Source organism: Mytilus galloprovincialis, chromosome 13, assembly GCF_965363235.1.
Source record: "Mytilus galloprovincialis chromosome 13, xbMytGall1.hap1.1, whole genome shotgun sequence".
Lineage (NCBI taxonomy): Eukaryota > Metazoa > Mollusca > Bivalvia > Mytilida > Mytilidae > Mytilus > Mytilus galloprovincialis.
The window spans coordinates 10,184,078-10,256,166 of NC_134850.1; the positions used below are offsets into that span (position 1 = coordinate 10,184,078).

Here is a 72,089-nt window from a genome sequence, read left to right on the forward strand (position 1 = left end):
AGTTTGCCTTAGTACAAATTTTCAGGTACACAGAAATAACTATGGCGATATGGGAGCTTCTGTAAACAATGTAATTAAGTTATGTTTTGTTTGTATAATGTAGATGAAAGAATGTGTTTTATGTGTAATGATAACATAGAAGACGAAAAACATGTAATATTTTCTTGAATATTTGATATATCTTAATTATAATAAAAGAAATACTGTTTGTTTTTTATCTTTATGTAAAAGATTTAGTTAAGTTAAAATACAGAAAAATGTATAAATACATTCCCTTAATTTTGCCTCAAACTTTGTGTACATTTAATAATAATACTTCCTGTCCATTTGCACTAAAGACAGATAAAACAGATGGCACATAACATTCATATCACCAGGTCATATTTCTAATTGCTCAACTTTGCCCAACTACAAAAATTTCAAAGTCTGAATGCTCAACTTTTCCTCAACTACAAAAATTTCAAAGTCTGAATGCTCAACTTTTGCTTAACTATATGAAAACCAAAGATCAATTGCTCAACTTATTCCTCAACTTAATGGCAAGCTTCAGTTGAGGGCCAGTTGAGCGACATCTATTAAACATACAGTGCTTGGCCAGGTTTGAGTTGAGCTAAGATGCTTAACACCTAGCCCTCAACTATTTTGCTTAAAACAGCTCGCCCTCAACTGTCCGCCACATGGCCATCAACTGGCCCTCAACTTTTTTTTCTGTAGGGGTACTTCATGTATCAGACTTATGAAAAATGGCCAGAAGTTTATTTTATATGAGCCTGTGCCAAAAAATAGAGGTTTTCAAATAAAGTGAGGTCTTATATCAAATGTAATATTTTTCACTAACCACAATTTTCTGAAGTTGTTAAGTTATCAAAAAAACTTTAACATATTATAAATGTACTTTTAATGGAAATATAAGTTTCAAATAGCATAACACATGTGGATAAAATAGTCTTTAGCAACGTCGAGCTTAAAAAAACAGGTTGTCAATTTAGGCCGTTCCCCACATTTGCATATTAAAAAGCATATACATGATATGGGAGATGGAGATATGCTTCTTTTTGCTTAAATCTGTGCTTAGATATGACAAAACATGGAGCCTGGATGTAACAAGACTGTCACTTTCAACTGTATATGTAGACAGTATGGTCTGATGCAAAGTTTATTAACTTTACTGTTTAAAACCTGAATGAAATTTCAGCCTCAAAAGGCCAATATTTTAACCACTAGCTATCCAACAGAAGAAAATAAAGGTAGTCTGTTAAACAGAAATGGTTAAACAACCAGTAATAAGTGTTTTTGATATAGATTCAGTGCAATCTATTTAGGAATACAACTTATAAGTGCATAGAACTTCACATTTCACCTGCTGTGTATACTGACCGTTAGACTTAGACTATTAAAACAGCACATTTAGCACTCTTTTTATGTTTTTATCTACTTTTTTTTGTGTTCAGAGTTCACAAATGAGTAAAACAACTGAAATAAATACCACAAACACAAATAGATATCAGAAAAAACCTGTCAGAGAGAAATTAAGCATGCTGTTTTTGCAAAAATATTGAAAAAAGTGAAACAGCTACATTTTGGTCATTTAACCTGAAAAGTGACTTTTTCACAAAATTTCTATCAAATGAAAGTGAAAATCATTTCTTCTCATGTAGTTTGACAAATTAATACCAATAGATCATTCAGAGAAGCTGTTAAAGTAAAAATTCAAAATTTGCTGAAATGCACCTCTTAGGGGCCTAAAACTTGACCAATTCTGATAAAACTTGGCATGATTTAAGGTTGTATATTATAAAACAGTTTACAAAGTTTCAAAGCCATATGATACAAAAAAAATATGTGGCATTTAAACACCTGAGTCTAAAGGTCAGGCAACCTTATGGTAATGCCTATCATTTGTACCTAGTGTGGACAAAAGCTTAGCCGTAGAAAAATCTTAAATGAACTCATGAACGGAGGTGGTAGAGTCTCCCTACCCTAACTTTAGACATCAATTAAAAACGTTCCATAATTTAACAACCTGGGTCTTCGGGTCCAGGCAACCTTGGGCAATTGCCTATCATTCTTACTTGGTATGGACAAAGGCTAACGGTAGGATTTTTTTATGAATTAAAGAAGGGGGATTGGAAAGTAAGTCTACCCCATTTTTGGAAGTCAATTTATAAAGTTTCATCAATTAAACCACCTGAGTCTTAAGTCTGGTGGATGTAACACAGGAGGATGTTATACACCTAATATACCACATGTATCCTGGTGGATGCAACACAGGAGGATGTTATACACCTAATAAACCAGATGTACCCTTGTTGATGTAATGCAGGAGGATGTTATACACCTTATATACCACATGTATCCTGGTTGATGTAACACAGGAGGATGTTATGCACCTTATATACCACATGTATCCTGGTCCATATACCACAGGAGGATGTTATACACCTTAGGCCAGGATTTTTTAATTTGTTGGTTTACGGATCCGCCGACCCGATTTTGCCGATTTCCAAAATAAAAATAAAATCGAATTTTCAGGCTTTTTTTTATTCTCGCCGACCCTAAGAAATGCATTATCCCTGAAAAATAATTAAAATATCCTTTTTTATGAAATAAAATGCATTAATCACTAACAGAAGTGATGACACTTTCTGTTGTGAAAAATGAAACTTTCAGTTTACGTTTCTAAAAATAGACAAATCATTATTAATGACCTTGAAATGTTGTTTGCGCAAATAATTTTGCGGAACGGAACCTGTGTTAAAAACCAATAATTTACACAATCATTTCGTTTCCCTTATTTGTCACCAGTCCGTAAGATGCATGTTCTCATATAAATAGACTTGTCCAAATGTGGACAGGTGGAAGTTCAAGACATCAAGTTAAAATACTAAATTTTAACAAATCATTTGATATTTTCTTGTATCATAGATAATAAAAAAAATATCGTCCATTTGGATAAAAAACGGGAATGCATGACAACAGATTATTTAACCTGATATTCTCGTTTTTCCAATGGACGAGTCTATTACGTTTTTGACACGTGTGTTGAAACTTATTTTCGTACGACGTTTTTACTTTTTTTTCTTTATCAGTTTTCGTGCTTATTATTTTTCACCAAGTTTTGATTAAAAGCTAAGTCAAATAACTGACGTGAATCTGTTTTTCTTATTTGTGAATTGACGATTAAATTTTGTCTTTGTCAGTGTACCCCCCCCCCTTTTTTTACGGGAAATTATTAGACAATGTCATGCAATGTTTACAGCTGAGCAATAATAATTATCAAACTAAAATTTAAGAACGATGAAAAAATAGTATGACAAACATATATTAGAAAGGTGAAATATATTTTTATTTTTCATATCAGTTTTCTGTCTTGAAAGATCTTTTTTTTCTTTTTTTTTCCGACCGACCGACCCGACTTTTTCATGGAGAAAATCCGTAAACCAACAAATTAAAAAACCGTGGCCTTATATACCACATGTATCCTGGTTGATGTAATACAGGAGGATGTTATATACCACATGTATCCTGGTCGATGTACCACAGGAGGATGTTATGCACCTTATATACCACATGTATCCTGGTTGATGTAACACCGGAGGATGTTATACACCTAATATACCACATGTACCCTGGTTGATGTAACACAGGAGGATGATATACCACATGTATCCTGGTTGATGTAACACTGGAGGATGTTATACACCTTATATACCACATGTACCCTGGTTGATGTAACACAGGAGGATGTTATACACCTTACATACAACATGTACTCTAGTTGATGTAACACAGGAGGATGTTATACACCTAATATACCACATGTATCCTGGTGGATGTAACACAGGAGGATGTTATACACCTAATATACCACATGTATCCTGGTGGATGTAACACAGGAGGATGTTATACACCTAATATACCACATGTATCCTGGTGGATGTAATACAGGAGGATGTTATACACCTAATATACCACATGTACTCTGGGGGATGTAACACAGGAGGATGTTATACACCTTATATACCACATGCACCCTAGTTTATGCAACACAAGATGATGTTATACACCCTATATACCACATGTATCCTGGAGGATGTTATACACCTTATATACCACATGTACCCCGTTTGATGTAACACAGGAGGATGTTATACACCTAATATACCACATGTACTCTGGTGGATATAACACAGGAGGATCTTATACACCTTATATACCACATGTTCCCTAGTTTATGCAACACAGGAGGATGTTATACACCCTATATACCACATGTATCCTGGTGGATGTAACACAGGAGGATGTTATACACCTTATATACCACATGTATCCTGGTTGATGTAACACAGGAGGATGTTATACACCTTACATACAACATGAACCCGGGTTGATGTAACACAGGAGGATGTTATACACCTAATATACCACATATATCTTGGTGGATGTAACACAGGAGGATGTTATACACCTAATATACCACATGTACCCTGGGGGATGTAACACAGGAGGATGTTATACACCTTTCATACAACATGTACCCTGGTTGATGTAACACAGGAGGATGTTATACACCTTAAATACCACATGTACCCTGGTTGATGTAACACAGGAGGATGTTATACACCTTAAATACCACATGTACCCTGGTTGATGTAACACAGGAGGATGTTATACACCTTACATACAACATGTACTCTGGCTGATGTAACACAGGAGGATGTTATACACCTTTAATACAACATCTACCCGGGATGATGTAACACAGGAGGATGTTATACACCTAATATACCACATGTATCCTGGTGGATGTAACACAGGAGGATGTTATACACCTAATATACCACATGTATCCTGGTGGATGTAACACAGGAGGATGTTATACACCTAATATACCACATGTATCCTGGTGGATGTAACACAGGAGGATGTTATACACCTAATATACCACATGTATCCTGGTGGATGTAACACAGGAGGATGTTATACACCTAATATACCACATGTACCCTGGTTAATGTAACACAGGAGGATGTTATACACCTAATATACCACATGTATCCTGGTGGATGTAACACAGGAGGATGTTATACACCTAATATACCACATGTTTCCTGGTGGATGTAACACAGGAGGATGTTATACACCTAATATACCACATGTACTCTGGGGGATGTAACACAGGAGGATGTTATACACCTTATATACCACATGCACACTAGTTTATGCAACACAAGAGGATGTTATACACCCTATATACCACATGTATCCTGGAGGATGTTATACACCTTATATACCGCATGTACCCCGGTTGATGTAACACCGGAGGATGTTATGCACCTTATATACCACATGTATCCTGGTCGATGTACTACAGGAGGATGTTATACACCTTATATACCACATGTATCCTGGTCGATGTACCACAGGAGGATGTTATGCACCTTATATACCACATGTATCTTGGTTGATGTAACACTGGAGGATGTTATACACCTAATATACCACATGTACCCTGGTTGATGTAACACAGGAGGATGTTATACACCTTATATACCACATGTATCCTGCTTGATGTAACACAGGAGGATGTTATGCACCTTATATACCACATGTATCCTGGTCGATGTACTACAGGAGGATGTTATACACCTTATATACCACATGTATCCTGGTCGATGTACCACAGGAGGATGTTATGCACCTTATATACCACATGTATCCTGGTTGATGTAACACTGGAGGATGATATACACCTAATATACCACATGTACCCTGGTTGATGTAACACAGGAGGATGTTATACACCTTATATACCACATGTATTCTGATTGATGCAACACTGGAGGATGTTATACACCTTATATACCACATGTACTCTAGTTGATGTAACACAGGAGGATGTTATACACCTTAAATACCACATGTACCCTGGTTGATGTAACACTGGAGGATGTTATACACCTTACATACAACATGTACCCGGGATGATGTAACACAGGAGGATGTTATACACCTAATATACCACATGTATCCTGGTGGATGTAACACAGGAGGATGTTATACACCTAATATACCACATGTATCCTGGTGGATGTAACACAGGAGGATGTTATACACCTAATATACCACATGTACCCTGGTTGATGTAACACAGGAGGATGTTATACACCTAATATACCACATGTATCCTGGTGGATGTAACACAGGAGGATGTTATACACCTAATATAACACATGTACTCTGGGGGATGTAACACAGGAGGATGTTATACACCTTATATACCACATGCACCCTAGTTTATGCAACACAAGATGATTTTATACACCCTATATACCACATGTATCCTGGAGGATGTTATACACCTTATATACCACATGTACCCCGGTTGATGTAACACAGGAGGATGTTATACACCTAATATACCACATGTACTCTGGTGGATATAAGACAGGAGGATGTTATACACCTTATATACCATATGTACCCTAGTTTATGCAACACAGGAGGATGTTATACACCCTATATACCACATGTATCCTGGTGGATGTAACACAGGATGATGTTATACACCTTATATACCACATGTACCCTGGTTGATGTAACACAGGAGGATGTGATACACCTTAAATACCACATGTACCCTGGTTGATGTAACACAGGAGGATGTTATACACCTTACATACAACATGTACCCGGGTTGATGTAACACAGGAGGATGTTATACACCTAATATACCACATATATCTTGGTGGATGTAACACAGGAGGATGTTATACACCTAATATACCACATGTACCCAGGGGGATGTAACACAGGAGGATGTTATACACCTTTCATACAACATGTACCCTGGTTAATGTAACACAGGAGGATGTTATACACCTTAAATACCACATGTACCCTGGTTGATGTAACACAGGAGGATGTTATACACCTTAAATACCACATGTACCCTGGTTGATGTAACACAGGAGGATGTTATACACCTTACATACAACATGTACTCTGGTTGATGTAACACAGGAGGATGTTATACACCTTAAATACCACATCTACCCTGGTTGATGTAACACAGGAGGATGTTATACACCTTATATACCACATGTATCCTGGTTGATGTAACACTGGAGGATGTTATACACCTTACATACAACATGTACCCGGGATGATGTAACACAGGAGGATGTTATACACCTTATATACCACATGTATCCTGGTGGATGTAACACAGGATGATGTTATACACCTAATATACCACATGTTTCCTGGTGGATGTAACACAGGAGGATGTTATACACCTAATATACCACATGTATCCTGGTGGATGTAACACAGGAGGATGTTATACACCTAATGTACCACATGTACCCTGGTTGATGTAACACAGGAGGATGTTATACACCCTATATACCACATGTATCCTGGTGGATGTAACACAGGAGGATGTTATACACCTAATATACCACATGTTTCCTGGTGGATGCAACACAGAAGGATGTTATACACCTTACATACAACATGTACCCTGGTTGATGTAACACAGGAGGATGTTATACACCTTATATACCACATGTATCCTGGTGGATGTAACACAGGAGGATGTTATACACCTTATATACCACATGTATCCTGGTTGATGTAACACAGGAGGATGTTATACACCTTACATACAACATGTACCCTGGTTGATGTAACACAGGAGGATGTTATACACCTTATATACCACATGTACCCCGGTTGATGTAACACAGGAGGATGTTATACACTTTACATACAACATGTACCCTGGTTGATGTAACACAGGAGGATGTTATACACCTTATATACCACATGTACCCCGGTTGATGTAACACAGGAGGATGTTATACACCTTATATACCACATGTACCCCGGTTGATGTAACAGGAGGATGTTATACACCTTATATACCACATGTACCCCGGTTGATGTAACACAGGAGGATGTTATACACCTTATATACCACATGTACCCCGTTTGATGTAACAGTAACACAGGAGGATGTTATACACCTTATATACCACATGTATCCTGGTCGATGTAACACAGGAGGATGTTATACACCTTATATACCACATGTACCCTGGTTGATGTAACACAGGAGGATGTTATACACCTTACATACAACATGTACCCTGGTTGATATAACACCAGAGGATGTTATACACCTTATATACCACATGTACCCTGGTGGATGTAACACAGGATGATGTTATACACCTTACATACAACATCAACCCGGGTCGATGTAACACAGGAGGATGTTATACACCTTATATACCACATGTACCCTGGTTGATGTAACACAGGAGGATGTTATACACCTTACATACAACATGTACCCGGGTCGATGTAACACAGGAAGATGTTATACACCTAATATACCACATGTACTCTGGTGGATGTAACACAGGAGGATGTTATACACCTTACATACAACATGTACCCGGGTTGGTGTAACACAAGAGGATGTTATAAAACACTAGAAAATATCCTGTAATCATATAAAGCATCAAAACAAATAAAAACATTGACAACAATAAGGCTGAACTCATCAGATGGATACATCTAACAAAAATCTATGATTATTTCAAGAAAATAATCAATGCATATGAGCATATAATATAAAAAAAAAAAAAAAAGATGTGGTATGATTGCCAATTGCCAAGAGACCATGTGACACAGAAATTAACAACTATAGGTCACCGTACGACCTTCAACAATGAGCAAAGCTCATACCGCGTAGTTAGCTATAAAAGGTCCTGAAATGACAAATGTAGAACAATTCAAACGAGAAAACTAACGGTCTAATTTATGTATAACTAGAGGCTCCCAAGAGCCTGTGTCGCTCACCTTGGTCTATGTGCATATTAAACAATGGACACAGATAAATTCATGACAAAATTGTGTTTTGGTGATGGTGATGTATTTGTAGATTTTTCTTTACTGAACATTCTTGTTGCTACAATTATCTCTATCTATAATGAACTTGGCACAGTAATTACAGTGGAAAACATTTTCTAAAAATTTACAAAAATTGATGAAAATTGACTATAAAGGGCAATAACTCCTTAAGGGGTCAATTGACAATTTTGGTCATGTTAATTTATTTGTAGATCTTACTTTGCTGAACATTATTGCTCTTTACAGTTTATCTCTATCTATAATAATATTCAAGATAATAACCAAAATCTGCAAAATTTCCTTAAAACTACTAATTCAGGGGCAGCAACCCAACAACAGGTTGTCCAATTTGCCTGAAAATTTCAGGATAGATAAATCTTGACCTGATAAACAATTTTAGCCATTGACAGATTTGCTCTAAATGCTTTGGTTTTAGAGTTATAAGCCAAAATCTACATGTTACCCCTATGTTCTATTTTTAGCCATGGCGGCCATCTTGGTTGGTTGGCAGGATCACGCCACACATTTTTTTAACAAGATACCCCAATGATGATTGTGGCCAAGTTTGGATTAATTTGGCCCAGTAGTTTCAGAGGAGAAGTTTTTTGTAAACACATGAAACAATTACAAAAATTTAAGAAAAATGGTTAAAAATTGCCTATTAACGGCAATAACTCCTTAAGGGGTCAACTGACAATTTTGGTGATGTTGACTTATTTGTAGATCTTATTTTGCTGAACATTATTACTGTTTTTAGAGAAATCTTGACTTGATAAAAAATATTAATCCATGTCAGATTTGCTCTAAATGCTTTCGTTTCAGAGTTATAAGCCAAAATCTTCATTTAACCCCTATGTTCTATTTTTAGCCATAGAGGCCATCTTGGTTTTTGACCGGGTCACTGAACACATTTTTTAAACTAGTTACCCCAATGATGATTGTGGTCAAGTTTGGTTAAATTTGGCCCATTAGTTTCAGAGGAGAAGATTTTTGTAAAAGTTAACGACGACAGACGACGGACCAGGGACACCAAGTGATGAGAAAAGCTCACTTGGCCCTTTGGGCCAGGTGAGCTAAAAATAGATGTTTCTCATTGCTTTTAACCGTATAAGAATGATTTTATGTGCATCGAATTATTAATCAAACGATTTACCGTAGTTTCACTCACATTGTTGAAATTCTTTTTCTTTAACTAACGAGTACACGTACAATGCATGTGTTGTCAATCTCTAGCTAGGGGTTAAATTGACGTTCACATGAATACAGATTTAAAGAGGTCGACTCATTCACTTGCAAGTGAATAACTAATTATCAATGTTTCTTAGCGCAATTTGACAAAATTGAACCTTTTTGGCTGCAAAAAGCGTATTGTTATTTCACTATTTCACTTTCATTATTGATTGAACAAAAAAAATCAAACTTTAGATTTTTTATAAATACAAATACAAAAACCATGAAAGAGGATCAACATTGATACATAAGGTTTTAACAAGTGAATTAAAATGTAAGTTACAGATGGCATCACCTTGCCAAAATTTAACAATGAACACAAATAGAAAACATTTACATCATTCGATTGTCAAGTCTAAAAATAAACACTGTACTTCAGAATCATAAAATTTACTAATTGTTAATATACTGCATCAACATAATAGTACATACTGGTCATATATATATATATGTTATGTACAAGTTATCATTTTGTACAAATTATAATTAGTACAAAAATATTGTACAAATTATAATTTGTATTTTGACTTTGTACGAATTGTAATTTGTACAAAAAGTGCTTGTACAAATTACAATTTGTACAAAATAGGACAAAAATTCACTTATATATAAATAACTTGTACAATAATTTTTTATACGGATTTTGGCGAAAAAAGCATTGATACACATTATTGAATTGCTACGTACTAAATGACCTGAAAGTAAACCTAAGTTACATAATTCAAAAGTAGTTCTTTATCAATTGTTAGAGCAGGTGATATAGTGATTTATGGAATCGGGTATTGCAAACCATCTTTTGACTCTTAAATCGATAACGACCTGTTTTACAGGCATTTTAACTGTTTCATATAGCGAGCGTTGAAGCTCAGGAACCGTTGCTATGAATAAACATGTGTATTTAGTTGCTTCAGTCAGACTTTTAGACAAAATAAATATCCCAGAAGATTAAACACCCCGTTTGGTTAGGAATATGACTATGCTAAAGTCAGGAATATGTCAGTTGTTGTTTTGCCTTTTTTTATCATTGTTTTTTTTCAACAATATAAAATATGAAATTTTACAAATATACCCCGTAATCGTTTGCAAAGTTTCTAAATAAAAAAAAATACCTCAAAATAACGATAAGAACTAATCAAGCAGTACTATTGAATGATATTTTTTTTTTAAGAAAAAGACGTTTATGTATTAAAAATTTGAAAAAAATCCTATTTGTTTACTTTTTTTTCTCTCAAAAATTTCAAAGATCAACCTGCCTTTTGTAGTAAGTGTTGTGTATAAACGGTGTATTATGTTAATAAGGTTTAGTGTGTTGTCAGTTAATTACAATTCTATTGTGTGAATCATTGCATTTTTCACCAAAATTCGTATTTAAAACTGTTGTACAACATGTACAAGTTATAAGTGAATTTTGGTCAAATTTTGTACAAATTATAATTTAAACAAAATGATAACTTGTACACAACATATACACTCAATAGATAGACCATCTTACATCATAGTACTATCTTACTACACCATAAAAACCAATTATACCAAGCATGTTTCATTAGATAGACCATCTAACATTTCTGTTTTTTTGATTAATCATTCCTAATGGGCTTTGCACATTATTTTTTCTAAGTGTTATATTTTTTAAATTCTATTTCAAACTTAATTATCTTTTTCAATTAGAGCATTCATTTTTTTGCATACACAAGTCCAAGTTCACTTTATTTCATTCTTCTAAATAATCAAAATTTGTATTCATTGAAATGTATACTAAAGTAACTCAACAGTATAACCAAAATCATACATAAAATAGTGTAAATATACTATAATGTTCACTGATGTTGCAAAGCATGAGCCAATAAATACAGAATAAAGGACTCTTTGTTTTTGATACTGACTTTATCACTGTGTTATATCAGGTGAGCCCGAACCTGAAATTTCACAGTGATAAAGTTAGTATCAAAAACCAAAAGGTCCTTTATTCTGTTTATCGGTAATTACGAAAAAATAAAAATATTTACAATAAAAAAGCAAATAACAAACGAACTATATTGCGTCGAATTACAGCGATTCATACTTGACGTCACAGGCTGCATTATGTCATTTGAAATTTGGTCACAGTGTAGTAATCATAGCGTTCTTTGCACAAAATATTGAAAATGAAATATTGCATGTGTTTTATTAATTTTGTTTTGGACACTGTAACAATTCCAAATATAAGCGGTTAGTCATATTATTTCTATTTTGTCACAAAGCACAGAATGATAGTGATACGATATGAGACATCAGATTAGTTATTGTTTTAGAATTTCAACTTCAAGCTCAATTTTTTTTTATCAATCTTTGGCTTATGGACAATGATGGATAACATTTATCTTGTCTGATATTATACGCTCAGCGTTCATCCTGACAACAACCACATTGATTTCAAATCATTTTTGGAAAGCACTGTGTAATTTAGTCCAAACAATTATGACATCTTGAAAGACTATTATATCGTCGCTGGGCTTCCAAAATGTTGTAAATGACTTTTTTGGCTAAAAATACTTTTTGACACCAATGGTCTGGGCAGGAGAAAATCTTTGGTATTACAAAATAGCAAACAGTTAGACCAATCAAAACGTTTGAAATAAGACATATTACAAAATTGCCAATGTCAGTTGATTGTAAAGTTTGCTTCCAAAATGTTATATGAAAATTTGAAAATCATTGTATAACGGCTTTGGGAATTAAATAATTGTACACTTCTTTATTTCTGTGAAAATAATTTAAGTTCTTTGATAATCCAGAAATGTCTCAGTTTTCATTTCACTGTTATTTACAAAAATGTTCAAGTTCACATACAATATTTTGGAAGCATTCATTTTGTCAAAATTTTCCAGGGGCAGCAACCTAACAACCAGTTGTCCAATTCATCTGAAAATTTCAGGGCATATAGATTTTTACTTGATAAACAAGTTGTCCCCTTGTAAGATTTGCTTTGAATGCTTTGGTTTCAAAGTTATAAGCCAAAATCTACATTTTACCCCCATGTTCTATTTTTAGCTATGAGAGCCATCTTGGTTGGTTGGCTGGGCCACCACACACATTTTTTAAACTATATACCCTAATAATGATTGTGGCTACGTTCGGTTTAATTTGACCCAGTAGTTTCAGAGGAGAAGATTTTTGTAAAAGATTGACTTTGGCAAATTGTTTGATCATGTTGATTAATCCCTGAGCATTGGAATGAGTTACATGAGTTAGTTTATTGCATTTTTCTGTTGCACAGAATATTGACTAAATCTATTCTGTTATAAGGTTTCGTCACACACTTTCTTGGCTACTCATTGAAACAGTGTCTACAGAATTTCCATGCTGACAAGAACTATTGTTATTATTTCCATGTAAACTAAGTTTCTCAACTGGCAACTGTGGAGTTGCTAACCATGAATGATTTAAAATGTCTTCAAAAGATGGCCTATCTGATGGACGAATTGCTAAACACTTTTTTATTAAGTCTTTCACATCATGTGATAATCTTCCCCTAAATGATACTTCTGCTTTCATGATTTGTTCATCTTGTTCAAATGGAATATCTCCACAAACTAAGTCAAATAATAAAATTCCCAGTGACCACACTGTTGCTGATTTACCATGGTACCGATGGTGTTTTATCCATTCAGGAGGACTGTACACTCTTGTACCTTAAAAATAAAGATATGACAATTAAGAATAACTTTTCTAATGCATTTCTATACAGAATTAACAATTAAAATTAAGCTTTAACTTTTTTAATGCATTTCTATACAGAATTTAAGTTTTATATGTATTTTTAGTCTCAATTTTTGTCATCAATCAACTGAATTCTTACTGCCTAAAATGAAGTGATGTGTGAAGTGTTCATGTCACAACTCATTCATAAGAAAGCCTGACAGATGATCAATTTATAATATATTAATACCCTTAAAGTAATTTGTGTTAGTAAAATTTACTAATAACCCCATTTATTCATATCTAATAAGCCAAAGTATTGATTTAAAAAACTCGGGTAAATGTTTTGACATGCATGACTGTTCACAGGTATGCAAGGAGTTCTTGTGAACCAACTTAAAATGTCCCACATAATCAATTCTACAGTTGACTTGTTACAAATTATAAAAGCATTTAATAATAGGTTGATAGCAACCAGTCATATTTTTTTGGCTAATGCTACCAATACATGTATAATAACCCAATATCATAACTTGTTATGCACTGTAATTTAAACCTAGTTGTTAACTTTGTGTAAACAATGTATGCTATGTATGTTTCCCTACTGAATATATGAATCATTGCCAAGTTATGCTGAGACACATGTGTGATCATTTATGCTGATATTTTCAGCAGCAGCAACTGTGTAATTGATATGTTTTGCTAGCAGGGGTCGAATTTAAGCTTTTTTGTGTACTGGCCAGCTGGACCAGTGGACTGAAAATCAACTGGTCCGGCTCCAAATCTACTGGTCCTGGAAAAATGACATGCAAAATGAGTGCTGGTATCTATGATGAGTTTATTTTTTGACAACTTTATCAACTGAAATACATACGGTAGTATCCCCCGTAATTGATGTCGCAGGTAAATTCTTTTGTAAACAAACCGAGATTGCAAAGCAATCAGAGATTTTTCAGGGCTTTCCATTGAAGCCGGTAGCCGGCGGAAATCCGCCGTTTACGGTGGCTTCAAGTGCCGGCTACTTCACTGACAAAAATATAAATTCAAAAAGAAAAAACTCCTTTTCAAATGTTTACAGGCATTCGAGAGATGTATTGTCGTAAAGTCGCGGTCACGATAAACAAGGATGAAAAGTCAGTGTTTACCTTGGGCTAAATATAGTTCACATGAATTCAGGTCACTGATTGGTTGTCTATTTAAAGTCAGAATGTATCGTTTCTTTTCAAAGACAACAAGAGAGACGTTCCGGTGGCCATTGAAGGATAACAATAGAGATGTTCCGATGGTCATTAACTCGTTGGCTTTTTTTGGCTTTTAAAACCACAGGCGCTTGGGTGTATGATACAGATTTTTTTTTAAATTTTTTTTTTTGCTGATTAAAATATTCAATTTTCTATATACTCGACCTCAAATAAAAAACATTTCCAAATGATTTACGTATCCGACTTATTGAATAGTTTACAAAAAAAAAGAGAAAATCAGGGGATATATAAATTTTCTGTCAATGCTTGAGAAATAATTGTATGGTTTAAATACGCGTATTACAGTCTTTAGAGAGAAAAGGGGGAGGGGGGTCATTTGTTTACAAATGCACGTAGTTATGCAAAAAAAAAATCGATCAAGATTTTTTTAACAAACCGGATTATTATATGAATAAATCTCCTTCAAAAGTAAATGAGTTTTAAGCATGAAAATTAAAAAAAATAACATAAAAAAAAATGAAATTTCTTTGAGATTTTTTTTTCTTTCTTTAATTTCATACATAAAAAATGGTCATTTGAAAGATGAAATTAGGTGCCAGGAGATTGCGAGAATGCAGGATTTTGCTCTATTTATACCAGAGCTTCTGGGGGGCTTGAGCGGCCCCCAAACCCCCTGCCATAAGGCACCAAGCTGTAGCTTGGTGGGCGTCCGGCTTCGCCGAAAGCATGTTACAGCCGCCTATAATTTTAATTCAGCCTTCTACTTCAATTTCAATGGAAAGCCCTGATCAGAGATTTTTATCGGCAAATTTCTACTGGTCCGCCGGACCACCAGCTGACACAATCTACTGGTCCGACGCAAATTCTACTGGTCTAGGACCAGCGCTAATTTCGACCCCTGTTTGCCAGCCAATGTAAAGCATTCTTAGCATCTCCCATATTGAGCATGTTGAGATCAATTAAAATGTGTAGGTGGATGAACTTTAGTATTAAATCAAATACTCAATATTCCTATAACACTACAACAAAATGCAATCTATTAAAGATGCTCACCATCAAAGGTCACATAAACTGTATCTTTGAGCAATGTACCAGATCCAAAGTCAATTATTTTCAGTTCACCAGTTTTCAAATCCACTAAAATATTTTCATCTTTAATGTCTCGGTGTACAACACCTGATCTATGAACACTATAAAGAGTTTCTACAATTTGTCTAAAGAACACTTTGCTGGTTTCTTCATTTACAGCGCCCTTTTCTGTGATATAGTCAAATAAGTCTTGAACATGCTCTGGTCGTTCCATCACTATAACATAACTGTGAGCACTATTGTTTTTCACTTCATACCAATCTAACATTTTAATACATCCAGAAACATGAGAAACTTTTTTCAAGAGAATAATTTCCATTGGTATATTATGTCCATTATGAAGTCCCCATTCAGTCACTTTAATTTTGTTGATTAATTTAACTGCAACCTGAAAGAGATATATGGACCATAATTTGCTATTGGGCTCGTTTCCTATAACGATAAAAAAGTGATAAAAATGTGTATTTCTGTAAGAAAAGTTGTAACTACATCTAAAGATGCCTTTATTTTTATCAACATACAAGTGTATGCTACTCTTCCCTAGAAAAAAAATTGAAATTAACAAATTTCAAAGATTATACGACCGTATTTTTGTGTCGCTTCTCGTGTTACTTTTCGCTTCCGAAGTGCATAATGCTGACTGATTTATAGATAATCGTCACCGGCAAATTCGTAACTTTTGCTTTCAAATAATAAAGAACATCGACCAATAAGAATAGTCAGAAGAAAATGCCGAGAACTATAAGTATTTCTGTAGCAGGTGTAAGAACACTGGCGTTACTTTCATTTCCGATTTCGTAACGCAAATTTTAGATGATGTAATCTGCTTTGTTGTAACAGAATTCTTTATATCAATATGCAAATATGAACTCTCGCGAGATGTTCAAACAGGTAAATCAGAGATGATTTTCATTATAGTTTTGTTCTTCGTAATAATTAAGTTAGAAAATGACGTTATTGTTATGCGTTACATTTCACACGAAACAAAAGTCCAGTTATTTCCTTTTTTTTATTAAAATTGTTTTTGTCGTTAAGTTCTAATCATTTCCGGACATAGGTGAAACATGTGACTAACATGTGATCACGCCCTTACAGCCGGATATACGAAATACTAGGTCTAAACATTGTTTTTGTTTCCAACGGGATGTTAGCAAACATAATCTGTAGACTTGTTTCGTCTTGTATCAAAAAGGAAAATACAATTTTCAAAGAGATTGCACCGGGGGTCTATTATTTTTCCTATGTGCATAATGTTACATACGATCTTGTGTGAAAATAAATGCCCAATGACTTGACAAAATCGATTTCAGATTTGACGATGTTATAACACACTTCGTTTCCGGATAACGATGTAAAGGGTCCTTGGAAAATTCAATCGAAATTACGTCTCTTATCATTGTGCCGATGCTCGTTGGATTGATTTTGCTTCAGCAGTAAATATTACTGGATATTTTAGGTGAATTAAGATAATTTAATAAAAAATACATGTTTATATACCGTTACACTTGGAATGTACAAATTTGGTATCTTTGTCACAATTTTTAATTATTTTTTTTTATTCATGTTCTGCAAACACTTTTCAGAAATGCAATAAACTTGTCAAAGGAGAAGTAAACTTTTACCATGCATGACTTGAAAGGAAGTACTTTATTGATTTTAGCCCACTAAAGTAGGTTAAAATGTGGAAACCATGTAGATGGTGTACAGGTCACAAATATCACATGGTGCCTATTTTAAAGATTTTAATTCCAAGTTCAAAGTTTTTTTCTTTACTGAATTTAAAGAATTTTACATTGCCAATGATTTGGAATAAATTGTATATAACTGGAATTTCAAGACCAAATATAAATACATTTTTTTGGCTAAAACATCAAGATACAACGATTATGGTATCCTGTATCAATGAAGAAAATATGGAAATTTCTAAATAAATTTTACTAATTGTTTTCAAAACAAGCACATATTTAGGAGTTTTATAATACAGTTACATTTAAGATGGATTTTAAGAAAAAGTATACTGTTCGGATTATTTTAAGCAGATTTTGCAATAAAATAAAACTAAAAAAATGCTTTCGGTTTCTTATGGTTTCCTGTCGCGTTTAAAAAAGACTTTAATCTAACATCGAAAATAGATTTTAAATATAAACATGAAGCAAGTAACACTAGTAATGGTGTTCATTTATGTCTTTTGAAATATATTGTGCAAAATAAAGAAAATAAAGATTGGTTTCCTGTTTGGTTTCCTGTCACGTAAACGGTGAATCAAAATGTATTAATTTTTTCTTGAAAAACTCAATTGTTCCATTAATACTATTCTAACACCAACACAACCCACAGAATAAAAGTTAAAGTTTTAGAACTTATAACTAGAGGCTCTAAAGAGCCTGTGTCGCTCACCTTGGTCTATGTGAATATTAAAGGAAGCAGATGGATTCATGACAAAATTGTTTTTTGGTGATGGTGATGTGTTTGTACATCTTACTTTACTGAACATACTTGCTGCTTAAAATTATCTCTATCTATAATGAACTTGGCCCATTAGTTTCAGTGGAAAATGTTAGTAAAAATTTACAAATTTTATGAAAATTGTTAAAAATTGACTATAAAGAACAATAACTCCTAAGGGGGTCAATTGACCATTTCGATCATGTTGACTTATTTGTAAATCTTACTTTGCTGAACATTATTGTTGTTTACAGTTTATCTCTATCAATAATAATATTCAAGATAATGACCAAAAACAGCAAAATTTCCTTAAAACTAACAATTCAGGGTCAGCAACCCAACAACGGGTTGTCCGATCATCTAAAAATTTCAGGACAAATAGATCTTGACCTGATAAACAATTTTACTCCTGTCAGATTTGCTCTAAATGCTTTGGGTTTTGAGTTATAAGCCAAAAACTGCATTTTACCCCATGTTCTATTTTTAGCCATGTCGGCCATCTTGGTTGGATGGCCGGGTCACCGGACACATTTTTCAAACAACTGACCCAAAAGATGATTGTGGCCAAGTTTGGATTAATTTGGCCAAGTAGTTTCAGAGGAGAAGATTTTTGTAAAAGATTACTAAGATTTACGAAAAATGGTTAAAAATTGACTATAAAGGGCAATAACTCCTAAAGGGGTCAACTGACCATTTCAGTCATGTTGACTTATTTGTAAATCTTACTTTGGTGAACATTATTGCTGTTAATAGTTTATCTCTATCTATAATAATATTCAAGATAATAACCAAAAAGAGCAAAATTTCCTTAAAATTACTAATTCAGGGCCAGCAAACCAACAACAGGTTGTCCGATTCATCTGAAAGTTTTAGGGCAGATAGATCTTGAACTGATAAACAATTTAACCCTGTCAGATTTGCTCTAAATGCTTTGGGTTTTGAGTTATAAGCCAAAAACTGCATTTTACCCCATGTTCTATTTTTAGCCATGGCGGCCATCTTGGTTTGATGGCCGGTTCACCGGACACATTTTTCAAACTACTAACCCAAAAGATGATTGTGGCCAAGTTTGGATTAATTTGGCCAAGTAGTTTCAGAGGAGAAGATTTTTGTAAAATATGACTAAGATTTACGAAAAATGGTTAAAAATTGACTATAAAGGGCAATAACTCCTAAAGGGGTCAACTGACCATTTCAGTCATGTTGACTTATTTGTAAATCTTACTTTGCTGAACATTATTGCTGTTTACTATTTATCTCTATCTATAATAATATTCAAGATAATAACCAAAAACAGCAAAATTTCCTTAAAATTACTAATTCAGGGGCAGCAACCCAACAACGGGTTATCCGATTCATCTGAAAATTTCAGGGCAGATAGATCTTCACCTGTTTAACAATTTTACCCCATGTCAGATTTGCTCTAAATGCTTTGGTTTTTGAGTTATTAGCCAAAAACTGCATTTTACCCCTATGTTCTATTTTTAGCCATGGCGGCCATCTTGGATGGTTGGCCAGGTCACCGGACACATTTTTTAAACTAGATACTCCAATGATGATTGTGGCCAAGTTTGGTTTAATTTGGCCCAGTTGTTTCAGAGGAGAAGATTTTTGTAAAAGTTAACGACGACGACGGACGACGGACGACGGACGACGGACGCCGGACGCCGGACGCCAAGTGATGAGAAAAGCTCACTTGGCCTTTTAGGCCAGGTGAGCTAAAAAAAGGATAAAAAAAAGAAACCAAAGACCGAATACCAAATTATGGTCCATATATATATCAAATCTGTTAACAACAATACAATGTTTTCATTTTTCAAATATAAACATTTTAAGTAATGTGTTTTATATTTTCATTTCTATTAATTCTAACAAAGAGGATATATATGTCTAAGAAACAAATGTTTTCTACTATGAAATTTGTTGTAAAAGTTAAAAAGTTAAAAACAAAATTCTTTATTTTATACTTACAGGTAGACCATCACTTTTCCTTGTGCCTCCATAAACTGTTCCAAAACCACCACTTCCCAGCTGTGCACCAACATGATATGTTTTATTGAGCTCTTTTTTTCCTTTTACTGAAAAAAACAAGAGAGACATATAAAAATATGAGTCTAACATAATGCATAAACAACAAAGTAACGTGGAATCAAGTAAAGATGTAATGTACTAACTCGCCATATTTCACTTCAATTTAGAAAAGTAAAATCAAACTTACTTTGCTTTTTCTTCCCAACATGATGATATTTGAATATATCACTTATTTATCATTCAATATAGCCTTAAAGTACTAGGTATTCACTAAGCAAATCTCAAAAAGACATCCCTGTTGACACGACAGAATATACAAATGTTATGAGTTTCTGAAGTTGTGTGTATAGTATAAATGTTAACTATCAATGTGCTATAATCAGGACACAATTCATGCGCTAAGGCACATCCCACTTGGAGAGATGCCAGATTTGTGTTTTGAAAAAGTCTGTTGAAATATTTAATAATTTATATGATGACAATTTCTTACAAAATGCTGAATTTACTATCCCGAGCTTTGAAAAATATTATAAGCGAGGTGTAAGTAATATAAAATTGAATGCAGACAGAGAACTATATTGCGTTGTAGTGATTTGTCTGATTGAATATGTTATAAATCTGTCCGGCTGCCAAATAATAGCTTGCCGCTATTTTTTTACCTACTGTAATATTGATATTTATAGACTATCGTTGATCATCTCAACGAGATTGATTTTCTCGCTTGAGCCGGGACGGCAATCGAGTTGAGATGACCAATGATAATCTGTTTATCGCTATTTTACCTGTGACGACGTTGTCAATAATAATAATAATAATAATAATAAATTCTTTATTTAAAGAGGGTAAACTCAGTTAGTTACAATAAACTAATCTTCCCTGAGGCCCTCACATACAAATTACAATACAATCAAAACAGATATTTACTCATAGTTAATTTACACTCATGTAGTTCAATGCATTGTTAAGAACATAAGATATAATGCTGTTTAAGATGTATACATGTAGTCAAAAAATCAAATGAAAATAATAAAAAATAAAAAAATATACAAATACATTGTAGCAAACATTTCTTATCAGGGTTGTGTTAGGTACTTCTTGATACTTTGCTTAAAAGTAAGTGTTTTGAGCTTTACGCATTGTGTGTGGTAGTCCATTCCATAATACTGATCCAGAATAAGCAAAGGATTTCTTAAATAGTTCAGCTTTTGGCTTAGGAACTATCAGATTACCTTGAGTGACACCTCTTAAGGAGTAAGGATTATTATCTGATTTCAGTTTAAACTTTTGAACTAGGTACATTGGTGCTTCCATACGCATACATTTATATAGAAGTAAATATTTGTGGTATTTCATTCTATTGTCAACTGTCATCCACCCAAGTTTTTAAGGGGGCTGAGGGGGATAAAGGATCTGCATCTAGAATCAATCTTGCTGCCCTTTTTTGGAGTTTTAAAATTATTGTTATCCCTTCATTTTTACATTCACCCCAAATAATACAGCAGTAGTCAATTAAGGGAAGAATATACCCATTGTAATATGTTTTCCTTGCATTTATATCTAAAAATTTCTTTATTTTTAATTTCATGTCAATTTCGTTAGCAATGCCACGTGCCTGCTTAGTATGATATGAAAAATTATCACAAAAAAAGATCAAAGGAAAAATGCACAAAATAGCGATAAATGTCTTTATATGAGGTAGTTTTTGATAATTCATATACTAGAAGAGAAAACAAAACACATAATAGCATAAATTTGATTTATTTTTCTCTTTTATCACTACACTGAGCAAGCTAAAAAACAAAAGTACAAAATTTCGTAACAAACGCATAGTATTCCACTTTTTATCACAACTTTGTAACCACATAAGATTTTATATTGGTACAACCAGTAAAAGAAAGATAAATAAATTGTCTATAACACTGAACCAATAATGTCGTTTATATTAAGTTCACTTATTAACTATCAATTGATAAAAACAGCGCAATTTAAGTTGTTAAAAAATTGAAAACAAAATGTTTAATAATTTAATGTGTGGGAAGTTAATTTATGTGTCAGTAGATGTTTCCTGGATAGTTGTGTCATCGACAACATGTAAATATTTTATATGTAGTAGGTATATAAATATCAACCACACAATAATCGCTTTTTTCCTTTTTCAGTGTTCATCAAAGAGATATATGCCATGTAAACTAAGTAATAGGTTGTCTATCAATAATATCACTAACCTGATGACATTATAATCATAATAATAGTCTCATCACTTGCTATCAATGTTAACATCCTAAAATAAAAAAAATCTTCAATTCATAGCAACTCAATAAAATTTTCTTTTGTATTTTTATCAGTTAATTAAAAATAAAAAGAATTGTCTTCTTCATGTTCTTATTTGACATGTTTGATCCACATTATGGTATTACAAACAAATATGAATTTCACAAGAATCAAAGTTTAAAATTAGCAAGTTGTATTTAAAATTACGTAAACATATTCATGAAACTTTATGACATTTATAAAATCATGCACATTTTTACAGTGTTCTCCACAAAAGATGCATTTAGCATCAAGGTATTATGGAAACTGGAAATGCTATCTTGCTTCGCTTCTAAAAATTATATCATCATCCAAAACATAATCCATAAGAAAACCATTTCAGATAGTGTCACATAAAGGCCTGGGGAGAACACTATAAATTATTTGCTATACATTTTGTAATTTGTTGGTTATACTATTGTTGACAATTATGACATTACCAAAATCGCTATTAAAATGGGATGTAAAAAATTAACAACACACATTAAAAAAAAAAAAGAGAAATAATACCTGCACCCTCTATGAGATGCTTATTACTAATACACAAATGTGGAAGTGAACAACAACAAAAATACCATTAAATGCATAATTAGTTAAAAAAAAAATGGCCTTATCTATACGAATGTAGGACAGAAAGTCACAGGACAAAAAGTCACAGACAAAAAGTCACGGACAAAAGGTCACAGGACAAAAAGTCACAATTCATTTTTTTATACTTTTTTCTTTGAATAAAAAATGCTTATCTCTAAAATATATTTTTGTATTTCTCTTGAACTATTGTATAAAATCTAACTTTGAAAACAAAATTTATCCAAAAAATATCAAAGTAAATCAAATAATTGTTAAGAAAACAAAATGTCAAAGTGGCTCAGCACTTAAATGGCTTCATAATGCCAAGAAATCTTTCTTTTGCATGATTAAAATTAAATAAATCTTCATTTTTTAAGTATAAAGACACATTTTCTAAACTTTAATATGTATATATGTATTAAAAAGTAAATATTTCAAGATATTTCTCTTATATTATTCAAACAATTGTCAACATATTATTTGTGACTTTTTGTCCTTCCAAATTTGTGACTTTATGTCCTGTGACTTTTTGTCCTGTGACTTTCTGTCCGTTTACCATCTAAACTACGCCGCATTTTTGCGCCTGACCCAAGTCAGGAGCCTCTGGCCTTTGTTAGTCTTGTATTATTTTAATTTTAGTTTCTTGTGTACAATTTGGAAATTAGGAATTTCTCGCTACATTGAAGACCTGTTGGTGACCTTCTGCTGTTTTTTTTTCTATGGTCGGGTTGTTGTCTCTTTGGCACATTCCCCATTTCCATTCTCAATTTTATTCGTCATGTACAACATTCTTTTAAATATGTCTCTATGTTCACAATGACGATCAATGACTGAGGCTGCATGGACTAATAATCTAAGGTGGCCTGTTGCTATTAGTTTTTAACAAACAGATTTAATCAAATGATCACCATTACTATTACAACTTAGTTTTATACACAGTCTTGTCCCTTTTGAAATGAAAATGAAAGTAGAATCCCGCGGAATCTCGTTTTGAAAATTCTTAGGGGAAGGTCTAAAACGCGGAAGTGAAAAATTGGTGTATTATAACTAATATCTTTGGAACCGCTAAAGCTAGATTGATAAATAAAACTGATTTTGAAAGCTAATGTAATAGAATATCAGATAAAATTAAAATATAGTATATTTAAACATGACTTTTTACCGAAAAGTTGACCGGAAGTCTTTCTTAGCGTGACTCTGGCAACACATTTTTGAACATTAAAACTTAAATTCACGAAAAAGCATATAACCCGGTCAAAATCTGTCAATTGATTCTTAAAGACAATTTAATGACAAATAACATCATATAAAGAAAAATATGAATACATTACGTAAAAAGGGTAAAAAGTTGATCGGAAGTCACCCTTGTATAGAAATGATGAAGTCAAATTTTCAACTTTGAACTAAAATTCACAAAAAAATTAAAAAGCCCGGTCAAAATCAAGAACATGACTCTGTAAAACAATTTAATGACAAATAATATGATATAAAAAGAAATATAAATACATTACGTAAAAAGGGTAAAAAGTTGACCGGAAGTCCCCCTTGTATATTAATGATGAAGTTAAATTTTCCACTTTGACCTAAAATTTCTAAACTATTGGGACCAAAACTCCCAAAATCAATCCCAACCTTCCTTTTGTGGTCATAAACCTTGTGTTCAAATTTCATAGATTTCTATTTGCTTATACTAATGTTATAGTGCAAAAACCATGCCTCTTCAGACGACAACGACGATGACGACGCCAACGTCATACCAAATTTTTGCAGTCGTATAAAAAATGTAATTCAGGGCAATAATTCATGTAAGGAGACATCTGATAATTATGGCGGACATAGAAAGAACTTGACATTGTGATCATTTTTGTTAATGTCAGATTTTCAAGATACAATAAAATAAATGCATTTACCCTTCTGTCCTATTCCTATCCATGGCTGTCATGTTGATTGGTTGACAAGAAGGAAGGAACAAAATGCACAAACTTATATATTCTAGGTAACCTAAGGATCATGCAGCTAAAGTTTGGTAGATATTGGTTCAGGGTTTTATAAGAGCTTTTTATAATCATTTACGACGATAAACACCATGAAAATGAGGTCAAGGTCAGATAACACCAACCTGATGAACATATACACCTTACAGTCATTTGATACACCAAATATAGTAAACCAATATCATACAGTATTAGAAAAACCATGGAAGTATTGTCAATATAATACTTCCATGGAAAAAAAAACACACAAAAACTTAACTATAACCACGGAACCATAAAAATGAGGTCAAGGTGAGATGACACCTACCAGTTGGACATGTACAACTTACAGACATTCCAAACACCAAATATAGAAGACGTAGTGCTTATAGCATCTAGACTTAACCATTAACCCTTAACCTTGTTCACTGATCCATGAAATGAGGTATGTGAAGTGGAAACTGTCTGCCGGCCATGAAAATTGCAAAGTATGCACATACCAAATACAGTTATCCTATTACTCATAATACTTAAAATCTTTTTTTTTTTTAAGTAGTCACTGAACCAAGAAAATGAAGTCAAGGACAATAGATATAAGAAGATGTGGTATGAGTGCCAATGAGACAACTCTCCATCCAAGTCACAATTTATAAAAGTAAATCATTATAGGTCAAGGTACAGTCTTCAACACTGAGACTAGGCTCACCCGAACAGCAGCCTATAAAGGGCCCAAGTAATTACTAGTTTTAAACCATTCAAACAGGGGAAAAAACGGTCTAATCTGTATAAAAACAAGAAACGAGAAATACTTATGAACCACATTAGCAGACGACAACCACTGAACATCAGATTCCTGACTTAGGACAGGTGCAAACAATTACAGTGGGATAAAATGCACATATGACAGAAGGAAACTTCATAACATATTAAAGGCATCTATATACAAAGTATGAAGGATCCAGGTCTTTTACCTTCTGCAATATAAAGCTTTTAAGATGTTAGCTAATTACGCCACCGCCGCCAGACCAATATCCCTATGTCGATCTTTCTGCAACAGAAATCACAGGCTCAACAAAAACAAGAATCAGTTTGAAAGGATTGAAGAATAAATGTAAAATAAGGCAAATGAGAAAACCAACAAAACGGACTCATTTATGTCTTAGGTATAATTAAGCAAATTGCAAAACCAAAAGCTCAAACACACCAAACGAATTAACACTACCTGTTATATTCCCAACCCAGTACAGACATTTTGTTATGTAGAATATAGTGGACTTACACTGGTTTTACAGCCAGCCAAATCTCACTTGTATGACAGTTCCAAAAAAAATCATAAAATTGAAGTATTACAAAACAGTATTATAATAATTTATTATCAATATTGCACATAAACAAATAGTATAATTAACAACATATGATATAATGAAACAACCAGGAATGTCGATAATTAACATAAATTTTCAAGAATTAATATTCAATTAATTGTTTAATTTAAGTTTTATTAAATGCTTAGCGAGAGTTGTATTATTTTTAGGACTTTTAAATGATCAGCACATGTCATTATTTAAACAATCTGGAATCTTGGATTCCCCTTTTTCCACAATAAAATAAAGAATACGCACACAAAAACAGTTTATAACATACATCATCCAGCCTCAAGCCAAATAAAAATATATGTGTGGTTCCAGTAACCCTACCGTCCCTACTTTTTTGGCTTAAAAATAGCCTACCCTAAACATTTTATTGTCATTTTTCGTTAAGCACTGTTAAAAGTCAGAATGTTGCTCCCATAGACTCAATGTAAAAAAAAACATCAAATAAAAAAAATTCCCTACCTACCTACCCTAACTATTTTTCAGATGTAACTGGAACCACACATACTTTTTTATTTGGCCTCATATAACTAGAGGCTCTAAAGAGCCTGTGTCGCTCACCTTGGTCTATGTGAATATTAAACAAAGGACGCAGATGGATTCATGACAAAATTGTGTTTTTGTGATGGTGATGTGTTTGTACATCTTACTTTACTGAACATTCTTACTGCTTACAATTATCTCTATTTATAATGAACTTGGCCCAGTAGTTTCAGAGGAGAAGATTTTTGTAAAAGATAAATAAGATTTACGAAAAATGGTTAAAAATTGACTATAAAGGGCAATAACTCCTAAAGGGGTTAACTGACCATTTCAATCATGTTGACTTATTTGTAAATCTTACTTTGCCCAACATTATTGCTGTTTACAGTTTATCTCTATCTATAATAATATTCAAGATAATAACCAAAAACGGTGAAATTTCCTTAAAGTTACCAATTCTGGGGCAGCAACCCAACAACAGGTTGTCCGATTCATCTGAAAATTTCAGGGCAGATAGATCTTGAACTGATAATCAATTTTATTCCATATCAGATTAGCTCTAAATGCTTTGGTTTTTGAGTTATAAGCCAAAAACTGCATTTTACCCCTATGTTCTATTTTTAGCCATGGCGGCCATCTTGGTTGGTTGGCGGGGTCACGCCACACATTTTTTAAACTAGATACCCCAATGATGATTGTGGCCAAGTTTGGTATAATTTGGCCCAGCAGTTTCAGAGGAGAAGATTTTTGTAAAAGTTAACGACGACGGACGCCGGACGCAAAGTGAACAAAAAACAAATATGTAACGCAGCAACAAACGACAACCACTGAATTAAAGACTCCTGACTTTGGACAGGCACATACATACAGAATGTGGCGAGGTTAAACATGTTAGCGGAATCCCAACCCTCCCCTTAACCTTGGACAGTGGTGTAACAGTACAACATAAGAACGAACTATACAAAGTTGAAAAAGGCTTAACTCATCAGATAGATACAAATAGAAATACATCTAACAAAAACAGAGAGTGGACGTGACCGAGTACTTGTACATCCCATAAAAAAAGACACTCAGTACAGATCTGAGAGTACTCGCAGTTACTGACAGCTAGTTCAATGCCAATTACAACTAATAAAAAGTAATGCATCTGAGACTAAATTATCAATCATTACACATCCAGCAGCACGGTAAACAACATCTCCGTAAAAATGAGGATGTGCTATCCCTTTGGAAATAAGTTTTCTACAGGTAGAACCAAACTTCAAAACCAAATCTAGAATCATTTAGTAAAGATTTTAAGTGATTTGTGGTAACGAAATCCCTGACTTAATAATTTACCAGTAATACATATATTTCGTTCATTAAAATCCAAAACGTTACAACAGACACGGGCAAAGCGGAGGAGTTGTGATATACAAACACCGTAAGATAGTACCAAAGGAACATCACCATTTAAACAAGAGGCTCTTAAGAGCCTGAATCGCTCACCTTAAATTTTTTGCTTAAATCTTCCATGAATGATTATTTTGGGTTTTCAATTTATATAAATGGTTCTTCGATTCTGTCATATCTTCTTCAAAAGCAAAAACAAGAGTGGACACACTGAAATGTCTCGTTTGTCTCGTGTTCATAATATAATTTATGATGAAAGTATAAAAAAACATTGTATACCCAAAGCATTACATTATTGCTGTTTACAGTTTATCTACATCTATAATAATATTCAAGATAATAACCAAAAACAGCAAAATTTCCTTAAAATTACCAATTCAGGGGCGGCAACCCAACAACGGGTTGTCCGATTCATCTGACAATTTCAGGGCAGATAGATTTTTACCTGATAAACAATTTTACCTCGTGTCAGATTTGCTCTAAATGCTTTGGTTTTTGAGTTATAAGCTAAAAACTGCATTTTACCCCTATGTTCTACTTTTAGCCATGGCGGCCATCTTGGTTGGTTAGCCGGGTCACCGGACACAATTTTTAAACTAAATACCCTAATAATGATTTTGGCCATGTTTGGTTAAATTTGGCCCAGTAGTTTCAGAGGAGAAGATTTTTGTAAAAGATAGCTAAGATTTACAGAAAATGGTTAAAAATTGACTATAAAGGGCCATAACTCCTAAAGGGGTCAACTGACCATTTCGGTCATGTTGACATATTTGTACATCTTACTTTGCTGAACATTTTTGCTGTTTACAGTTTATCTCTATCTATAATAATATTCATGATAATAACCAAAAACAGCAAAATTTCCTTAAAATAACCAATTCAGAGGCAGCAACCTAACAATCGGTTGTCTGATTCATCTGAAAATTTCAGGGCAGATAGATCTTGACCTGATAAACAATTTTACTCCGTCAGATTTGCTCTAAATGCTTTGGTTTTTGAGTTATAAGCTAAAACTGCCTTTTACCCCTATGTTCTATTTTTAGCCATGACGGCCATGTTTTTTTATGAAATGAGAATTAAAACACAAACTTTATTTTAGATATCCTAGGAATCAATCAGATGAAGTTTGGTTTGAATTGGTTCAGTAGTTTCAGAGGAGAAGATCTTTGAAATAGTTTACGACGGACGGACGACGACGGACGCCAAGTGATGGCAAAAGCTCACATTTCCTTTTGGAAAGGTAAGCTAAAAAGGAAAATTAACAATAAGGAACGAAGTATGGAAAGCAAAACAAATACTTTTAAAGTTATCATTACACATGAGCATATAAATCAATACTTTTCGCTTGGGTTTGGATGACTTTTAAATAAAACGACCATAAACTCAATTAAAATCAACAAAGCACTAAAATGACCTTTAATATTAAACTTTTTTTGGGCAATTTTATCAAGGACTATCAAGTGAGATGTAAATATTTCTGTACTTAACTTTTAAATTCCACATATTTTTTTTTCATGTTTTTTAAAAGTTCAATATCCTTATAAATGCATCAATATCCCATATCCCATTTACTTTTAGGACAAATATCCCATATCCCTAAAATTAAAATGGCAAATATTCCGTATCCCAATATACCCTATACAAGCCTCTGCAATGAAGTTAGAATTTTTTACACTGCTTATTTGACAAAATCTTATAGTAAAAATAAAATGATGACAAAGGATCATTTTTGTATGTCATTTGTTTCATTTCAAAATGAGAAATAATATCTAACTGAAACTTACACTGCTTATTTCCTATTCCCTATTCGTTACCTATTCCCTATTCCCTATTCGTTACTTGTTCCCTATTCCCTATCGTTACCTATTCGTTACTTATTCTCTATTCCCTATTCGTTACCTATTCTCTATTCCCTATTTGTTACCTATTCCCTATTCCCTATTCGTTACCTATATTCGTTACTTATTCCCTATTCCCTATCGTTACCTATTCGTTACTTATTCCCTATTCCTTATTCGTTACTTATTCGATTTTTGATAGCCTTCCTCCTTTTTAAAAAAAAAAACTGCTTTATGTCCGTATGTTTGAAGATGGATCTTGGTTCGAAGGGATGAAATCACCGTGTTAGCGCTTGTATAAAAAAAGAAGATGTGGTATAATTGCCAATGAGACAACACCCCACAATAGACCAAAATGACACAGATATTGTCAACTATAGGTCACTGTACGGCCTTCAACAATGAGCATAGCCCAAACCTATAAAAGGCCCAGACATGACAATCTCAAACAATTCAAACAACAAAACTAACGGCCGTATTTCATACACAAAAAAATAAACGGAAAACAAATATGTAACACAAAAACAAACGATAACTACTTAATTTCAGGCTCTTGTCTAGGGACAGGCACATACTAACATAATGTGGTGGGGTTAAACATGTTAGCAGGGTGTACATCGTTTCGGAGCATGCTATAACCTTGTTTAATTCGTTCCATTACTCGCTTATAATACGTGTATCATATACGTTGCACCTTTTAAAACATGATTTTCCATTGTTTTGTTGTCTCTGGTGGTAAATTTGGGTTCTTAGAGGTGATATGACTCTATAAGCGCATATGTACCCGTTCCAGCGCTCGGTTAATACCCTGTTACCTATTCGTTACCTATTCACTTATAATACGTTTGTTATACATTGCACCTTTTAGAAAAGATTTTCAATTGTGTCCATGTCTCTGGTGGTAACAATGTGTTCTTAGAGATGAAATGACCCTATTAGCGCGGATGTACCCGTTCCAGCGCTCGGTTAATACCCTGTTACCTATTCACTTTTAATACGTTTGTTGTACATTGCACCTTTTAGAACAGGATTTTCAATTGTGTCCATGTCTCTGGTGGTAACAATGTGTTCTTAGAGATGAAATGACCCTATTAGCGTGCATGTACCAGTTCCAGCTCTCGGTTAATACCCTGTTACCTATTCGTTACCTATTCACTTATAATACGTTTGTTGTATGTTGCACCTTTTAGAAAAGGATTTTCAATTGTGTCCATGTCTCTGGTTATAACAATGTGTTCTTAGAGATGAAATGTGTTCTTAAAGATGAAATGACCCGCTCGGTTAACTTATTCGTTCCTTAATCGCTTTTAATACGCGTGGTTTACGTTGCACCTTGAAATAAATCGTTTTTTAATTTGTGTTCATGTCTCTGGTGGTAATTATGTGTTCTCTGAGTTGAAAAAAAACTATTAGCGCATATGTACCCATTTCGGTTCTTAGAGGTGAAATAACCCTAATAGAACATATCTTCCCGTTTCAGCGCTCGACTCAGTGATACCCTGTTACTTATTCGTTCCTTATTCGCTTTTAAAACGTGTGTTATGCGTTACACTTTAAAAAAGAAATATTTTTGTGTCTCTGGTGGTAACTGTCGGTTCTTAGAAGTGAAATAACCCTAATAGAACATATGTACCCGTTTCAGCGCTCGACTGATACCCTGTTACTTATTCGTTCCTTATTCGATTTTAACACGCGTGGTATACGCTGCACCTTGGAATAAATCGATTAGAACACATTATTACCACCAGAGAAATGAACACAATTAAAAAACGATTTATTTCAAGGTGCAACGTATACCCTGCGCATTAAAAGCGAATAAGGAAAGAATAAGTAACAGGGTATCAGTCGAGCGCTGAAACGGGTACATATATTCTATTAGGGTAATTTCACCTCTAAGAACCAACAGTTACCAACAGAGACACAAAGCTATGATACTGTGTGGAAGTGAATGTCAACCAAGCCTACATGCACGAATGCAACTAGCGATGAAAACTAACTATGGCATCAATATTCAATTTTTACGAAGTTTTTGGATTATAAAATTAAAAAATTGTTATGTTTTTAGATAAAGTTTTTGTATTATTGAAACATTATATACCCTTCCGGAGCACCTGAGATCACCCCTAGTTTTTGTTGGGGTTCGTGTTGTTTATTCTTTAGTTTTCTATGTTGTGTCATGTGTACTATTGTTTTTCTGTTTGTCTTTTACATTTTTAGCCATGGCGTTGTCAGTTTGTTTTAGATTAATGAGTTTGACTGTCCCTTTGGTGTCTTTCGTCCCTCTTTTATAATGTAATTTGAAAAAAAAAATATACCTATATGGTCCAAATACTCATCTGGTCCGGCCCGTTAATAACCAAACGAGTATTATACTCATATGGTCATGACCATACCCGTATGGTCCAAATACTCATATGGTCCGGAACATATATAATGAACGCATTTCTAACCCTTTTGAAACCATAAAGCACATGCATATGTATAAAGAAAATTGCAAAAGATTTATATTTTTTTTTATTAGATACTATAATCAATAACAGATAAGAATAACAATACATTAAATCATTCGAAAACTGTTCATCTCAAAATGTTTACATGTTCAATAAATGTTCAATACTGTTCAATCACACAATTGACCACTGAGCGTTTTTCAGCTCTATTGTTTTTTTTTACAATACATTCAATTTTTACTTGAGGTCAACAATGTTAATTTTAGAACTGTATTTTCTTCAATTTAAGTACCTTGCTTAACTGCAAAAAAGATATGTTTTAGGAAAACAAAGTTCTCAATCCCAACTTCGAAGATATTTATAAATATCTTGTTTTGGACCACTTGGTATTTTTTGCAATTTATTTTAATGTTATGATAATGTACTTCAAAGGTTAGTTTTATTTATAGAGGAGATTAAAAAATGCAGAAGAATATAAGCTCTCTAAATATAAAAATGCTGTATATTATATTCCCATGAAGCATTTAAAATAAGAAAAGCAAAACCTGAACCTCGTTGGCATTTTGACTGTCCCTCTGGTATCTTTCGTCCCTCTTTTTTAGATATCCATGATTTATCCTTATTCTGTACATGGGATTTGAAAACTGACATGTATTCTTTTAACTTGGGACCTCAATCAAAATATTTCCATAGCTTAACTCACCTGGGTTTATAGGTCCAGGCAATAACCTACCAGTTGTACCTTATGAGGACAAAACCTTTGCCGCAGGGATTTTTTTTATAAATTAAAGAGGGGAAGTGGTAGGGTCACCCTACCCCAAATTGGCACCTCAATCAACTCCCAAAATCAATCCCAACCTGCCTTTTGTGGTCATAAACTTTGTGTCAAAATTTCATAGATTTCTATTTGCTTAAACTAAAGTTATAGTGCGAAAACTAAGAAAATGCTTATTTGGGCCCTTTTTGGCCCCTAATTCCTAAACTGTTGGGACCAAAACTTACAAAATCAATCCAAACCTTCCTTTTATGGTCTTGCTGTTTAAATTGCATAGAATAGATTTCTATTTACTTAAACTAAAGTTATAGTGCGAAAACCAAAAGTATTTGGACGACGACGACAATGCCAACGTGATACCAATATACGACCAAAAAATTAAAATTTTTGCGGTCGTATAAAAAAGTTAAAACACTTTACCCATCTTGGTCGTTGGGTCCAAACAACCTTAGGTAATTCCCTATCATTTGTACTTATTGTTGACAAAGCTGTGCCGTAGGGAATTTTTGATAAATTAAAGGTGGGAGGTGGTAACACTACCCAAACTTTAAACCTTATAAAACCTTACCCACCTTGGTCCCATCATTTGTACTAAGTGTGGACAAAACCTTTCCCGAGGGGATTTTTTTTTATGCATTGCAGAATAAAGGAGGTTGTTTCACCCTACCATAACTTTGGAACTCAACTAAAATAGTCCCACCTTTTACCACCTGGGGATTCGGGTCAAAGCAACCTTAGGCAATTGGCTATTATTGGTACCGTGTGTGGATAAAAGCTTAGCATAAGGTTGTCTTAAACACATTTCATTTACCTTAAACTTCTCATTTCCTCTTGCTAAACTGCATCTGCTATGATTCTTTAATATGTACACATGTATGAATTTAAATGAAAATTTACACATACTATGCACATCTTTCAACATAGGTAAAACTATTTAGATATGCACAAAACGTTCACAGTATTTATCAACAGGTGAAGTGTTTACTAAAAAAGCAAAATGTACTGAAACGTCACCATGCGACGTCATCAAAACGTCATCTTTTTAAAATGATCAAATACAATATGTTACAAGTATCCATTTAAAAAAAAATAAAGAGAAAACATGGACAAATATCCAATTGTTCAAAATATTTGAAGAAATTAAAAAAAAGCTCTGTTATTACAATTTTGACAGTGCGAATTTAAGCATGGATGCAATTTGGGTACTCCTCATTTCAGAATCATTGATGGTTTGGAGGTCAGTTTAGACCAATTTTTCTATGATTCCATATGGATTAAAAATGAAATTGGTGTACTTCTATAATAAAGAAGGATACGGCTACAAAATAAACACAGAATGGAAATTTTTGTCTTTATCATAAAAAAACGTAGGTGAAAAAACTGTCAAAATAGGTGCAATTTGGGTACCGTCACGTTATATATATATATATACACCAAGTGGTCCATAATTTGTATCATGATTACATTAATACTTTCTTCTATTGCATGATTTGTACCCATTTGACACAGGCTGTTTTTGTTTTGTTTGATTCATCATTCCTAATAAGGCCGTTAGTTTTCTCGTTTGAATTGTTTTACATTTTCTTATCAGGGCCTTTTATAGCTTACTATGCGGTATGGGCTTTGCTCATTGTTGAAGGGCATGCGGTGACCTATAATTGTTAATGTTTGTGTCATTTTGGTCTTTTGTGGATAGTTGTCTCATTGGCAATCATACCACATCTTCTTTTTTATATTTGCACATCATTTTTTCCAAGTGTTATATGTCTTAAATTGTATTTTAAACTTAATTATCTTTTTCAATTAGAGCGTTCATTTTTTTGCATACACAGGTCCAAGTTCTACTTATTTTCATTCTTCTAAATAATCAAAATTTGACAATGTATTCATTGAAATGTATACTCAAGTAATTCAACAGTATAACCAAAATCATATATAAAATAGTGTATAATGTTGCAAAGCATGAGCCAATAAAAAACAGTATTGTGCCTGCATAATTTCTACTTTCAGAATGATAAAACAGAAAAAACTATATTGACAATCCTGTGTATTGTTAGCTTAATTTTGTTGTAAAATTTAATATAGAAAATGTGGAAAAATGATGAAAATTTTACAGATCATAACTATAAAACAACATTTTTGCTGTAAAATTAGTCAGTTGGCATTTCAACAACCAGACGTATAGTTTCGTCATTTGATCTAAATAATTTGTTTAATACTCCCGGACAGTTCGCATTTGAATTTCATTATTTCTCAAAAGATCACAATTTGAAGTTCGTTTGTCGTCATTTGAACGCATTTTCGTCACAATTGATATAAATTCCCATCAAAAACTTTGGACGTTTCCATTTGAAATAAGTTCCTGTACTTTACATGATTAAACATATTTATCCTTGTCAACACAAATCACAAAAAAAATCACAGACACTGGATTTCTAATACTAGTAGTATTTCTTTGTCTTTGAAGTCAAGTATAATTCAATATGTGGAAGATGATCTAGATGATTGAGATAATGAAACAATCACTGCATGCCTATTAGTATAAAACACAGTTGTCAGTGAATGCCTCGTACATGAGAGAGACTATGATCATGATGATATGATGGGATGTATACTGTTACATTCATCTAGATTTGGATATTCCTGAAATAAAAAAAAATATATTTGAAGAAGTATTACAACTTTAGTTAAAAGTTAAAGATGCAGGATGCAAAGTGATGAGAAAAGCTCACTTGGCCCTTCAGACCAGGTGAGCTAAAAATGGCAAAGTTTACTTAAAACTAATATGAGGCAGGCATTACCTGTAAATGGGGACGAAGTCTGTATGAATTATTTTTTTGTAACTTAAACATTTGTTAAAAAAAAAGAAACGGAAATACCGTAACGTTTCCGATTTTGGTTCTGTTGTTAAGGATTTTAGTTGTGACGTTATTTAAATTATGACGTCATATGCAATGTAAACAAAGAAACGCTATCATCAGGTAACGTTTTTTCATATCAAGGAATTATTAAAAATGAAATTGGTATTGCGCGTTCCTTCCTATTTTATACTAGACTGATAAATATATATTTTACTCAAAGTTTCATACAAACGAGACCGGAAAAAGAAAGTACATTGTACATTTCTGCGCATGTCCGGGATTTCAAACTAGAGGCTCTCAAGAGCCTGTATCGCTCACCTGATTCTACTTGGGTTTTTGAAATCATATAAAAAAATATAAATTTGGCTAAAAGTGACAACACAACCTCATACGGAAAGGAACATTCAGGCTATGTTTAATTTCATTCAAAAGTCCCCCACTGGCGGCCATCTTGATCGGCTACAAAGTAACAACACTTGGTCAGCAACTCATAAGGAACATTCATGCCATGTTTGGTTTCATTCCATTCAGTGGTTCTCTAACAGAAGTCATTTGTATGCATTTCCCATAGAGTCCTATGTTAAACTAAGTCCCCCGCTGGCTGCCATCTTGGATAATGGATCGGCTACAAAGTAACAACACTTGGTCAGCACCACATTAGGAACATTCATGCCATGTTTGATTTCATTCCATTCAGTGGTTCTCTAAAAGAAGTCATTTGTATGCATTTCCCATAGGGTCCTATGTTAAACTAAGTCCCCCGCTGGCGGCCATCTTGGATAATGGATCGGCTACAAAGTAACAACACTTGGTCAGCACCTCATAAGGAACATTCATGCTATGTTTGGTTTCATTCCATTCAGTGGTTCTCTAACAGAAGTCATTTGTATGCATTTCCCATAGAGTCCTATGTTAAACTAAGTCCCCCGCTGGCGGCCATCTTGGATAATGGATCAGCTTCAAAGTAACAACACTTGGTCAGCACCACATTAGGAACATTCATGCCATGTTTGATTTCATTCCATTCAGTGGTTCTCTAAAAGAAGTCATTTGTATGCATTTCCCATAGAGTCCTATGTTAAACTAAGTCCCCCGCTGGCGGCCATCTTGGATAATGGATCGGCTACAAAGTAACAACACTTGGTCAGCACCTCATAAGGAACATTCATGCTATGTTTGGTTTCATTCCATTCAGTGGTTCTCAAAAAGAAGTCATTTGTATGCATTTCCCATTGGGTCCTATGTTAAACTAAGTCCCCCGCTGGCGGCCATCTTGGATAATGGATCAGCTACAAAGTAACAACACTTGGTCCGCACCTCATAAGGAACATTCATGCCATGTTTGGTTTCATTCCATTCAGTGGTTCTCTAAAAGAAGTCATTTGTATGCATTTCCCATAGAGTCCTATGTTAAACTAAGTCCCCCGCTGGCGGCCATCTTGGATAATGGATCGGCTACAAAGTAACAACACTTGGTCAGCACCACATTAGGAACATTCATGCCATGTTTGATTTCATTCCATTCAGTGGTTCTCTAAAAGAAGTCATTTGTATGCATTTCCCATAGGGTCCTATGTTAAACTAAGTCCCCCGCTGGCGGCCATCTTGGATGATGGATCAGCTACATAGTAACAACACTTGGTCGGCACCTCATAAGGAACATTCATGCCATGTTTGGTTTTATTCCATTCAGTGGTTCTCTAAAAGAAGTCATTTGTATGCATTTCCCATAGGGTCCTATGTTAAACTAAGTCCCCCCGCTGGCGGCCATCTTGGATGATGGATCGGCTACAAAGTAACAACACTTGGTCAGCACCTCATAAGGAACATTCATGCCATGTTTGGTTTCATTCCATTCAGTGGTTCTCTAGAAGAAGTTCAAAATGTAAAAAGTTAACGACGACGACGACGATGGACGACGACGGACGACAACGACGGACGACGGACGCCAAGTGGTGAGAAAAGCTCACTTGGCCCTTCGGGCCAGGTGAGCTAAAAATGACATAAAAAAAATTGAACGATTTTGAGTTCATTACTTAAAACTACTAATTTAGAAGCAGGTTGTCTGATTCATTTGAAAATGTCAGGGCAGACAGATCTTGTCCTGATTAACAATATTACTCCATGTCAGATTTGATGTAAATGCTTTGGTTTCAGAGATTTAAGCCAAATCTACATTTTACCCTTATGTTCTATTTTTAGCTATGGAGGCCATTTTGGTTATATCTTTTAAACACTTTACCCCAATGATGATTGTGGCCAAGTTTGGTTAAGTTTGGCCCAGTAGTTTCAGAGGAGAAGATTTTTGTAAAAGTTCAGGCTAGGTGAGCTAAAAATAGCCAAATAATTTTGATGAGAGAAACCTGTGTTCAAAACCCATAACAATAAGTTTGTTTCACTTTTTTGTCATAATTCCATAAGATGTATCATCTCAAAGATTAAATGAACCTGTCAAAACATGGAAGTCATCAAGTTAAAGTTAAAATAATTTGGAATTTTCTTGTTTCATAAATAATAAAAAAATAAAAATCTTCCTTTTGGATATCAAATAGTTATCAAAGGTACCAGGATTATAATTTAGTACGCCAGACGCGTGTTTCGTCTACATAAGACTCATCAGTGATGCTCATATCAAAATATTTATAAAGCCAAACAAGTACAAAGTTGAATAGCATTGAGGATCCAAAATTCCAAAAAGTTGTGCCAAATACGGCTAAGGTAATCTATGCCTGGGATAAGAAAATCCTTAGTTTTTCGAAAAATTCAAAGTTTTGTAACAGGAAATTTATTAAAATGACCACATTATTGATATTCAAACAGGAATGCATGACAACTGATGAATTCCAGGAAGACAACTATGAGGATCTGTTTGTGAAATGACAATATAATGTTGTCTTTGTCTGTGGACAAAACTTGGATGAGAATACCATGCATTTTTTGTTTATAACTGTTGAGTAATTATATTTCAAGGATAACGAATTTAAGAAATGATGACAAAATAGCATACCTCTCATATTGCTAGAAATGTGAAACATATTTTTTTTTACATATTTGTGGTCTTGAAAGATATTTTTTACTTTTTTTTCCTACCGACCAACTTGACTTTTTAATGAGAAAAATATGTAAACCAGCAAAATTGAAAAACCCTGGCCTAACAGAAAATACATACAAAATTACACTGACATTTGTATAATATAGACATATATTTGGGAACAAGATTTATAAAGTAAATATCAAACTTTAAATGAATTTATAAAAAAAACCATTTTGACTATTTATTTTTTCTGATAATTCCATAATTATAGAATAAATACTTACTTCACCTCTGTTGTCCATAGAGGTCAACATTTGATTAAAATCAATAACAAGGTTATTGAAAGATGGTCGCCCTGATGGATTCTCATGCCAACAGGACTGCATCGTTTTATTAATTATTTCTGAAGCATATGGAGGTCTGCCCATTCTATGACCTTCTTTTAAAAGTTCAAATAATCTTTCCACAGGTACAGATGGATAAGGATTCCCTCCGAGTGTAAATATCTCCCACAACAATACTCCATAGGACCAACTATGAAAAAAAGATTAAAATTGTAAAGAACAAGGATTAATATATTTATGAATAAATTTAAATTACTTAGTGAATCAAAATATGCTTTTATTTCAACCATCTTTGCAATTTTTTTTTACTTGAAGCAAGGTCCTATAAAAATCAGTCATCATAAAGTATCTGTAAGGCCTTTTTTGGGGGAAAATATTACTGCTGTAGAACCTGTGATATAAATTCGTTAAGGTGGTACCCAACACTTTAACTAAAATTAATTTGGCTCCTTTAATTTTCTTAAAATGTTGACAAAGTATTTACTTTGACCCTTTGACAAAAATATAAAAATTTCAAAAAGTTTGAACCAACTGTTTTATCAGAAAAATTACACTGGTTATATAGCAGTTTGACAAACACTTATTTTGATCATTGAGAAGCTTAATACTCCCTTATGAACACAACGTCATTAAAACGTTCTGCTGATTTTACAGAGTTATCTCCCTGTAGTGTTAGGTACCACCTTAAGATGATGTACAGGCATACATGTCAAGTGACATGATATTCGCGTGTAATACACGCTTTTTTAACAGTTTACACGCGAGGATTTTGTCACATGGCGTGCATTGTACAGTACAATATGAAACAAGTTGAATTAAACTATAGTATCAGTCTTTTGACCTTTGTTTTCATAAGACTTAATTTCCAGAACATCTACATCATGTTTCTTATAAATGCTAACACAAATTCTTTAGAATCTGGATACATTTCACTGTTTGTTCAAATCTTTTAGTATTTTAGGCTATAAAATAAAATCCTCTGTTCAAAACAGTTCTCTTTTTTATGTTTTTATTAATATCCAATAATGGCACTTTTCCCTAGTTAATTAAGATTGGAGTTGAGTGCACCTACACAAGGATGCAATCAACAGTTTTTTTTCTATGACATAATATTTTAGGGACTATGCATGACTGACCCTTAGTGGTGGAAGGATTAATAAAGATACTTGTATAAAACTAGATATCACTGAAATCAGAATGATCTCTAGTTTATAATGAAATAAAAATAAAGCGACTTTTACTAAAGTTATGGTGCGAAAACCAAGAATAATGCTTACTTGGGCCCCTTTTTGGCCCCTAATTCCTAAACTGTTCAGACCTCAACTCCCAAAATCAATCCCAACCTTTCTTTTGTGGTCATAAACCTTGTGTTTAAATTTCATTGATTTCTATTTACTTATACTAAAGTTATTGTGCGAAAACCAAAAATAATGCTTATTTGGGCCCTTTTTTGGCCCCTAATTCCTAAACTGTTTGAACTAAAATCCCCAAAATCAATCCCAACCTTTCTTTTGTGGTCATAACCCTTGTGTCAAAATTTCATAGATTTCTATTTACTTAAACTAAAGTTATAGTGCGAAAACCAAGAAAATGCTTATTTGGGCCCTTTTTGGCCCCTAATTCCCCCAAAATCAATCCCAACCTTCCTTTTGTGGTTATAAACCTTGTTTTAAAATTTCATAGATTTCTATTAACTTTTACTAAAGTTAGAGTGCGAAAACTAAAAGTATTCGGACAACGACACAAACGTGATAGCAGATATACGACGAAAAATTAAAATTTTTGCGGTCGTATAAAAATCTAAATACATGGTTAGATTCAGCATATTGAAGAACCCCATACATTCAATTTTTGTTGAAATCAAACAAAGTTTAATTTTTGACCCTTTGGACCTTAAAGGGAAACTTCGCAAAAAAATCAAAAATTGATATTATGTCCATTCTGTATAAAAATGCTCAAATTCATAGATATTAAAGTTTTATTCTGCTAGATAAGAGATCACCATCGATTTTAAATTTAGAGTATCAATTCTCTCCGTTCGGCCATTTTGTCACCTTTGCCGATTTGAACCCATGATATGTCTAAGGACCAAAACTACAGTAACCAAATGTAGTCGTAATTGCGTGTCGATATCTTGTCAATCGTATAACCTAAATAATGTCAGTCGTTATATTCCGCTGATCTCCGTCTAATCTCCGATTGCTACATTAACGATAGGCTATAAGGCCGCTAGAGGGCGCAGAATTATTCGAGTTATCAATCGTACAGTTGTTTAATCCGACTAGTTACTAACTTGATACGGAAAATGTTCTTATTTTTTTAAAAATAACCATGATCTGGTTTTTTTAGACTGATAATATTGGAATTAGTTAAAGTAAAAAAGTCAAATTTCAAATCATAAATAAGTGTTCCGTGAAACTTAAATTGTTTTTGAAAAACTAATTAGTTCATAATTCTTTTATGTAATAAACTTGATTCAAATAAATTAGGATCTTCGCTCCACTGATCACCCGCATGGCTAAAGGTATTGTAAGGGGTGAGGTGACACGTCCAGGTATTCCAGCGATTTTCCTGTCGAGCTTGCAAATGCATGCATCGTTTCACTTCTTAGGGTATTGATCAGTGTACACGGCCGATAACTTATATCTTTCAATTTTGAACTATTAGGTGTATAATATACATCTCTATCTTGCGTGTCCGAAAGTGATATAATATATAGTCATTACTAAACTCATACGCTTGTTTATGAATAACATTTCTGGTGAAAAGAAAATTATTTATAAAAATATAAATAATACCAAAAAAAACCAACAGATTTGATGAAGTAAAAATCTATATACATATTTTTTCCAAGGGTAAATTTGGTAAAATGTAATATATACTTGTTGTCAATGGTGAAGGACAGATTGGAACATGCCAGAAATATTGATTTAAAAAAATGTACGCACTTGTCGACCATTCGTATATATGCCTGGATAATAAGTTAAGGAACGATAGCGCAAATTAAAATATATACATGTATACATAAAGCATAAGAAAGAAACATACATTTTGCGTAAATTGGGGTAAAAGTTTTGTAAAATGACTAGTCCACGTATGCCAACAGTATGTAATCATCAAATGTCGATAGCCTATTGTATACAAAAAGAAGAAGAAGGAGAAGAGATTTAAATACAGGTCGATATTATACAATGAGGTAAATATGCTGTTTTATTGACTTTTGAAAAACTGATATTCACTGAGGCCGACGGTCGAAGTGAATATCAGTTTTTCAAAAGTCAATTAAACCCCATATTTACCGAAACAAAAGACAGTAATTGTTTTATTCCATATTCCGAGAAAAGAAACTGTATTTAATGCCAAACATATACCACAAGAGTGCACACGCTGAAATGTCTTGCCTTCTATACTAATCATTGATATTATGTTGATAGTCCTAAGTATAAAGCTAAGCTTTAATACAACTGTCACATAAACTTAACATTAACCAAGATAACTAAACAAAGACCAAGGAACCTTGAAAATGAGGTCAAGGTCAGATGAACCATGCCAGGCAGACATGTACAGCTAACAATGCTTCTATACAACATATATAGTTGACTTATTACTTATAGTTTAAGAAAAATAGACCAAAACACAAAAACTTAACACTGTGCAATGAACCGTGAAAATGAGGTCACGGTCAAATAAAACATGCGCGACTGACATAAAGATCATAAAATATTTCCATACACCAAATATAGATGACCTATGGCATATAGTATTAGATAAAAAGACCAAAACTCAAAAACTTAACTTTGACCACTGAACCATGAAAATGAGGTCAAGGTCACATGACATCTGCCCGCTAGATAGGTACACCTTACAATCATTCCATACAACAAATATAGTAGACCTATTGCATATAGTATGAGAAAAACAGACCAAAACACAAAAATTTAACTATAACCACTGAACCATAAAAATGAGGTCAAGGTCAGATGACACCTGCCAGTTGGACATGTACACCTTACTGTCCTTCCATACATCAAATATACTAGCCCTATTGCTTGTAGTATCTGAGATATAGACTTGACCACCAAAACTTAACCTTGTTCACTGATCCATGAAATGAGGTCGAGGTCAAGTGAAAACTGTCTGACAGACATGAGGACCTTTCAAGGTACGCACATATCAAATATAGTTATCCTATTACTTATAACTAGAACACACCCGTGATATCACGGGTCCGTGGCTGAATTAAAGTATATAACTATGCGAAAGCCCTATTTTAGTATTAGTATTGTCATCTGATAAAGTCATGCCGATTATAAGATACATAGTTTTTCTCTGCTTTCAAGTCTTTCTGTTTGAACCCGTCGAAATGAAACAATAATATTAATTAAACTGTCAATTGTTCTTGAACAATTGAGAGGTCTTTCCTTTTGTAATGTAAAATACATGTTCAAATAGACGTAGAATGTATTGAAAAGCTTTAAAACACACTGAAAAACCTTTAAATAAGGTTAAAAACACCAAATTCGCTATATGGGACATGACCTTGACCTTTGACCTTTTGACCTTTGTCAAGGTCATTAGTCCCCAATGTCATTGCCGAAGACCCCATGGGTCTAGGACCTTTGGTTATATAGTAAAAGATGATTTTGTCTTTCCAGAAACCTAAAACAGGTTTTATGCCCCTTAAAAAAAGGTCAAATCTCTTCGGTCAAAATGTAACAAAGTTGTGCCGTAATGACCCAAACATTTTCCACTATTTAAAACTTCTGTAGGTATAATGGTTTCTGAGATTATCCCATAACAAGGTGTTAGGTCAAAGGTCAAGGTCAACATACAAATTTGACCTTGAGATATTTTTCAAAGATACATAAATTGATGATGATTGGTGAAGATCCTAGGTGTCTACGACTTACGGTTTCTGAGTTTTGGTGGTCAACCGACACCGGTTAATTTTCATAGGGGCATAACCCTACCAATGAGTCGTTGAATCTTTTCGATCCAAATGTAACGAAGAACCAGGGTCTGGTCCTGAACAAATTTCACCCTTTGTTTTTTTTCTACCTACTACGGTTACGGTGTTGGAACGATAACAAGGTTTTTGGGTTTCGGAGGGATTACTCCGAACCGACAAAATATTTCGACTCACAGGGTGAGTTCCGGATAGGTATTCATGACACAGATACAAAGTGTGAACATGAAAGCGACACTTCTTACGGTTACGGAGGCTAACTTCGTCAAAGTTTGGCGGAACAAAAAGAATAATAATTAAACTGTCAATTGTTCTTGAACAATTGAGAGGTCTTTCCTTTCGCAATGTAAAATACATGTTCAAATAGACGTAGAATGTATTGAAAAGCTTTAAAACACACTGAAAATCCTTTAAATAAGGTTAAAAACACTAAATTCGCTATCTTGGACATGACCTTGACCTTTGACCTTTTGACCTTTGTCAAGGTCATTAGTCCCCAATGTCATTGCTGAAGACCCCATGGGTCTAGGACCTTCGGTTATGTAGTAAAAGCTGATTTTGTCTTTTCAGAAACGTAAAAGAGGCTTTATGCCCCTTAAAAAAAGGTCAAATCTCTGCGGTCAAAATGTAACAAAGTTGCGCCGTAATGACCCAAACATTTTCCACTATTTAAAATTTCTGTAAGTATAATGGTTTCTGAGATTATCCCATAACAAGGTGTTAGGTCAAAGGTCAAGGTCAACATACAAATTTGACCTTGAGGTATTTTTCAAAGATACATGAATTGATGATGATTGGTGAAGATCCTAGGTGTCTACGACTTACGGTTTCTGAGTTTTGGTGTTCCACCGACACCGGTTAATTTTCATAGGGGCATAACCCTACCAATGAGTCGTTGAATCTTTTCGATCCAAATGTAACGAAGAACCGGGGTCTGGTCCTGAACAAATTTCACCCTTTGTTTTTTTTCTACCTATTACGGTTACCGTGTTGGAACGATAACAAGGTTTTTTGGTTTCGGAGGGATTACTCCGAACCGACAAAATATTTCGACTCACAGGGTGAGTTCCGGATAGGTATTCATGACACCGATACAAAGTGTGAATATGAAAGCGACACGTCTTACGGTTACGGAGGGAAATTTTGTCAAAGTTTGGCGGAACAAAAAGAATAATAATTAAAATGTCAATTGTTCTTGAACAATTGAGAGGTCTTTCCTTTTATAATGTAAAATATATGTTCCAATAGACGTAGAATGTATTGAAAAGCTTTAAAACACACTGAAAATCCTTTAAATAAGGTCAAAAACACATAATTCGCTATCTGGGACATGACCTTGACCTTTGACCTTGTGACCTTTGTCAAGGTCATTAGTCCCCAATGTCATTGCTGAAGACCCCATGGGTCTAGGACCTTTGGTTATATAGTAAAAGCTGATTTTGTCTTTTCAGAAACCTAAAACAGGGGTTATGCCCCTTACAGAAAAGTCAAATCTCTTTGGTCAAAATGTAACAAAGTTGCGCCTTAATGACCCAAACATTTTCCACTATTCAAAACTTCTGTAAGTATAATGGTTTCTGAGATTATCCCATAACAAGGTGTTAGGTCAAAGGTCAAGGTCAACATACAAATTTGACCTTGAGATATTTTTCAAAGATACATGAATTGATGATGATTGGTGAAGATCCTAGGTGTCTACGACTTACGGTTTCTGAGTTTTGGTGGCCAACCGACACCGGTTAATTTTCAGAGGGGCATAACCCTACCAATGAGTCGTTGAATCTTTTCGATCCAAATGTAACGAAGAACCGGGGTCTGGTCCTGAACAAATTTCACCCTTCGGTTTTTTTCTACCTATTACAGTTACGGTGTTGGAACGATAACAAGGTTTTTGGGTTTCGGAGGGATTACTCCGAACCGACAAAATATTTCGACTCACAGGGTGAGTTCCGGATAGGTATTCATGACACAGATACAAAGTGTGAATATGAAAGCGACACGTCTTACGGTTAACGCGGATAAATTTGTCAAAGTTTGGCGGAAGAATAATAATAATAATAATAATAATAAACAGAAGAAATACAGTAAGGTCTTTCCTTATAGAAAAAGGAAAGACCTTAATTAAACTGTCAATTGTTCTTGAACAATTGAGAGGTCTTTCCTTTTGTAATGTAAAATAAATGTTCAAAAAGACGTAGAATGTATTGAAAAGCTTTTAAAACACACTGAAAATCCTTTAAATAAGGTTAAAAACACTAAATTCGCTATATGGGACATGACCTTGACCTTTGACCTTTTGACCTTTGTCAAGGTCATTAGTCCCCTATGTCATTGCTGAAGACCCCATGGGTCTAGGACCTTTGGTTATATAGAAAAAGCTGATTTAGTCTTTTCAGAAACCTAAAACAGGCTTTATGCCCCTTAAAAAAAGGTCAAATCTCTCCGGTCAAAATGTAACAAAGTTGCGCGGTAATGACCCAAACATTTTCCACTATTTAAAACTTCTGTAAGTATAATGGTTGCTGAGATTATCCCATAACAAGGTGTTAGGTCAAAGGTCAAGGTCAACATACAAATTTGACCTTGAGGTATTTTTCAAAGTCACATGAATTGATGATGAATGGTGAAGATCCTAGGTCTCTATGACTTACGGTTTCTGAGTTTTGGTGGTCCACCGACACCGGTTAATTTTCATAGGGGCATAACCCTACCAATGAGTCGTTGAATCTTTTCGATCCAAATGTAACGAAGAACTGGGGTCTGGTCCTGAACAAATTTCACCCTTTGTTTTTTTTCTACCTATTATTGTTACGGTGTTGGAACGATAACAAGGTTTTTTGGTTTCGGAGGGATTACTCCGAACCGACAAAATATTTCGACTAACAGGGTGAGTTCCAGATAGGTATTCATGACACCGATACAAAGTGTGAACATGAAAGCGACACGTCTTACGGTTTAGGCTGCTAACTTCGTCAAAGTTTGGCGGAAGAATAATAATAATAATAAACAGAAGAAATACAGTAAGGTCTTTCCCTTTTGTAAAAGGAAAGACCTTAATAATCAGAAGAAATACAGTAAGGTCTTTCCCTTTAGTAAAAGGAAAGACCTTAATAATAATAATAATAATAATTAAAATGTCAATTGTTCTTGAACAATTGAGAGGTCTTTCCTTTTATAATGTAAAATATATGTTCCAATAGACGTAGAATGTATTGAAAAGCTTTAAAACACACTGAAAATCCTTTAAATAAGGTCAAAAACACATAATTCGCTATCTGGGACATGACCTTGACCTTTGACCTTGTGACCTTTGTCAAGGTCATTAGTCCCCAATGTCATTGCTGAAGACCCCATGGGTCTAGGACCTTTGGTTATATAGTAAAAGCTGATTTTGTCTTTTCAGAAACCTAAAACAGGGGTTATGCCCCTTACAGAAAAGTCAAATCTCTTTGGTCAAAATGTAACAAAGTTGCGCCTTAATGACCCAAACATTTTCCACTATTCAAAACTTCTGTAAGTATAATGGTTTCTGAGATTATCCCATAACAAGGTGTTAGGTCAAAGGTCAAGGTCAACATACAAATTTGACCTTGAGATATTTTTCAAAGATACATGAATTGATGATGATTGGTGAAGATCCTAGGTGTCTACGACTTACGGTTTCTGAGTTTTGGTGGCCAACCGACACCGGTTAATTTTCAGAGGGGCATAACCCTACCAATGAGTCGTTGAATCTTTTCGATCCAAATGTAACGAAGAACCGGGGTCTGGTCCTGAACAAATTTCACCCTTCGGTTTTTTTCTACCTATTACAGTTACGGTGTTGGAACGATAACAAGGTTTTTGGGTTTCGGAGGGATTACTCCGAACCGACAAAATATTTCGACTCACAGGGTGAGTTCCGGATAGGTATTCATGACACAGATACAAAGTGTGAATATGAAAGCGACACGTCTTACGGTTAACGCGGATAAATTTGTCAAAGTTTGGCGGAAGAATAATAATAATAATTAAACTGTCAATTGTTCTTGAACAATTGAGAGGTCTTTCCTTTTGTAATGTAAAATAAATGTTCAAATAGACATAGAATGTATTGAAAAGCTTTAAAACACACCGAAAATCCTTTAAATAAGGTTAAAAACACTAAATTCGCTATCTTGGATATGACCTTGACCTTTGACCTTTTGACCTTTGTCAAGGTCATTAATCCCCAATGTCATTGCCGAAGAACCCATGGGTCTAGGACCTTTGGTTATATAGTAAAAGCTGATTTTGTCTTTCCAAAAACCTAAAACAGGTATAATGCCCCTTAAAAAAAGGTCAAATCTCTTCGGTCAAAATGTAACAAAGTTGCGCCGTAATGACACAAACATTTTCCACTATTCAAAACTTCTGTAAGTATTATGGTTTCTGAGATTATCCCATAACAAGGTGATAGGTCAAAGGTCAAGGTCGACATACAAATTTGACCTTGATGTATTTTTCAAAGATACATGAATTGATGATGAATGGTGAAGATCCTAGGTGTCTACGACTTACGGTTTCTGAGTTTTGGTGGTCAACCGACACCGGTTAATTTTCATAGGGGCATAACCCTACCAATGAGTCGTTGAATCTTTTCCATCCAAATGTAACGAAGAACCGGGGTCTGGTCCTGAACAAATTTCACCCTTTGTTTTTTCTCTACCTTTTACGGTTACGGTGTTGGAACGATAACAAGGTTTTTGGGTTTCGGAGGGATAACTCCGAACCGACAAAATTTTTCGACTAACAGGGTGAGTTCCGGATAGGTATTCATGACACGAATACAAAGTGTGAATATGAAAGCGACACGTCTTACGGTTACGGAGGCTAACTTCGTCAAAGTTTGGCGGAAAAAGAATAATAATAATAATAAACAGAAGAAATACAGTAAGGTCTTTCCCTTTTGTAAAAGGAAAGACCTTAATAATAATAATAAACAGAAGAAATACAGTAAGGTCTTTCCTTATAGAAAAAGGAAAGACCTTAATAAACAGAAGAAATACAGTAAGGTCTTTCCCTTTTGTAAAAGGAAAGACCTTAATAATAAACAGAAGAAATACAGTAAGGTCTTTCCCTTTTGTAAAAGGAAAGACCTTAATTAAACTGTCAATTGTTCTTGAACAATTGAGAGGTCTTTCCTTTTGTAATGTAAAATACATGTTCAAATAGACGTAGAATGTATTGAAAAGCTTTAAAACACACTGAAAAACCTTTAAATAAGGTTAAAAACACCAAATTCGCTATATGGGACATGACCTTGACCTTTGACCTTTTGACCTTTGTCAAGGTCATTAGTCCCCAAGGTCATTGTCGAAGACCCCATGGGTCTAGGACCTTTGGTTATATAGTAAAAGATGATTTTGTCTTTCCAGAAACCTAAAACAGGTTTTATGCCCCTTAAAAAAAGGTCAAATCTCTTCGGTCAAAATGTAACAAAGTTGTGCCGTAATGACCTAAACATTTTCCACTATTTAAAACTTCTGTAAGTATAATGGTTTCTGAGATTATCCCATAACAAGGTGTTAGGTCAAAGGTCAAGGTCAACATACAAATTTGACCTTGAGGTATTTTTCAAAGATACATGAATTGATGATGAATGGTGAAGATCCTAGGTGTCTACGACTTACGGTTTCTGAGTTTTGGTGGTCAACCGACACCGGTTAATTTTCATAGGGGCATAACCCTACCAATGAGTCGTTGAATCTTTTCGATCCAAATGTAACGAAGAACCGGGGTCTGGTCCTGAACAAATTTCACCCTTTGTTTTTTCTCTACCTATTACGGTTACGGTGTTGGAACGATAACAAGGTTTTTTGGTTTCGGAGGGATAACTCCGAACCGACAAAAGTTTTCGACTAACAGGGTGAGTTCCGGATAGGTATTCATGACACGAATACAAAGTGTGAATATGAAAGCGACACGTCTTACGGTTACGGAGGCTAACTTCGTCAAAGTTTGGCGGAAAAAGAATAATAATAATAATTAAAATGTCAATTGTTCTTGAACAATTGAGAGGTCTTTCCTTTTCGAAATGTAAAGTACATGTTGCAATAGGCGTAGAATGCATTGAAAAGCTCTCAAACACACATAAAACCGCTAAAAAATGACAAAAACAATAAATTCGATAATTTGGACATGACCTTGACTTTTGACCTTGTGACCTTTGTGAAGGTCATTGGTCCACAATGTCATTGTAAAAGACCCCATGGGTCTAGGACTTTTCGTTCAAGAGTTAAAGCTAATTTTACCTTTTCAGAAACCGTTAACGGCGGTTATGCCCCTTAAGAATATGTCAAATCCTTTCGGTCAAAATGTAAAAAAGTTGTGCCTCAGTCACCTTAACATTTTTCACTGTTTACTATTTCTGTAAGATTAACCGTTTTTGAGATATCGACTAAAAAGTTGAAAGGTCAAAGGTCAAGGTCAACCTTAAAAACACTTAAAACACACTCAAAATGCTTAAAATAAGGTCAAAAACACATAATTCGCTATCTGGGACATGACCTTGACCTTTGACCTTGTGACCTTTGTCAAGGTCATTAGTCCCCAATGTCATTGGTGAAGACCCCACGGGTCTAGGACCTTTGGTTATATAGTAAAAGCTGATTTTGTCTTTTCAGAAACCTAAATCAGGGGTTATGCCCCTTACAGAAAGGTCAAATCTCTTCGGTCAAAATGTAACAAAGTTGCGCCATAATGACCCAAACATTTTCCACTATTTAAAACTTCTGTAAGTATAATGGTTTCTGAGATTATCCCATAACAAGGTGTTAGGTCAAAGGTCAAGGTCAACATACAAATTTGACCTTAAGGTATTTTTTAAAGATACATGAATTGATGATGAATGGTGAAGATCCTAGGTGTCTACGACTTACGGTTTCTGAGTTTTGGTGGCCAACCGACACCGGTTAATTTTCAGAGGGGCATAACCCTACCAATGAGTCGTTGAATCTTTTCGATCCAAATGTAACGAAGAACCGGGGTCTGGTCCTGAACAAATTTCACCCTTTGTTTTTTTTCTACCTATTACGGTTACGGTGTTGGAACGATAACAAGGTTTTTGGGTTTCGGAGGGATAACTCCGAACCGACAAAATATTTCGACTAACAGGGTGAGTTCCAGATAGGTATTCATGACACCGATACAAAGTGTGAACATGAAAGCGACACGTCTTACGGTTAACGCGGCTAAATTTGTCAAAGTTTGGCGGAAAAAGAATAATAATAATAATTAAACTGTCAATTGTTCTTGAACAATTGAGAGGTCTTTCCTTTTGCAATGTAAAATACATGTTCAAATAGACGTAGAATGTATTGAAAAGCTTTAAAACACACTGAAAATCCTTTAAATAAGGTTAAAAACACTAAATTCGCTATCTTGGACATGACCTTGACCTTTGACCTTTTGACCTTTGTCAAGGTCATTAGTCCCCAATGTCATTGCTGAAGACCCCATGGGTCTAGGACCTACGGTTATATAGTAAAAGCTGATTTTGTCTTTTCAGAAACGTAAAAGAGGCTTTATGCCCCTTAAAAAAAGGTCAAATCTCTGCGGTCAAAATGTAACAAAGTTGCGCTGTAACAACCCAAACATTTTCCACCATTTAAAATTTCTGTAAGTATAATGGTTTCTGAGATTATCCCATAACAAGGTGTTAGGTCAAAGGTCAAGGTCAACATACAAATTTGACCTTGAGGTATTTTTCAAAGATACATGAATTGATGATGATTGGTGAAGATCCTAGGTGTCTACGACTTACAGTTTCTGAGTTTTGGTGGCCAACCGACACCGGTTAATTTTCATAGGGGCATAACCCTACCAATGAGTCGTTGAATCTTTTCGATCCAAAGGTAACGAAGAATCGGGGTCTGGTCCTGAACAAATTTCACCCTTCGTTTTTTTTCTACCTATTACGGTTACGGTGTTGGAACGATAACAAGGTTTTTGGGTTTCGGAGGGATTACTCCGAACCGACAAAATATTTCGACTCACAGGGTGAGTTCCGGATAGGTATTCATGACACCGATACAAAGTGTGAATATGAAAGCGACACGTCTTACGGTTACGGAGGGAAATTTTGTCAAAGTTTGGCGGAACAAAAAGAATAATAATTAAACTGTCAATTGTTCTTGAACAATTGAGAGGTCTTTCCTTTTGTAATGTGAAATACATGTTCAAATAGACGTAGAATGTATTGAAAAGCTTTAAAACACACTGAAAAACCTTTAAATAACGTTAAAAACACCAAATTCGCTATATGGGACATGACCTTGACCTTTGACCTTTTGACCTTTGTCAAGGTCATTAGTCCCCAATGTCATTGCCGAAGACCCCATGGGTCTAGGACCTTTGGTTATATAGTAAAAGATGATTTTGTCTTTCCAGAAACTTAAAACAGGTGTTATGCCCCTTAAAAAAAGGTCAAATCTCTTCGGTCAAAATATAACAAAGTTGTGCCGTAATGACCCAAACATTTTCCACTATTTAAAACTTCTGTAAGTATAATGGTTTCTGAGATTATCCCATAACAAGGTGTTAGGTCAAAGGTCAAGGTCAACATACAAATTTGACCTTGAGGTATTTTTCAAAGATACATAAATTGATGATGATTGGTGAAGATCCTAGGTGTCTACGACTTACGGTTTCTGAGTTTTGGTGGTCAACCGACACCGGTTAATTTTCATAGGGGCATAACCCTACCAATGAGTCGTTGAATCTTTTCGATCCAAATGTAACGAAGAACCAGGGTCTGGTCCTGAACAAATTTCACCCTTTGTTTTTTTTCTACCTATTACGGTTACGGTGTTGGAACGATAACAAGGTTTTTGGGTTTCGGAGGGATTACTCCGAACCGACAAAATATTTCGACTCACAGGGTGAGTTCCGGATAGGTATTCATGACACCGATACAAAGTGTGAACATGAAAGCGACACGTCTTACGGTTACGGAGGCTAACTTCGTCAAAGTTTGGCGGAACAAAAAGAATAATAATAATAATAATAATAATAATAATAATAATAATAATAATAATAATAATAATAATAATAATCAGAAGAAATACAGTAAGGTCTTTCCCTTTAGTAAAAGGAAAGACCTTAATTAAACTGTCAATTGTTCTTGAACAATTGAGAGGTCTTTCCTTTTGTAATGTAAAATACATGTTCAAACAGACGTAAAATGTATTGAAAAGGTCAAAGTCAACCTTAAAAAGCTCGAAAAAACACTAAAAATCCTTTATATAAGGTTAAAAACACTAAATTCGCTATCTGGGACATGACCTTGACCTTTGACCTTTTGACCTTTGTCAAGGTCATGAGTCCCCAATGCCATTACTGAAAACCCCAAGGGTCTAGGACCTTTGGTTATATAGTAAAACCTGATTTTGTCTTTTCAGAAACCTAAAACAGGGGTTATGCCCCTTAAAAAAAGGTCAAATCTTTTTAGTCAAAATGTAACAAAGTTGCGCCATAATGACCCAAACATTTTCCACTATTTAAAACTTCTGTAAGTATAATCGTTCCTGAGATTATCCCATAACAAGGTGTTAGGTCAAAGGTCAAGGTCAAGATACAAATATGGCCTTGAGGTATTTTACAAAGATACATGAATTGATGATGATTGGTGAAGATCCTAGGTGTCTACGACTTACGGTTTCTGAGTTTTGGTGGTCAACCGACACCGGTTAATTTTCATAGGGGCATAACCCTACCAATGAGTCGTTGAATCTTTTCGATCCAAATGTAACGAAGAACCGGGGTCTGGTGCTGAACAAATTTCACCCTTTGTTTTTTTTCTACCTATTACGGTTACAGTGTTGGAACGATAACAAGGTTTTTTGGTTTCGGAGGGATTACTCCGAACCGACAAAATATTTCGACTAACAGGGTGAGTTCCAGATAGGTATTCATGACACCGATACAAAGTGTGAACGTGAAAGCGACACGTCTTACGGTTAACGCGGCTAAATTTGTCAAAGTTTGGCGGAAAAAGAATAATAATAATAATAATAATAATAATAATAATAATAAACAGAAGAAATACAGTAAGGTCTTTCCCTTTTGTAAAAGGAAAGACCTTAATAAACGGAAGAAATACAGTAAGGTCTTTCCCTTTAGTAAAAGGAAAGACCTTAATAAACAGAAGAAATACAGTAAGGTCTTTCCCTTTTGTAAAAGGAAAGACCTTAATAAACGGAAGAAATACAGTAAGGTCTTTCCCTTTAGTAAAAGGAAAGACCTTAATAATCAGAAGAAATACAGTAAGGTCTTTCCCTTTAGTAAAATATTTCAATAAATCGTTGTCAAAGCCTATCCCAGCACCCCAACTCCATAGATCATAAGGTGTTTCGAACATCTATTTAGACCAATTAGAATTAACTAATTGACCTTGGCCATGTCCATCGTCAGGAGCCCAAGCCATTGCATAGTGACACTTATTATAAAAATACTGTAATTTTTATTAGGGGCTCGACACCTCATGATCTGTCTGACTTATATTTTTCTATACTCTTTATCTACTTAACCTTGTTTATCAATTTAATGAACAAAGTATAGAATCTATTTTCATAGTCTGCAACATATTAATTATTCAGAGTTGCTGATGTTACTATGTCTTTCAAGTTTTTATGCCTACGGAAAGCAAACAGAGGTCTTTTATCAAATAACAGTTTTGCCTCTTCGTCATCCTTTAATTTATCCCAGTGTTTTAAGATATTGTTCTTTATTTGTGATTTCTGTCTTGAAAACACTGTGGAGAATACCAAGGGAGGCGACTGTAATACAGATTTGGGCTTTACCATTAATGTGTCTATTCTTTGTTTTGCAGTCACTTCCTGCATAACAGTTTTAATTTCATTTTTTGGATATCCCCTTTTAATGAGGCGCTCAGAAAATAACGCATATTGTGTTTGCAAATCTACTGGATCGTTCGTACACCTCTTAAAGCGAAGCATTTCTCCTTTAATTATGCCTCTGAAAGTAGAGGATGGGTGGCATGAGGATCTCTCTAAATACTGATAATTTTCAGTCTTTTTTCGGAATGTCGTGAGGTCTAAGATTCCTGTTTCTCTAAATCTTAGACCTTTGAATACCAGCACATCTAAAAACTGCATTTTAGTTTGTGATTTCTCGTGTGTAAATTTTAGAAGTGCATGTTGTCTATTAGCATGTTCAAAGAATTGTGATATTTCATCATCTGTACCTTCATTGTAAATAAAAAAGCCATCGTCCCTAAACCTGTAGAGACTGGATATTTTTTGTTTATGTTGAAAAGTTCTTAAAATACTATTTAAGACTTCATAAACTCTCAGATCCGTAATTTCAGGTGATAAACTATTTCCCATTGGAACTCCAGTTGAAGTTTTATAAAATTTACCATTGAACATAAATTCATTATTTTCAAGAACTATCTTCAGAAGTTCCAATATATATCGCAACGGAGGCAAAAGTATCGCATGTTTACATTTAATTATCGTAGGCCAAGCATGCTTGACTGCGTCAATCATTTCTACATGGGACATATTGTTGTACATTTCTTTTATGTCAAAACTGACTAAGTAGGCGTCAGGTTTTACCTGCAATTTCTCAATAATATTTATAAATTCTAATGAGTCCCTTAAATGTGTTTCTTGTTTTAATACTGCTGGAAGCATGAATTTATCCAAATACTGCCCTATTCTCTCTAAAACAGTACCCGATAATGAAACAATAGGCCTACCTTGAATTCTGACATTTTTATAAAGCGTAGGATTCTGTTGAACGCTTTCTATTAGTTCAGGATCAAGTTTGTGCAATTTAGGCAGAAGATACAACCTTCCTGGTTTGAGATCCCTCTTAGCAGAAAGATATTTAAAGGTGATTTCATCCATGACCCCTTTTCTATGCATTTCAAAGATAATAGTATTGATTTTTTGGTTAGTCTCTATCATGTTTAATTTTGCAATTTCCATGAAGTGAGTAGCACTACTTAATTGCCTCAGACCTTCATTTATATATTCTGTTTTATCCCAGATCACTGTGGTGTTATTTTTATCTGCTTTTCGAATAACTATTTTTTCGTTTCGTTTGAGGGAAGAAATTGCCTTTCTTTCCAGCGTAGTGAGATTATCGTGTGCTTTATTAAAACCAAAGTTTTTGACCTTGACCTTTGACCTAGGAAGTTGTACATACATCATGACACACCCTCTGGTGTTGGTTAATAAACATGTTAAGTATCAAGTATAAAATCATAACGGTTATCTAGATATGGAGCGGACACGATCTTCACCACAGGACACAGGGTTGTCAACTGAAACCAAATTTTTGTTTACCTTGACCTTTGACCTAGGAAGTTGTACATACATCATGACATGCCCTCTGGTGGTGGTTAATAAACATGTAAAGTATAAAGTATGAAATCATAATGGTTTTCTAGATATGGAGCGGACACAAAGTTAAAGTGTTACGGACGGACGGACGGACAGACGGACGGACAGACTGATCACTATAGGTCGACCCGCCTAAAGGCGGGGCCCTAATAAAATAAAAAACTTATGCTAGATATTCTGAAACTCATTCAGCCTATCCCTATGTGAAGCTTTCTAAGTCAAGTCACAAATTGAGAATTGATCAGCTTATATATAATTTCATTTCAGTTCCTTTCCCATAAACTTTAAATTCTTTCGGCAACCTAATCCAATTTCACTTTTAACTTTACAATAAAAGCAGTATTATGCTATGCAGTTATAGATTGAATAACTCTTGAAAATGCAGTGGAACATATAACATTCTGGATTATAGTCATGATAGTCATCAAAAGTATCTTGCCTAGCCAGCTTAGCGTTGAGTGTGTGAATTTATTACGAAGTTGTTTTAGTTAAGCGTGGATGGGATGAAATTTGAAAAAATAGGCAGGACAGGAGTTTTGAGTAAAAAAAAAAGGCAGGATGAGACAATTGCAAAAAAAAAAGTCAGGACAACGATTTAAGTAAAACAAAATCAGGATAAACTAAAAAAAAAAAAAAGGCAGGACCAAACAGAGTGAAAAATAAAAAGGCAGGACAGAGATTACAGCTAAAAAAAATGCAGGACAAAATTTTTCATCCTAGCCCCCCCCCCCCCCCCCCTCCATAAAAATCAAATGGTAGCTCCCTTATAAGACATATCAATTGTCAAATCTATATGAAATTATATGAAATTTAGACAGATTCTTATATGTCAATTTCAAACTTTTAAATATAGTATGAGGAGTGATATTCTAAGAACTAATACAGGAATTAAATGTGGTCTGTGGCCATTATACCTCATAAAGATATGATATAATTTGTATTCTTTATATTGAAAGTTTGGAAATAGAAAATTTATACATGTACAAAAATACTATTTAAAACAAAAAGAAAAAAAATCACACTAAGTATTTATACATTTGCGCAAATACTTTATATATGACAGGCATTAAGGGAGGAGCTTAATATTTAAACATTCAATCATCAAACAAACTTAAATAACATAATATGAAGGTAAACAAAAAAATCTAAACCAGACTATGTTGATATCTGTTACCTTTTCAAAGATATACACACAATACTATACTTTTTTGAATTATCTTGATGCAACTTTTGAACAGACGGTCGGACATTATTGAGCGTGTGTATAAAATGTAGAGCTCGTCGAGAGGAACATTTATGACACAGTATGTATGCAGCAAACTCTTATCGTTTTCTTAATATGTAAGCTTGAAATTACAGCATATTTTTTTTGCACTCAAGATTTTTTGAAGATATCATGACCTTATTTGGACAATAGTTAGATCTCATCATGATGTGTTCCCATATGCGGCTGCTAAGGATTTCATCATTCCCTATGAGAGTTATGTCCCCTTGAAGCAATTTCTTTCTTTTGCTTTTTTCTCAAAAAGTATTCAAGATAGAATCAATTTGAAAACGGCAACATGTTCAAGACCAGATGGCAATGTTAATAAACATATACAATCATTTTGTTGTTAACCCTTATAAGGAGTTATTTCCCTTGAAAAAATATATACAATTTTTGAAAAATTGTATCACGAGAACTGGAAGTCGTAAAGACTTGGGACCTACACCAATAATCTTAAGTTCATGTGACCTTCAATTTGCACCCAAGGTCAAAGGTCACCAATGTTGTCCTTCAACTGCAGATTATTTATCATTTAACAGATTTGAGATATCTATTGTCGTTTTAGAGATAAGGCAGTTTCAAATTTTGCGAGCGGAGGCATGTATTTATGAGTCAACAACAGGTTACCACTTAAAATGTTTTAGAAATTGAAGAGGTTAACATAGTTATATGTTTGACCAAATACCAAAAACATTCCATGGAAAAAAAAACACCATCATTTTTGGCCCTTTGTCAAATTGGGTCATCTGATATATCAAATTGAAGGTCTTAATAAACTCTACTTAAAAATGAAAATTTTAAACCCCTTTTTCATCCCAGGGTAAAGGGTGGGGTCATTTAGTGCAAAAAATTCAAACTTCTCAGATGGCTAGGTTGTTGCATATCAAATGAAAGTCTGTAAAGTGTACATTTCAAATATCAAGTTGACGTCCCCAAAAAATGGGTTGGGTGGGGTCATTGAGTGCAAAACATAAATTTCCTTTTAAGATAAGGTTGTTGTATATCAAATGAAAGGTCTTCAATTGAACATTTCAAATAACCAATTCCTGTAATCCAAAAATTAGTTGGATGGGGCTATTAAGTGCAAAAATCAAACTTTCTAGAACTTGGCGTTGTCGCATATCAAATGAAAGATCACTCAGTCTTTATTACATATAACATACTTCCAATCTCAAAAATTTAGGGCGATGGGATCATTAAGTGTAAAAAGCGAAAAGGTTCCGAAGGTATGCTTGTCGTATATCAAATGAAAGGTCGTAACAGTACAAAAAAATGTACATTACGAAAACATCACTTTTACAGGTAAGACCTTTCAATTGTTTTACAAACAATTGAGATACTAGTTTTGTATTTGTATTAGTATTTTGTAAATGTTGGCTGGTATCATTTCTGTATAGGAATTTACACCCATAAAATTATTTGATTTGATTTGATTTGATTCTATCAATATTCTCTTATCTTATACTATCTTATACTGTCTGGACAGAGGAAGAGCTTTGACCATATCATATTTCTTCATTACAGATATATGTTGGTTAAATATCTGACCTCAAACTCTCACCTTATATATCACCCTAAATTAGTGGTGTTGATTGATAAAGACAGCTGTGCACAAATAATTGTATATGACAGATAAAGGTGTCAGAACAGTCCCAGAGTAATGTTTATATTTATGTTGCATTTATAATTTATAAGGGTTGAAAGAGGTATAAGTTTAAGGTGAATCATATTTCAAAGCGATTTTCATGGGAATTGTGTACAAAAATAAAATAGAAGTTTGTATAGGTGCTCCCTTTGGTTTTGATTTGATGTATGTGATATCAGGGAGTATTATCCCAGTTTTTGGATAATTTGTTTCTGAATGAATATATATAAAAGATAAAGGTGGAATGATTAAAAATCTGAAACCTGGTTTTGTAGATTATAGTGTGCATGGTCAATCAAAGAAATGAAAATTACCCAAATGTACTATTTTCATCAAAGTAGAGAAAGTATTTTTTTTTGCAGTTAATTCGCTATAATGAGCTACATTTTTCAATCGATCATACCCCCAAAAAAATATCTTAGATTAGGAATTAAAGACTAACATTTAATCAGCTTTAAAACGAGTTAAGGATTATAACAAAAGTACACACACTGAATGTCTCGCCTAATTTATTAATTATTGATTTTACGTTGATATTCCTTATTTTTATACATGTTATACTTCACATCTTCATGTTATTTAGAATGCCATATTTTGATTGGCTAATACAAGAGTGTTAATTTAGTCTATCACATAGCTGAGCGGATGACAATTTTTTTAAATGTTACCCTCTCGTCCAGACCAATAAAAAATCGACACTATTTCACTTACTTTCATAATGATTGATCAAAAAAAATCATATTTCAGGTGTTTTATATATCTTGTAGCTACAATATAGTGCCCCTTTAAACTGTGAGCATATAAATATCATATTTCTTGTTGCATGTAATTTTAACTAAAATGTTGATACTATATTGTTATTCTTACATGTTTAACTGACCTAAAATTGAAATTTCTTACCTGTGTTTCTGCAATGTTATCATCGTCAGAAGGAACATTATTTTGACAAACCTGTCAATTAAAATGTACAAGTTATAAGATGTATGTTAGGTGTGTATACAGGACACACTTTGGGTCATATCAAACAGTTACATGCACATATAATGTATTTTGTTTTAGGCTGAGAAGATTCACAGCTTCCTAGTTTATCTTATATTCTAATTTGCTCAACCAAAATGCATATACAGCTAGTAATTCAATATGTACATGAATGGTAGTTCAAAACTAATTATAAAGAGATGATCCTAGTCCAAAATCCTCAATCAAAATTTCAATCAAGTTCAAACCAGATGCTCCGCAGGGCGCAGCTTTATACCACCGCAGAGGTTGAACCCTGAACGGTTGGGGCAAGTATGGACACAACATTCAAGCTGGATTCAGCTCTAAATTTGGATTGTGATTAAATAGTTGACACAGCGCCAGGTAGTTTCATATTCCGGAAACGGTTTTCCGATGTGTGTTTGACATTTATCATGAACTCTCTCTTCCTGTTAACGATCATTATAACTTGGCATGTTTAACTATGTTAGTCAATAAATAGACAATATCTCAAGTTTTCTGACACAGAATGAATGTGGTCTAATAAACTTAAAACTGATCTCAATTCAAATTTCTAATGGAGTTTGCAACAATAACTACTCATTTAAATACCTCATAAAATATTAAAATGTAAAAAAAAGTGCTTGTTATCACTGAATGGTATATTCAATTTTAGATGAAATCAAACAAAGTTTAATTTTGGACCCAAATTTGGACCAACTTAAAAACTGGGCCAATAATCAAAAATCTAAGTACATTTTTAGATTCAGCATACATCAAAGAACCCCAAAGATTCTATTTTTGTTAAAATCAAACTGAGTTTAATTTTTGGACCCTTTGGACCTTAATGTAGACCAATTTGAAAACGGGACCAAAAATTAAGAATCTACATACACAGTTAGATTCGGCATATCAAAGAAACCCAATTATTCAATTTTTGATGAAATCAAACAAAGTTTAATTTTGGACCCCGATTTGGACCAGCTTGAAAACTGGGCCCATAATCAAAAATCAAAGTACATGTTTAGTTAAAGCATATCAAATAAGCCCAAGAATTTAATTTTTGTTAAAATCAAACTTAGTTTAATTTTGGACCCTTTGGACCTTAATGTAGACCAATTTGAAAACGGGACCAAAAATTAAGAATCTACATACACAGTTAGATTTGGCATATCAAAGAACCCATTCATTCAATTTTTGATGAAATCAAACAAAGTTTAATTTAAATTTTGGACCCCCATTTGGACCAACTTGAAAACTAGGCCAATAATTAAAAATCTAAGTACATTTTTAAATTCAGCATATCAAAGAACCTCAAGGATTCAATTTTTGTTAAAATCAAACTAAGTTTAATTTTGGACCCTTTGGACCTTAATGTATAGTCGCCGTCATGTAAAATTGGCACCATGTTTTTTGTCAAAATTTCCTTAAATATCGACCGCGTTTACTAAAGATCATGTTTTTCAATTAGCGGAATCAAATATCATTCCAAAAATCAACTACTGTCCTACCTTTTATTGTGTTTGCACTGTACAATCCTGACCTTCACATAATCCAAGATTAATTTGTATGGTGGAATCTGACATTGTTATTACCGGAAGTGTTGCCGTGGAGTTCCACGTGCTCTTTATTTTCTTGTGTCTCTCAGAGCTTTTCGTCATCTTTACGTAAAAAGCGCGGGAAATTGTATCATCAATAACAATGATGTTACCAGAGAGTAACGAATGTTATGGAATAAGGGACCCTCATAGAAACCAAGATGGCGGTTATACAATGTAAATAATCTTGAAAAATGTGAAGGTCAGGATTTTTTTTTAACAAAAAACATGGTGCCAATTTTACGTGACGGCGACTATAGACCAATTTGAAAACGGGACCAAAAATTAAGAATCTACATCCATAGTTAGATTCGGCATATCAAAGAACCCCAATTATTCAATTTTTGAAGAAATCACACAAAGTTCAATTTTGGACCCTTTGGGCCTCTTATTCCTAAACTGTTGGGACCAAAACTCCCAAAATCAAACCCAACCTTCCTTTTATGGTCATAAACCTTGTGTTTAAATTTCATAGATTTCTATTTACTTATACTAAAGTTATTGTGCGAAAACCAAGAATAATGCTTATTTGGGCCCCTTTTTGGCCCCTAATTCATAAACTGTTAATACCCTAAATCCAAAAATCAATCCCAACCTTCCTTTTGTGGTCATTAACCTTGTGTTTAAATTTCATTGATTTATATTTACTTATACTAAACATGCTAAAGTTATTGTGCGAAAACCAAGAATAATGCTTATTTGGGCCCTTTTTTGGCCCTTAATTCCTAAACTGTTGGAACCAAAACTCCCAAAATCAATCCCAACCGTCCTTTTGTGGTCATAAACCTTGTGTCAAAATTTCATAGATTTCTATTCACTTAAACTAAAGTTATAGTGCGAAAACCAAGAAAAAGGTTATTTGGGCCCTTTTTGGCCCCTAATTCCTAAAATGTTGAGACCAAAACTCCCAAAATCAATCCCAACCTTCCTTTTGTGATCATAAACCTTGTGTTAAAATTTCATTGATTTCTATTCACTTTTACTAAAGTTAGAGTGCAAAAACTAAAAGTATTCGGACGACAACGAATACGACGACGCCAACGTGATAGCAATATACGACCAAAAAATTTTAATTTTTGCGGTCGTATAAAAATGAATTGTTTGCTGGAAGCAATTGAAAAAAGAAAACGTATTCTAAATTAGGACAAATTATAGAATTTTCATGAGAAAAAAAGTATACATAAAAAGCCCTAGATAAAAAGGAAGGTTTCCTGTTTAATTTTTATTTTTAATATTACTCACTATACACAACTTTTAACTATTTTACAATTTTTTTCTTCAACAATTATAAAAAAGAAGTTGTGGTATGATTGCCAATCAACCAACAGGTTGGGGATAACCCGTCAAATGGGGAACTATTCCCCAAATGAGTAACAATCCCTCATTTCAGTAATAATTTCATAGTGCTAAAAACCAAATTTTCTAAAAATGGGTCTTTTTTAGATAAAATGGCACACATTGATAGAAAATTAAACAACTTCTTCTAAAGAACTATAATGTTATTAAAAAATCCCTCATTTGAGTAATCATTTCATAGTGCTAAAAAGCAAAATTTATATAATTGAGTCTTTTTTCTTAAAATGGCACATATTCATGAAAAATGCAGACATTTTTTCAAAAGATGATTATCCCTATCTTGATTTACTGAGAAGATACAAGCCTATGAAAAATTAGAAAATTTGACTATTTCCAAGGCTTCTAACTTTTTTAAAACCTACTCATTTGGGGAACAGTTCCCCATTTGATGGGTTGTCCCCAATCAACCAACCCTATACAGCCACACTCATGCCATATCTTCTTATTTACATTTGTATAATGCATGGTATGCGATTATTTCTATGAATGAGACAGACAGGGGTTTGTTGCAATTTGCCGTGTTTACTATCCATTAGTCCAAATAATACACCTTATCGCTAATCCCGGCTGACCCGGCCGCTTGAACTTTTGACGCATACAACAATCACTTTTCCATTGTGGCGTCAGATATTTTGTATTGTGACGTCAAAATTTTACGGGAACCTGTGTGATATCCAGTAATGGCGGACAAATAGCGATAAGGTGTATTATGACGTCTTGAAAGGCTTCATCAAGTTCATGGGAGCAGGGTTTTATTTCTAAAAAATTGTTGAATATAGAGGAAACAGGCGGATCAATCCATTATAAAAAAGGGTTCCTAACCCAGGACGAAAAGGGGGATTGTATAGGGAACAAAAAAACTTACCCCTTTTGAATCCGCCACTGTGGAATCACTGAAGAATGAGAAGAGCGGGCCCTTACTTTATGAAAATTTCCGCTAGGAACTATCCATACGAACCCCGAAAAAAAAATCTGTGCCGTATGCTTCAATTTGTGTTATACCATAATTATACTTAGCTAAGCATCTGGACAGAGAAAATGTTATGGATACATATTTCATGTTCATTCTACATAATTTTACCTTTTAAAATTTGTAAACTTGTTGAAGGAGTTTAGGAAACTGTGCGTTAACGATATATAAAAGAAAGTCGTTGACGGTGACTGTCTTGAATAAAATTTGTGATTTCGTCATATTAGATTAGTCTAAATAATGACAATAATTATGGCCCAATTATGCGGCTATTTTAATTTTTTTTTCTGGGACGCCTTCCTACGTAAATTAAAATAGCCTTGCCAGACGTCATAATTATTTGAACTAATATTAGATTATACAGATCATATAATATATCCAGTGGCAGATCCAAAAGGGGGGGGTCCGACGGTTGGACCCCCCTTTTTTGACAATCAATGCATTTTAATGGGGACATGTGGTTGGGAACTCCCTCCTTGATCCCACAAGGCTGTGTAAGGACCCCCTTTTTTTTTTAAATTAAGGTGGTACCTAACACTACAGGGAGTTAACTCTGTAAAATCAGCTAAACATTTTAATTACGTTGTGTTGTAAAGGGAATATTAAGCTTCTCAATGATCAAAATTGTTGTTTGTCAAACTGCTATATATAATAACCAGTGTAATTTTTCTGACAAAACGGTTGGTTCAAAATTTTTTAAATTTTTATATATATACTTGTTAAAGATGTTAAAGGGTCAAAGTAAATACTTTGTCAAAATTTTATGAAAATTAAACGAGCCAAATTAATTTTAGTGAAAGTGTTAGGTACCACCTTTAAAATGGCTGGATATATATCATATATCAACGAAACAGTAGTCAAACCAATTGACATCTGCCATGATCTGGACATCTAAAGGGCAATATATATAGGGTAGATTTCGACAATACAAATTCCAGAAGTCAACTCAAAAATTTTCTTATACTCGCAGGACTTTCTACCGTAAACGGCCGTGGGAACCAATTTATCTAACAATTAGGAAGTGTCAAGCCCCGTCAATATATTGTCTATAATTTCCTGAGCCAGTAAACCTGGGCATAGTATCACAAATACTATTGTCCAAGAATAACGTCAGTAAAATTGTACTATTTTTTTGAAAATCTAAATACTTACATAATGACTATTTCAACGAATCTGACGATAATTAATATCCAAGCACCAGAAATGTGTGTTTAATTCTCGAGGTTAAATTCAATTTTGGAAAAACCGACTAGTTAAGCTGCTGAAATGCCGTAATCTGACCCGTATGGTGACAGAAATGTAATTAATTTAAAAAACATGACGACGAGATGCTGCATTTTTATTTTGTTCATAGCATTAATGTGTATGGTCAATTCCCAAAATGTATGTCACAAATGTGAATGCACTATCAGGTAAGTAAATATTATCTACCTATAAATTATTTTAAATGTTCATTAACATGTCTTACTATTGCCACAGTGCGAAAACTAGTGACAAAATCTCGAAGAACAAAATATTACCTACACATCTACACTGAAAACACAAAATCAAAGTAAAGGATTTATAAAGGTTGATGAAGATTGTTTTAATATTAATCCACTGTTAATCCTAATCGGTCTTTAATAAAAGGGTTTTGAAATGAAGAAAATAACGCAAACTACTCAAGTTTTCTTATTTATCCATGAATAATTTATACATAATTATACAGAAATATTTTGTATTAAAACTCTTTGAAATTTCATGTATATCTTATATAATGTTTTTCTTATTTTGTCGTTTTATTTATCTTAAAAAAAAGTTTCTTTTTCCAAACCAAAATGATTATAATAAAGGCGCTATATGTGCAAGAAAATGTATTCGTTAACGTATTTTTAGCTCACCTGACCTGAAAGGTCAAGTGAGCTTTTCTCATCACTTGGCGTCCGTCGTCCGGCGTCCGTCGTCTGTAAACTTTTACACAAATCTTCTCCTCTGAAACTACTGGACCAAATTTAACCAAACTTGGCCAAAATCATCCTTGGGGTATCTAGTTTAAAAATGTGTCCGATGACCTGGCCATCAAACCAAGAAGGCCGCCATGGCTAACAGTAGAACACAGGGGTAAAATATTTTGGCTTATATCTTTAAAACCAAAGCATTTAGAGCAAATCTGACATGGGTTAAAAACTACTGGGCCAAATTTGAACTTACTTGGCCACAATCATAATTGTGGTATATAGTTTTAAAAATGTGTCCGATGACCCCACCTACCAAACAAAATGGCCGACATGGCTAAAATTAGAACATAGTGGTAAAATGCAGTTTTTGCTTTATATCTTTGAAACTAAGTAATTTAGGGCAAATCTTTCAAGATTTAAATGTCCATCAGAATAAGATCTATCCCCTCACAAATTTTCAGATGAATCATACAACCCGTTGTTGGGTTGCTGCCCTAAAATTGGGAATTTTAAGGGAATTTTGCAGTTTTTGGTTATTATCTTGAATACTATTACAGATAGAGATAAACTGTAAACAGCAATAATGTTCAGCAAAGTAAGATCTACAAATAAGTCGAAGGACCAAAATTGTCAGAGAACCCCTTAAGGAGTTATTGTCCTTTATAGTCAATATTGAACAACTTTTCGTCATTTTTCTTCATTTTTGTAACTTGTACAAAAATCGTCTTTTCTAAAACTATGGGCCAATTTAACAAAACTTGGCCACAATCATTACTAGGGTATCTATTTAAAAAAAGTGTCTTATGACCCCGCCTACCAACCAATTCAAGATGGCCGACATCAGTAAATACAGTAACAGGTGAGCGACACAGGCTCTAGTGTACTTTTATGGTAGGGAATTTATATTCGGGTTTAAGCTTTATGAAAGCATAGATAGGGAGTTGTACATGTAGTGTGAACACATGTTTAATTTATATCGTGCTACCACTTTCCTGTTGGCCGATAGTATCGCCATATAAGACCCTAAAAATGGGACGCCATACCTTAGGAGTTGACCATTTGGTTGTAACATTGGGTCATCGTAGCCATATTTGGACCTTAAATCGGGACGCCATACCCTATTTTTTTTTTGGTAAACCTGTAACTTTGAGCGAGGTCGTCGCTAGCTAATACGAAGAAGAGTTATGAAGATTTAAAACAGTCTTTTTTAAATTTCAGCGAGGAATATTCAGACATTCGAGCAGTGCGCATGGTACAACCAGTGTGCAACGAAGGTAGTTTCAAATGGTATAATGTTTATGGAGGAGCTCTCCGTATTAACTTTAAACCATTTTTTCTTCACGTTGGTGATTTCCTGTTGTGTTTCATTTTGTATGCAGAAAATGTAAGAGTTCAGATTTCACAAGAACTTCCAAATAAGTCTACATACAGTGTTAACTTTAAACGACCAGCTGGCTTAAAGCGACTTCTAGCAGTAGACGGCAGAACTAATGAGACATGTATAATGTCCTCTGGTGAAAGCATTCATTTATTTCTAGAACCAGAAAGAACTGTAGAGTCTGTTGGGTTTAGTTTTGTTGACATACAATTCATAATGAAAAGAAAGAAGACATAAAAGCTTATAACCATTATACACAGTGTTCTTCTTTTGTCAAACAACTAGTTCATGTTTTGTCGAGCCTGTGACTTTTGTCGCAGAAAGCTTAGCATAGGGATAGTGATCCGGCTACGGCGGCGACGGCGGCGTTAGCTGACTTCTTAAAAGCTTTATATTCTAGAAGGTTGACAGGAAGACCTGGAAGCTTCATACTTTGTATATAGAGGCCTCATGTTACGAACTTTCCGTCAGTCACATTTTCAATGTCATTGACCTCATTTTCATGGTTGATTGACTACTTGAAAAAAAATAAGATTTTTTGTGATTTTAAATTCTCTCTTATTATTAGTAATAAGTAAGGATAACTATATTTTGTAAGTGCGTACCTTGATAGGTCCTCATGACCGTCAGACAGTTTTCACTTGACCTCAACCTCATTGCATGGATCAGTGCACAAGGCTAAGTTTTGGTGGTCAAGTCCATATCTCAAGGACTGTAAGGTGTGCATGTTCAACTGACAGGTGTCATCTGACCTTGACCTCATTTTCATGGTTCGGTGGTCAAAGTTAAGTTTATGAGTTTTTGTCTATTTTTCCAATACTAAATGCAATAGTGCAACTGTATTTGGTGTATCGAAATGTTTTATGATCTATATGTCAGTTGGGCAGATTTAATTTGATCTTGACATCATTTTCACGGTTCATTGATAAGTGTTAAGTATTTGTGTTTTGGTCCGTTTTTCTTAATTTATAAGCAATAGGTCATCTATATATATTTGTTGTAAGGAAGAATTGTGTTACACCCACCAGGGTACATGTGGTATATAAGGTGTATAACATCTTCCTGTTTTACACCCACCAGGGTACATGTGGTATATAAGGTGTATAACAGCCTCATGTGTTACACCCACCAGGTTACATGTGGTATATAAGGTGAATAACAGCCTCCTGTGTTACATCAACCATGGTTCATGTGGTATATAAGGTGTATAACATCATTCTGTGTTACATCAACCATGATACATGTGGTATGTAAGTTGTATAACATCCTCCTGTGTTACATCCACCAGGATACATGTGGTATATAAGGTGTATCACATCCTCATGTGTTACACCCACCAGGGTACATGTGGTATATAAGGTGTATAACATCCTCCTGTGTTACATCCCCCAGGATACATGTGGTATATTAGGTGTATAACATCCTCCTGTGTTACATCCACCAGGATACATGTGGTATATTAGGTGTATAACATCCTCCTGTGTTACATCCACCAGGATACATGTGGTATATAAGGTGTATAACATCCTTCTGTGTTACATCAACCATGATACATGTGGTATATAAGGTGTATAACATCCTCCAGTGTTACATCCACCAGGATATATGTGGTATATAAGGTGTATAACATCCTCCTGTGTTACACCCACCAGGGTACATGTGGTATATAAGGTGTATCAAATCCTCATGTGTTACACCCACCAGGGTACATGTGGTAAATAAGGTGTATAACATCTTCCTATGTTACATCAACCAGTACACATGTGGTAAATAAGGTGTATAACATCTTCCTGTGTTACATCAACCAGGACACATGTGGTAAATAAGGTGTATAACATCTTCCTGTGTTACATCAACCATGGTACATGTGGTATATAATGTGTATAATATTCTCCTGTGTTACATCATCCAGGACACATGTGGTATATAAGGTGTATAACAGCCTCCTGTGTTACATCAACCATGGTACATTTGGTATATAAGGTGTATAACATCCTCCTGTGTGACATCAACCAAGGTACATGTGGTATATAAGGTGTATAACATCTTCCTGTTTTACACCCACCAGGGTACATGTGGTATATAAGGTGTATAACATCCTCCTGTGTGACATCAATCATGGTATATGTGGTATATAAGGTCTATAACATCCTCCTGTGTTACATCAACCAGGTTATATGTGGTATGTAAGGTGTATAACAGCCTCCTGTGTTACATCAACCATGGTACATGTGGTATATACGGTGTATAACATCCTCCTGTGTTACATCAACCATGGTTCATGTAGTATATAAGGTGTATAACATCCTCCTGTGTTACATCAACCATGGTACATGTGGTAAATAAGGTGTATAACATCCTCCTGTGTTACATCCACCAGGGTACATGTGGTATATAGGGTGTATAACATCCTCCTGTGTTACATCAACCATGGTTCATGTAGTATATAAGGTGTATAACATCCTCCTGTGTTACATCCACCAGGGTACATGTGGTATATAGGGTGTATAACATCCTCCTGTGTTACACCCACCAGGGTACATGTGGTATATAAGGTGTATCACATCCTCATGTGTTACACCCACCAGGGTACATGTGGTAAATAAGGTGTATAACATCTTCCTGTATTACATCAACAAGGACACATGTGGTAAATAAGGTGTATAACATCTTCCTGTGTGACATCAACCAGGGTACATGTGGTATATAAGGTGTATAACATCCTCCTGTGTTACATCAACCAGGGTACATGTGGTAAGGTGTATAACACCCTCCTGTGTTACATCAACCATGGTACATGTGGTAAATAAGGTGTATAACATCCTACTGTGTTACACCCACCAGGGTACATGTGGTATATAAGGTGTATCACATCCTCATGTGTTACACCCACCATAGTACATGTGGCAAATAAGGTGTATAACATCTTCCTGTGTTACATCAACCAGGGTACATGTTGTAAATAAGGTGTATAACATCCTCCTGTGTTACATCAACCATGGTACATGTGGTATATAAGGTGTATAATATTCTCCTGTGTTACATCAACCAGGACACATGTGGTATATAAGGTGTATAACAGCCTCCTGTGTTATATCAACCATGGTACATTTGGTATATAAGGTGTATAACATCTTCCTGTGTGACATCAACCAGGGTTCAAGTGGTATATAAGGTGTATAACATCCTCCTGTGTGACATCAACCAGGGTATATGTGGTATATAAGGTGTATAACATCCTCCTGTGTTACATCAACCAGGTTACATGTGGTATGTAAGGTGTATAACAGCCTTCTGTGTTACATCAACCATGGCACATGTGGTATATAAGGTGTATTACATCCTCCTGTGTTACATCAACCATGGTTCATGTGGTATATAAGGTGTATTACATCCTCATGTGTTACATCAACCATGGTACATGTGGTAAATAAGGTGTATAACATCCTCCCGTGTTACACCCACCAGGGTACATGTGGTATATAAGGTGTATCACATCCTCATGTGTTACACCCACCAGGGTACATGTGGTTAATAAGGTGTATAACATCTTCCTGTGTTACATCAACAAGGACACATGTGGTATATAAGGTGTGTAACAT

At 34.2% G+C, this 72,089-nt stretch overlaps 1 protein-coding gene and 1 long non-coding RNA gene across 2 annotated transcripts; both read right to left on the reverse strand.

Annotated features, from left to right (window-relative positions):
* Positions 1-12,300: 12,300 nt before the first annotated feature.
* LOC143057316 (serine/threonine-protein kinase pim-3-like) lies at positions 12,301-23,315 on the reverse strand. Its single transcript, XM_076230609.1, has 4 exons — positions 22,826-23,315; positions 20,541-20,647; positions 16,089-16,512; positions 12,301-13,826 (listed from the first exon to the last, which is right to left on the reverse strand). Exons 1-4 carry the CDS (start codon positions 22,878-22,880, stop codon positions 13,447-13,449), a joined length of 966 nt encoding a protein of 321 aa, XP_076086724.1. The 5' UTR covers positions 22,881-23,315; the 3' UTR covers positions 12,301-13,446.
* An 11,686-nt stretch (positions 23,316-35,001) lies between these two features.
* Positions 35,002-40,284, reverse strand: LOC143057740 (uncharacterized). The gene is made up of 2 exons (XR_012972806.1): positions 39,944-40,284; positions 35,002-36,407 (listed from the first exon to the last, which is right to left on the reverse strand). It is a non-coding gene; the product is annotated as an uncharacterized LOC143057740 (long non-coding RNA).
* Positions 40,285-72,089: the final 31,805 nt, after the last annotated feature.

Coding starts and splice junctions, on each gene's coding strand:
- LOC143057316 (XM_076230609.1), bottom strand. CDS start 22,880: ATGTTAACATTGATAGCAAGTGATGAGACTATTATTATGATTATAATG. Junction 20,648..22,825: donor TATGATTATAATGTCATCAG/GTTAGTGATATT, acceptor TGTTTTTTTCAG/TAAAAGGAAAAAAAGAGCTC. Junction 13,827..16,088: donor AGTTTATGTGACCTTTGATG/GTGAGCATCTTT, acceptor TTTATTTTTAAG/GTACAAGAGTGTACAGTCCT.